General features: G+C 40.2%; 6 protein-coding genes across 6 annotated transcripts in view; 3 read left to right on the top strand and 3 right to left on the bottom strand.

The window, feature by feature from the left end:
* Positions 1-9383, bottom strand: part of exoc3l2a (exocyst complex component 3-like 2a) — a 12821-nt gene extending 3438 nt beyond the window's left edge. The window contains exons 1-9 of the mRNA XM_080859002.1: positions 9298-9383; positions 6926-7383; positions 6095-6315; positions 5210-5981; positions 4096-4210; positions 2973-3083; positions 2746-2846; positions 2478-2588; positions 2138-2273 (exon numbers count right to left, since the gene is read on the bottom strand). Of these exons, the coding sequence (XP_080715128.1) occupies positions 2138-2273; positions 2478-2588; positions 2746-2846; positions 2973-3083; positions 4096-4210; positions 5210-5981; positions 6095-6315; positions 6926-7383; positions 9298-9363 (2091 nt within the window). The 5' untranslated portion in view covers positions 9364-9383. The remainder of the gene's footprint in view (positions 1-2137; positions 2274-2477; positions 2589-2745; positions 2847-2972; positions 3084-4095; positions 4211-5209; positions 5982-6094; positions 6316-6925; positions 7384-9297) is intronic.
* A 6782-nt stretch (positions 9384-16165) lies between these two features.
* rrm1 (ribonucleotide reductase M1 polypeptide) lies at positions 16166-26631 on the top strand. The gene is made up of 19 exons (XM_080858825.1): positions 16166-16260; positions 17768-17856; positions 18012-18189; positions 18278-18378; positions 18511-18570; positions 18707-18746; positions 18958-19120; positions 19227-19368; positions 20105-20188; positions 20430-20591; positions 20720-20799; positions 20902-21103; positions 21225-21374; positions 21580-21801; positions 22560-22636; positions 22805-22940; positions 25381-25476; positions 25698-25886; positions 26208-26631. The coding sequence occupies exons 1-19, from the start codon at positions 16242-16244 to the stop codon at positions 26388-26390; spliced, it is 2373 nt and encodes a 790-aa protein (XP_080714951.1). The 5' UTR covers positions 16166-16241; the 3' UTR covers positions 26391-26631.
* Positions 26632-28084: 1453 nt separating this feature from the next.
* rnf121 (ring finger protein 121) lies at positions 28085-38776 on the top strand. The gene is made up of 9 exons (XM_080858968.1): positions 28085-28421; positions 29401-29441; positions 29553-29694; positions 30705-30859; positions 35590-35697; positions 36242-36362; positions 37767-37900; positions 38009-38110; positions 38462-38776. The coding sequence occupies exons 1-9, from the start codon at positions 28344-28346 to the stop codon at positions 38580-38582; spliced, it is 1002 nt and encodes a 333-aa protein (XP_080715094.1). The 5' UTR covers positions 28085-28343; the 3' UTR covers positions 38583-38776.
* Positions 38777-41837: 3061 nt separating this feature from the next.
* fundc2 (fun14 domain containing 2) lies at positions 41838-45502 on the top strand (the record flags this gene model as incomplete). The annotated part of the gene is made up of 5 exons (XM_080858977.1): positions 41838-41919; positions 43841-43985; positions 44274-44349; positions 44763-44891; positions 45034-45502. 5 exons carry the CDS (start codon positions 41838-41840, stop codon positions 45109-45111), a joined length of 510 nt encoding a protein of 169 aa, XP_080715103.1. The 3' UTR covers positions 45112-45502.
* A 3565-nt stretch (positions 45503-49067) lies between these two features.
* On the bottom strand, positions 49068-52902 carry LOC308381570 (GTPase IMAP family member 9-like; the record flags this gene model as incomplete). The annotated part of the gene is made up of 3 exons (XM_080859165.1): positions 49068-49121; positions 50793-51586; positions 52881-52902. 3 exons carry the CDS (start codon positions 52900-52902, stop codon positions 49068-49070), a joined length of 870 nt encoding a protein of 289 aa, XP_080715291.1.
* Positions 52903-56920: 4018 nt separating this feature from the next.
* Positions 56921-62828, bottom strand: LOC308381569 (GTPase IMAP family member 9-like; the record flags this gene model as incomplete). The annotated part of the gene is made up of 3 exons (XM_080859164.1): positions 56921-56936; positions 57611-58331; positions 62807-62828. The coding sequence occupies 3 exons, from the start codon at positions 62826-62828 to the stop codon at positions 56921-56923; spliced, it is 759 nt and encodes a 252-aa protein (XP_080715290.1).
* Positions 62829-68359: the final 5531 nt, after the last annotated feature.

Raw genomic sequence — 68359 nt, 5'->3', positions numbered from 1 at the left:
AAAAATGTCACCTATAATATTGTTTTATTTTTTTCAGTTACCTTTGCAAATTTGTGCAAGATCTATGCTAGAAACTTAGCATCACATTGCAAAATGAGGATGCCGCCTAAAGGCCACTTGAAATATTTCTATTACATACTTGAAGTACTATTTACTTTACTCTAATTTATTATAATTACACTCTGGTTAAAAACTTGACTTTTTGTCTCTTGTAGTACTTATCTGGTATGGACATTTGTTAAGTTACACCAGTACTGGTATTGACTACTAACATTCTGAGATTGTGGATACTTTGCTGATTATGTGTGAAGTGTGAAGGGCAGAGACATGGCATGCTGTCAGAATATGGCTCAGCAATACCCGAATTATTGGAAGAGGGTGGAAAGTACCCAAGGTGTCCGGCTGATTGTGTGCTAACACGTGTTCATTCAGGAAGCCTGGATACCTCATTAGAGAAAACCAGTACAGACAAGTTATTGTCAAAAAGCTGGCAAGGAGATCTACACTTGCCCTTTCGCTGAGAAAAGGTGAATATCTGCACACTGACAGAGTTAATTATTTCTTAGAAAGCACATCTATGCGATTCACCAGTTGACAAAGCCCGAACAACCGGGAAGTCGTCTGAAGCAGATACATTTATTTCATGATCAAAGATTAAAACAAAGCATGCTCCTACAAAACATTCCAGGCATGGTAAGCAATGACCTGACACGTCAGCTGATTTGAAATGACACGATCTGTTTAAAAAATGCATCAGATCGTACTTTTCAAATTACTCTCTTGTTCCCACTCATTATGGCTCAAAGCCATAGATTAACTACTGTGTAGGAGTTCAAAAACATTCAACACAGGCGCACTTAAAGATATGGAAATGATAAGTCAATCAGTTCCAAATATATAATTCAGATGTGTATGAGACTGATGAGACTCTTTCATTTTGACTTTGCATTCCTTCATCTGTTACATATTATTCTCTGCATGTTATTTTCCTTACAGAAACATTTATTTTCATACAGAGCAACTACTTCGTCAGCCTTCATATAGAGGGGCGAAATCTTGCTAGGACACAAGGTCCTGCTACCATAAGAGCAACTATGGCTAGCCAGCTATATGTTTAAGTATTAACACATGTATGTAAGGAACTTTCCTATACTGCACAACCATGGTCCGTTTGAATTTTTGTCTGGGCAGGACTTGCACTAAGATATTCAACATCTGCACCAGGGAAGCTAAAGGAAATTGCATTCAGGAGTTATGTAATCTGATATACGGCAGTTCCTCCATGTACACACCGGATAAAATCGGCCCAGGGACAAACCCCGGAACAACACCCTGAAGTACTGAAGAATAATACAGCAGTGAATATATGACCAGTAACAAGGACACACTAGTGACCAGAGCTGTTGATGCGTGTGAATATATGACCAGTAACAAGGACACGCTATAGTGACCAGAGCTGTTCATGCGTGTGAATATATGACCAGTAACAAGGACACACTAGTGACCAGAGCTGTTCACGCGTGTGAATATATGACCAGTAACAAGGACACGCTAGTGACCAGAGATGTTCATGCGTGTGAATATATGACCAGTAACAAGGACACACTAGTGACCAGAGATGTTGATGCGTGTGGAAATATGACCAGTAACAAGGACACACTAGTGACCAGAGCTGCTGATGCGTGTGAATATATGACCAGTAACAAGGACACACTAGTGACCAGAGATGTTGATGCGTGTGGAAATATGACCAGTAACAAGGACACACTATAGTGACCAGAGCTGCTGATGCGTGTGAATATATGACCAGTAACAAGGACACACTAGTGACCAGAGATGTTGATGTGTGTGGAAATATGACCAGTAACAAGGACACACTAGTGACCAGAGCTGCTGATGCGTGTGAATATATGACCAGTAACAAGGACACACTAGTGACCAGAGATGTTGATGCGTGTGGAAATATGACCAGTAACAAGGACACGCTATAGTGACCAGAGCTGCTGATGCGTGTGAATATATGACCAGTAAAAAGGACACACTAGTGACCAGAGCTGTTCATGCGTGTGAATATATGACCAGTAACAAGGACACACGAGTGACCAGAGCTATTCATGCGGGTGAATTCATCTCTCACCCTAATGTTGTCAAACAGTCTGTCGGTCAGTACTTTGGTGGACTGGTTGACAATGGTCTCAAGAGAAGAGTGTGCATGATCCAGAGAGTCCGTGCTCCCCAGGGAATCACACTGCCGGCAGCGCTCCACAAAGTTCCTGCGAAACCGACAACACATTTGTCAAGGGCAGCCTTTATGTTTAGCATGTTTTATAGGTCATATAAGTCCATGCTGTATATGAATAAAAAAAAAACTTTCAAGACATTATACAAGATATTTTCTAGCACAGTACTACACCATTCTCCACATCTCACACTTACAAAAAAAAGACTTATTAATTTGTCTCTTTTAATGTCTTTACCTGAAGGGAGGTATACAATTAACCAGAGCGATTGTCTTGGAGATATATCCATCCCCTCTGTCCCCGAAATCAGCCTGAGTCTCATGAAACAGCTCCACCTTTCTTTTGAAACTGCAGTAAAAGCAATGATAGTTACCACCGCCTTCAACACCATTATTTCCAACTCTATCATAAGGTGAAAACTCATTATTTACAACTCTATCATCAGATGAAAACTCTTTTTTTCCAGGTCTATCATCAGAAGAAAACTATTAATTTACCACCTTACCTCTGCAGGAAGTCCGCCAGGCCACTAAGAGTGCAGCGAGCTACTCGAGCTCCTAGCTGTTGGTTGATAGCTGTTGACCTGTCAATGTCTATTTTCAATCGCTAAACACACAAGAATACATATGCATGAATACTCAGAATACATCAATACTCAGAGATACTGCTCAATACAAAGTCTTTCTTGTTATTAAGATGATCCTTTTCATGTTAGGTGTGTGAGTTACTGACCTGAATAACTGAGCGTGCAAGGTTGGATTGATACTCTTCAATGTGCATAGACTGGGCCCATCTTCTCTCCTCATCCTCTAGTACTTGCGAGAGTTCTATGCTTACATTGTCCTACACACACACACACACACACACACACACACACACACACACACACACACACACACACACACACACACACACACACACACACACACACACACACACACACACACAAAACACACACACACACACACACACTCACACACACACACACAGACACACACACACAGACACACACACGCAAACACACACACATTCAAGATTATACAAAATCTACATCAGCATCACAGTATAAGTAAAAGTTCATGCACACTTATAAAGGTATACAGTAAGACACTATACAGGCTCTATTTTGTTGGTTAAAATGATAGGCGAAAACTTTTTTGTGCATTGTTGCACAAAAAGGACACCCTTCAGAATACTGTAAGTGGTCAAAGGCACTAAGTTGGCTGAGGGTAATTAGGGATTGGTTAATTAGTTAATTGGTAAATGCCAACCGATAGCATTGTCGGGCAAACCCTTTCAACTGAAGAAGAAGGCAATGTCGCTATGGGTTATGGTCAGTGTTCACCAGGAGCACTTTTACAATAGAAATAAATAAACCGAACTGCTTCTTCTGTTAAAAACAATTGAATGCGTTGACACATATTTGCCGCTTGTTAGGCCTGTTTTAAAATCCCCCTAGCCACATCTCTTTGGGCTGACTGTTAGTGTTAAATATGTGAATAGAGGTAACAACAAATGTCATTATTGTGTATTTACAGTACATCATGAATGACATTTGCTTGCTGCTGACTGAGCATTTAATGTTTCTTTGCTAAAACCGAAAAAGTAGGTACAATGTGCTACCCTTCCAATAAAGGTTACTTGATTTTTTTTTGGCTGAAAGATTAAGTTAGACTTGGGCAGAGATTGTTGGTGAATGGTGCATTCAAAGGTTCTCTGCCAGAGAAGAATATGTCACCACGCCGTTCCATAACCACCTCAAACGTTTTGTTTATCACCACAGTTTAGATAACCCGCCCAGGCGGAATAGGTCATTTCCTCTAACCGTTTTCGCCGTCAAAAAAGGGATTATTACCTTAACGGTATTGATGCAGTCCTGTTCCAGTCTGTCAACACACTTCGATGCTAACAGTGGCTCTAGCTGGGTACAGTCAAGGGTTGCCATGTTGCCAACTGGTCCTAGAACATCCCTGCATCACAGAAAATATATCAATGTCATGCACTACTAAATCCCATTAACAGAATAATGCATAGCTTGGCTTAGTGATAAAAGGCTGAAAATGATACCAACACATCTGGACCTTAAAGTTAGTTAATATCAATGTCCTTTACAAAGTAAACATATTTATTGTGCAAAACACACAGTGTTAACAGAAACAAATTCCTCCTCAACCACATTAAAAAACATTTAATGTGCAAACCACACAGAGTAATATGAAGAACAACTGCCTAAACCCTTGCAGAAATTGGATGGAATTTGACAGAAATTATATCATCATCATCAGCAGAGTTGTCACTAGACCTTTAGAACCTATGTCTATGGGAGGAGAGTACTGAACCGGGACAATGGCTGCGTCCTGATACTAAGATAGCTGTCTAATCCTTGATGTTTTAAAAGACAGGTGTCTGACGAGACACGTCTCTTCGGTGGAAGAGATCTCAAAAACTGTTGATTCGGGACAGTCTATTAAGAGAGCATTTACGCCAATATGTGGTGGCATCACGCTGTGTGTGCTTATTTTGCTAGCTAGCAGCTACTGTTAGCGACCTGGTTAACGGATACATCCCTAACGCAATCAGACCATTTTTGTTTATCAAATAGGCATAATTACATATTACACTGTTTAATTTTCTGTAACTTTTTAAAAAAAATTACCAAAAAAGCAAAGAACCATACATCGCTGAATACTTTTGTGGAACTTGGACGATTTCATCCGCCATCTTTTTTTTTATTTGTCTCTAGTTAGGGATGGCGCACAGAGTTATGGGTAATATCTGCTGCCATCGAGACAGCAAGGAAACTCAGAAGCTCTTTTGAAAAATGACTGTTATGTGATGTATTTCAAGGTTTCGTATTAAAGCGGAAGAGAAGGTTTAAGACATTTGGGACTGTCGCTGCTCTCTGAATAGGAAGGAAGGAAGGGAGGGAGGGAGGAGGCATTTTAAGCCATTTGGACCACATCCTATACCTGTTGTAGATGTTGTAGATCCAGTCCAGCAGAGAGTATGTGTCTGTGATCTGGAGTGGGCCGCTAGTGATTGTCTTGAGGCGTTGAGCCACAGCCCTGTGGTAGCTCCGCACATACACCTGGAAAGCACTGAAGTCCTCCGGGTATATGCCCACCACGTTTCTGCAAGCTGCGTCCAGATCCTCCAGGACGCGTCCACTCAGACGCTCCAGGAATGAGGCCAGCTGGCCAGCGGAGATGCCGCCTGGCTGGGGCAGCGACCAGTCCGCAGCCTCCCCCACGGCCTCCTCCCAGCGCTTCATGAGGCGGCGGGGCCGACAGCAGGGCTGGAGGAGGCCTTCCCTGGGGGACATGTACAGCCCTTCGTGAATGTCCTCTTCGCCATCGCTGGGCAGAGATTTGTCTTTTTCTCGTTGGGCCCAGACGGAGTCCGCCTGCTCCTCCTGCTGGATCACCAGCACCACCAGGCCCAGCTGGGGCCCGGCGCAGGGCTGGCGGAGCGACTCACGCACCACGTCCCACATCTCCTGCTGCAGCGCCTCGTAAAGAAGCTCCACATCTTTAGCCTTGCGCCGGCCTGCGTCCCAGACGCAAGAGGTGGACACTGGCTCAGGAGGGTGTCCTCCTGCAGACATGGCACTGGACCTACGAGTGGTTGGTATTGCCATGTTGGGATGAGAGTGGTCAAGCTCACACTCACGCTCAAGCTCCTGAATGTGAGTGTCGGCTAACAGTAGACTCCTTTGGTTGACAAGCCGCAGGATTTCCAAGACTGCACAAGACAAATAGAGGATGAGGACCATGTCAACCTATTGTAATACACTAATGTTATACTGCATGGCTAGCACAATTTGTTAAAAACGATATTAACTCTCTTCACTGTACCGGAGAGAGGTTCTCTTGGTTTGACCACTGGTGGCTCCTCCACCTTCTCTTCCTCGGCCTCCTGGGAAATGCGGTCCACCATTGACTCCCTTCGAAGCTTGCCAAGACTAACGATGCGCAGGAAGGATGGGCGTCTGCGGGCATCATCATCTGTCTCGAGATTAGACTCTCCACCATTGAGGCTTTCTCTGCAGGTAGACTCCTTGCGTAGGCTTGCCAAACTGGAGCACGAGGTGCGGATGATCAGGTGGAGGTGGTATAGAAAAAAACATTGGAGTGACAAGTGTTAGCTGAAAACAGAACCAATCCCAATCCAAATAATCATACCTGTTAGACTGCAGCCAAGAAACTAACTGTCATTTCCAACAATGTAACACATGCAAGAGGCATTGCATATTGGCTCAAGTAGAACACAGTTAATGTCAATGTCAATACATTTTGTAAAGATTTTGTACAGCAAAGCTTGTTGAGAACAATTTTGCTTAGCTGTGTATTTTCCAGATGATCAGCCCTAGTGTTACAATTACCGTGAGGCAGTGCCTTTCATGCAGATATCGTATTGCTCTGAATCAAACTAAAAGATAATTCTGATGAATCAATTATTGCCCAAAGCAAAACAGATTCAAATGGAATATCATACAAACTGCAAGTTCACATGGAATAACAGGATCTCGTTTAAAGAGCACTCAATTGCAATTCAGTTTGGGTGGGACCTACAAGTCATCCTGCCTTAACCTAAACAGTGATTTATGGACAGAAAGAGGAAAAACACAAAAAACACACATACACACACACACACACACACACACACACACACACACACACACACACCTATAGCGCAGTAAGGTCATAATCTCCTCTGAACTCCTCCGACTGTGTCTCCTCTTCTCGGACGGTAGAGTGGAGCTGCGTGAGGAGGGTGCATTGTTTCCCCACTTGCTGCGAGCTGTATTACGAAGCTCCTTGCCCAGTTTCCCCAATGTCTTCAGCGGTGAGGAGCTGTATAGTTTCACTAGTGTCCCCCTGAGAGGCTGACTGCCCTTCGAAGCCACTTGTCGCTCTCCGTAATTGGTTCCATTCTCCTCTGCCTCACTTTCGAAGGAACAATGTTGTTGAGACCTCTCTAACGCCAAAGCTTCCTCTGGAAAGTATTGGCACTGTTGGTCAACTTCCTCAAATGGATTTAAATTGCAGCTTGGCATGGTCAGCTCCCCTTTGTTGTGGCAACCCTTTGACCGTCCTGGCAGCTTCTTAAGAAAGGGCATTCTGGTTCGGAGGTCTTCCTTAATCTGAAAAGACAAAAATAGATGCATTATGCGCTTGAACTTCCTTATTTAAACAACGAAGAAGATTTTTGTCCGCTGTTGTAAACAACTTCACCACCTCCAGCGGTGCTCATACTGACTGTAGTACAGTACAGGGAAGACAGGTTAAGTAGGTTTAAAATGCTTCTGAGTTTACTTGTAGAACAGTATTGACAGATGGACAGAATTAGGAGTTAAGAGTTGATAGAAAAAGTAGGAAGTGGCAAAGGAAAGGAGAACGTGAATAAAAAGAAAGTAGTGAATATAAAGGATCTGTTTCATTAATAAAAATATTTATGATTTATTTTGTGTTATTTTATTTTAAAGCATTTTCCAAGACTAGCATAATGCAGCAGAATTCAGGGAAAAAATATTCTAATATTCTAAGATATCATATATTATGAAAAGAGCTATTTGAACCCTGTAACAGTGGTGTGGACCTATGATATTGTACTGGAGGTATGCTACTCATGTCCTTGAAGATATGTCCCTATGGATACATCTGGGCATGGATAACACTAAGGAGTAGGTAGACGCTGCTTCATATTCATCACCACAGTGAGAACAATCTTTCATCGCACACATGTGTCATTAATCCAATGGTAGTTTTGTATGAGTGTTTTACTCAATGATTGCATACATCTTCAGCCTAAATCATGTTTTTGACCGGTGTCATACAGTGGGAATCAGGGCACACTCAGATTGATTTGATGTTGGTTGTTGGAAGTCTTCTTCTTATGCACAGTTTAATGAATCAACCTTTTCTTAACGAACAATGATCAAATGCTGCTTTGAAATGTTTTGTGTTGTCTATTTTCTTCCAATCTTAAGGTGTCACATCATCATGAAAGTCATAATGACATTTAACAATGCTTATATGTGTCATGGTTCATGAAAAGGTAACAACACTGTGTAACATTTAAAATAACATGTATTACAGCAATGCTGCAGTAGTAGAAGTCATGGATTCCTAATTTAAATTTCCTCAACATATTGAACTTAAAAATATATCCTTTCTGATGATTTGTCAATGGCTCTAAAATATTTGAAAATGGCATGATACATACTAAAACATTAAAATACCACTGTCACTAAATTTCAGCCCTTACAGAAAAATATTTCAAGAGACACATTTCAAATAAAGATGGGAGGCACAGAAGAAAAGATGATCTGTTTAGCCACGGGATATCTTCTCAGTTTCTGAACTGTTCTTTCCCCACTTTAAAAGCAAAACTGGCATTGAACACCTCACAAAAAGTATTCAGTAGTTTTTTCGTGATTTCATTATTAACTTTATAATACCAACTAAACTTACCAAGGTAACACTCAGAAATAGCCTGTGAGCTAGATGTTTACTGTTTAGCTATGTCAGTCCTGTAGAGAATTTTACCATTAAAAAAGTTTCAAAATTCAAATGAACATAAATTGATATGTTTATGGGATTTTTTTAATTTGTGTCCCGACTAACTAACTTTGCTTGATAGATTTCTAACCGGATCATAATTTACTTTAAGACATTCGAATACCATAAAAACGTTATAGTAACTATGGGGCACTTCATTCCTAACGTATAAATATCAGGGCAACCGCAACTGTGTCAAATCCTTTTCCCTGTTTCCCATTCCTACTTCACACAAGTTCCTAATTCACACAACAAATCACAAATAGAATATTCAGATACCCATAGATAGATATCCTTTAACCTTCGTGCGGGCAGTCAATGACTGTTTCACACTTCAGAGATTCATTCAACATGTTTGTTCCTTATACTCCAAGCTCCTTGTAACTTATACTCCCGACTTCTAATCCTGTAAAAAATACCTTCTAATGCCTTAAGCACAAAAAGAAATCATGTCTCTGTTGACAGTGAGCAAATCTACAGTGAAGATAAAAGCATACCTCTAATAACTTGATGCGCTTTGCAGTCCAGTTTCTCAGGGCAATGCTAATCTGGTGCCGGCACATAAGCAGGGATAGTACATGGTCCTCCGTGGTCTGACATACCCAGACGCTCTGCAAGGTCCTGTGTATTCTACCAAGGATGATGCTATTTCCTGAGGAAACAGACTCAACCTCCCACCATAAACACATGCGCAGTCATTGTGCGCACAAACACACACACACACAGTTACACACACACATAAAATAGCAAGAACATTTTCTTTAAAAATGTAGACTACCATATAGAGAGCTTTGTTGCAAGAATGTGTGGGGACTTATTTTGTTATTATGAGCGTGACTGGCCTTTTGATTCAAATCAATCAAAACTGTAGCCATGATTTAAAAAAGGGGCTTTCCTCTGGGATATCATTGAGTCATTATATGATTCATGTGTCAAATCTATTTTTAACTTTTACTTACAGTTAATGGATGACATGGTTTGATACAATCACTACTCCACCCAAATTATAAACACTTTTGTTTAGCACAAATATACCATGTTTTCATTATCTTCTTGGTGCAGTTTAGCAAAGATCTTTAGATCTTGAATTCTGAATCAGAGAGCATTTTCACATTAAGTGTTATATTAATATTTAAATATTGGGACATATATTAATCTCCTCACCATGATCCCTTAGAAAGTATTATCATCATTTTTCAATGATCTATGTTCCATCTACAATCTCAAATTTTTTGGTCAAAGGGATGTAACAATGTCTTCTCTACTCACTTATAATCCTTGTGTCATCTTTGCATCTGAGACTTCACAGCTGTTGAAGTTGTAATTTCCTACCCTCTAGAGGGGATACAATGGAACTACAGTTTAAACACCATTTTCAGTTAAATTATTTAAAGGACAGTATGGAGGAATTCTTTACTTGATGATGTTTTTTTCATAAGAAATTCGGGAACCGACTAATGTGTAATGAAATGTAATGATAGAGATGTCTTCAACTAATTTTGAACATGGACTGAGTAATGTTTTATTAAACTGGGTCAATGGGCCATTAGAGAATCACTGCCTTGTGCCTTGTTAGATGATATGTATTGTTTATTCAACAGCTGGTTGGAGAATTAGCCTTTCTTTTGTTGGGCTAAGTATAAGCATGTGTTAATATATGGTATGCGACAGCCAACTGTTGTTGCAGCGCATTCACATGCACATTCTCTTGTGGAAAAGCACCTTAAGCTCATTTTGATATGATATGGTCATGTGCAGTACAGATAAACAGACCTGGTGTTCACACTAGCCAGTAGCCACCCAGGCTATACACTATGTAGTTCTGTGCTCTGTGACCACAGAAAAAAAGCTTTCACAGCACAGCATCGCTAGCCAAGAGACATCAGCTGGCATCCTAGCAAGCTTTTATCACTGTCCCTTGTGCAGTTGTCCTTTTAGGTATAGTGTATCTTGCTAGTTTTAGACCAAAACATCTTGCTCTTATATGTTCGTTTATGCATTGAACTCCTATATCATGTTAATATGGTATTGATGGTACAGTTTGTTGGCATCAAGTAGACCTGCATGAAGTTGTTTTCCTATCTGTCTTCAAACCTCAAGCATACTTTGTTTAACAGAATAAACAGAAATACACCAACAGATTGCTCTCATGCCTACATAGAATGTATTAATTATCAAAAATCAGATGTGTTTTGGAGACACAGAATGCACATTTATGTGATATGTGTGTGTAACCTGCCTCACAACCTTGTTAGTTCAACAAATCAGCAATATCCGGCAAGTCATTCCCACTAATCGTCACCATTTTTGTACAAGACTGCAGCAACCTTGATGTCCTTTTATATATCTTTCATTCTATTTTGTCACTGATTTTAGATACCCTTGGTCTGTAAACTTATTAGTGATGGCTGAATGAAGACTTCGTTTTATTCGTAAGATGCAATTATCAACAGTGTTTCAGGGTGAAATGATTTAATCATGTACAAGTGTACCAAAATGTAAAAGTCCTTCATCAATACTGTAACAAAATGTCAAAGTGCTCTTAACACCTAAAGGAAAAGGAATCAAACGCAGAATGTGTAGCGAATTGTGCTGCCACAAGGCAATTATGCCTAAATTGTGAATATTTTCATTAACGTGTCAGGTCCATAAGTTAGCCTACACTACTGAACCATAACTCTGTGAACCGATGTTACACTTTGAAGTTGGTGTTGGAGGCCAATCACTTTGATATAAAGAAATACAACTTCAGGGCAGTGTTTTAGGACAAAGTAGGCTACATATGGCACCACAAATTTGTTGAGTTAATCATTGTACAATTAACCATATGTAGGCCTACCATTATTCGAAGTGTAATTCAGAAGTTCATAACTAGTTTTAACTAAAGATTTTAAAAAGCAATTTGCCACTGCTTAAATCTTCCATTGTTATTCATTCTCAGGGTGGAGTTATACCAGAAGGGATTATACTACCACCATTCCACTTATTAAAAAACATATTGGTTAAACCTTGCAGACTAAAGACTGTCATTAAATCAAGCTGTTCTACTACCGTTCAAGATAAATCCATTTGCAGGTGGTGAGTCCCTTGTTTCTCTGTCTACTGAAAGTACAGCACCAGCAGATGTTGCTGAAGACCTTCTGAATGCACACACCATTGGCGAGAATGCTTACAGAACCTTCTCTGCTGAGCGTGTTGAGAGTAATCCTGCTACAAAGCAGTTGCATGCACCACTCTCCAAGAAGAAACTGAAAACGTTCTCCTCAATGCACGGAAAGGCAAAGTCATGCAAAACTGGTAATAAAGAAGTTATCCTCAAAGCTGACAATCGAATATTTGCCCATATGGTACTGATTGCACAGAGTAGACAGCTCAACCTGAAGGAGGTGTTATCTCATCCCCTTGGGCCACTTCCGTGGGCTCTTGCTTCACCAGGTGGCAGACCTGTCGTCCACTCAGGAAGAGGCTGACACCCATATGCTACTCCATGCTTAAAGGACTGGTCACATATCTGTCATCCTTGTGTCTGATGACACTGATGTCTCGGTGATAAGCATGGCTACCAGTGACGCACTCACATGTGACCTGTTCCTGAAGACAGGACAAAGAATCGCACCAGTTACATAAACATCTCACAACTCGCTAGTGGTCTGGGTTCACTTCACAGTTGTGTCAGGCTTTGCCTGGTTTACACGCATACACAGGCTGTGACACTGTAAGTGCATTTGCAGGTCGTGGTAAAGTGTCAGCCCTATAACTTCTTTAGAAGAATGAAAACTTCTGTGAGACATTTCAAAAGGTTGGGGCAGACTGGACTATGACACCTGAGTTGTATGCAGCCTTACAGAAGTTCACATGTCAAATGTATACAGCTTCAAGTCCAGAATCACCAACATCAATGAAATGAGGCATAGAATCCTGGCAGTTACCTCCATGCGCAGATTCTCTCAGGAAGCACTGTCTCAGAGCTAACTATCAAGGTGGAGAAGATGCCTCGAGAACAACCCTGAAGTTCCTTCCCCAGTTGAGCATGGGTGGTATACAGTGGACCAAGATGGTGACTTGCAGCTCTCCATAGACTGGTTCAATGTCTCCATTGGTCCACAAGTATAGCCTACTTGAGTTTCTGTCCTGCTCATGCAAGGGTGACTGTGTCACTCCATCATGTCAGTGTGTTGCCAACAACTTGGCCTGCACTGACCTATGCCATGCAAGACAGTGCAAAAACCAGAAGAATGACTTTGCTGATGAGAAACAATTCTATTCCTCTGATGAGGATTCCGACGAGGAGTTTGATAGTGTCGTGGCCTTGAAGGATGCAATCTGTGCGAAAATGTAATAAAATGTTATTGACCATGCATAAAGGTCATGACTTTGACCGTTTACAGTGATGGCAATGTCATAATTGGGTTAACCACACCTTAAAACATAGGAATCCATGTCTCATTTGTTATTTGTTATACTAGGCAGCGGGCCAGAAATCATAGCTCATCTGGAAAGTGAGTTTCGTTGTGACCGTTTGGTGGCAACTTAAAAACATGTTTTCTTGATCAATTTGGGGGTGCTGAATCCAAATCTGGCTGTTGCCACGGCGTCAGCCTGCACGTTTGACCACCACAAGGGGCGCTATATTCATTTTTGCTTATTTATGGTTAGAAACAGAGTTTTAAAGTTTTCTTTCCTGTTCAGTGATAACATTTTACAGATAGCTCTGTAACAACATTTTCCATGAAACTGAAAACTGTGTGTATGTGTGTGTGTGTGTGTGTGGGGGGGGGGGGGGGGGGGGGGGGGGGTGCAGGGGGCTAGTTCAAACTGACTTCAAATGCTGGTTTTGGACCGTTTCTTTACTTCAAGCCATGTTTTTCTCCAAACATGACAGTTGATTGTTATATTGTAGAACAGCATACATATACATTACAATCTAGACTCAAGGATTGAAGAATGGAAGATTAATTAAAAAATTAAAGAAAGATTAAAGAAAATTAAAGTTTTATTAATTTTATTCAATTGGAACACACATGTTCCCATCTTAACTTGTCTCTTGATCAGGGCAAATAATCTCTCATTTGACATTGAGACATCAATACAGAAACAGTCACAACTAAGCAAAACACTCATGTACAGTATGTAAAACCCATAACCGGAGAACAATCAAAAAAAGGCATACACAGTAGTTATTGTGTGGGTAGTCTCAGTCAATAGTAAATTCGATAAAGAGGCTGACTTTCATATTTACACGCATCTACAAATCATCTTCGCTGTCATCTTCACCACTGCTCACAGCATCATCTTCTTCTGCATCATTGTTTTGACAGTCAACACAGCGACAAAGGTCAGTGCAAGGTAGTTCACCAGAAAGACATGAACAAGTACGTGAACTGCACTTCCCCTTCTTACACTTGCAAGAGACACTCTGCAGCACACTCAGAGGAGCCACAGGACCTGATGTCCACTGGAATGAGATGCTCTCTCCTTCCATTTGCCACCCATGGCCTACTGGACTGGGTGCCTGTATCCATGCCTTGAGACAGCGCCTATGTATGGCTGCCTGGTAAGATGCTCGTGCAGTGTGCAGTTGAAGGGCATCTTTGTTTGGTGGTAAACCATCCAAAACACCTCCCCAGACAGGCCTAATAACCCTGCTGTCTATTAAAGGTCCCCAAAGGTCAGCCAGACACACAGAGAGCTCCCAGCACTGCCCAGTGTACTGTTTGAAGTCACAGCAAGCCCCAATGGCTCACACTTGTCCTCCTTTAGGCCCAAAAAAGCCTGCCTGCTATTAAAGCTCTCTGAGGGTCCCACAGACACACACAGTGCTCCCAGCACTGCCCAGTGTACTGTTTGAAGTCACAGCAAGCCCCAATGGCTCACACTTGTCCTCCTTTAGGCCCAAAAAAGCCTGCCTGCTATTAAAGCTCTCTGAGGGTCCCACAGACACACACAGTGCTCCCAGCACTGCCCAGCACTGCCCAGCACTAACCCTAACCCCCAGCACTGCCCTCAGCCCCAGCCCACTGCCCCCAAACACAGTGAGCTTCATGAGGCTGACTTTCACAGGATAATAATGATGACATATTGATAAAATTGACAGTATGTAGGCCTATTGATACCAAAATTGACCTTTGACCCATAGTTGGCAATTACTGGATATTCCACCTTGTCTATCATTCTTGTGTCAAAGGGTCACGTAAAGACAAAATGCAATAGCTGACGTGGTAATGTGCTCATAGTTATGACAAGCCATAATCTGCTAATTATCAGTGATGTCAAGCAATGTATGTTGAGTTCAAATTCACTGTTAACCTGTGGTACTTTTGTTGCCATGCCATTTTGTCATTTTGCAAAGACATCAACAAACATTTCACAAAGTATGTTTAATAAAATATACACATTAACTTCATATTTTTTTCATATATGAAATACACAGTAGCTGCAGTGATTTCAAGCAGTTCATTCACCTACCACATGGTGGCGCTATGCCTAACTGCCATTTCACACACAGAGAAATGTTGGTAGGCATAATACACAGTTACCTGTGAAGTTTCACTTTTGTGAAGCACTCCAAAAGGAGTTGGTGCACATTTCTGGTTGAACTGGCCAATTTTAGTCAAATTCCCACATTAACAAATGTCGCTATTTCAACCTTGTTTTTTAAATCAATGTGCAACTTTCGACGACGGCAACACCTAGAATATTGATTTATGTACTATTATGTACTGATATCAGCAAAAAACAAGTTGCCACCTGATCACTCCGACGAACCTGCAAGATAGGATTTCTGGCCCACCGCCTATACCGTTTTTGTTTGTTTTTTCAGCTACATGTATGTCAGTGTTCTGCTTAATTTATACGCATTATTTTCTCAAACGCCATGTCTGATATAACACTGGAAATTCTATAAATAGGGACCTGATATAAATTATATGTGGTGGATATGTAGGCTATTATATCAGCAGTGTTTCTTTTCTTGATCCCGTCCTGTGAATCTCCACTTAAAGAAATATTAATAATACCTGACACATTTCTATTGGTGTTCTTGTTGTGCTTGTTTTTTTATTAGAATCTGCTATCAGTAATGTAGTAGCCAAAAAGTTTCACTTTATTTTTTTCAATTTGTAATATGTTTTGTGAGTAACTTTCTACGAAAGCATAATCGAAAACATCGCGCCAATTTCATTCGATTGTCTGGGCATGCCTTTTCGCGCGATGTCAATAGGGGATTACGGAAGTGCATTGTTATTGGCCTAGATCGCTTGAACGTTACATTAGTTTTCTCGGATTGGTTGGTTCTCTGATACATTCAGAGTTCGTGGCGCGCTTTTGGTTCACTTGGCGCTTTCTTCTACAGATAACTAACAGGAACCTGAGAGTTGCAGTTGGGTTATCTGTCTATCTTGTCTTTCATCGGGGTTTGCTCTTTGAAATAAAAAAGACAAAGATGCATGTGATCAAGCGAGGTAGGTACAATAATATGCAAAGGCATTGTACTTGTAGCTAAACCAGTAATAGTAACTGATTGAGCTACTGAATCCCGTGAGCATTAGCCAACAAAATGAACAAGCTAAATGTTAGCTAATCGGTTTAGTAATAATTCAGCTGACTGATAATTCCTGTTATTTTTTTCTGAAACCTTATTCAGTGTCTTAACTACGTTGGTTAGCTTTATCTGTTACCGAAAAGCTAACTATCAAGTTGGCAGCAATGTCGCTAACCTAAACCTAGTTAAAGATGGCATTAGCGTTAGCGAGGTATTTTACGAACATGTCTACCAAGTAGCACAGACATAAACATAAATTTGCTGTTTTACGTTGGCTGTGTAACTCTGACGGAAACAGCAAATGCTGTTGGTTCCGTTGGTGGTAAGCCAGCAAAGGTTCCATCGGTAGTCGGCTAACGCTAACTTAAGTTAGCTTAGTTCACGCTTGTTGCCTGTTAGTGAGATGGTACAAAGACGCTTGCTACCAAAGTCCCTCATACTACTGAGAAACGAGGGTTTATGCTCTGTATCCCTTGATAAGTAGGCCTAAGTTAGCCTAATGACTTAACGTTAGAACGCTATTTGCTAGCTAGAAAGTTAGCCATGTTATATTGTGATAAACCTAACTGGCCCATTATCTAGGTGTTTGTGACATTTCAGTTTGCCTCCGGGCTGACCACCTATTCCACCTAACGTTGAGCTATGATAAACCTAGAACTAATTTAAATACTTAGAAAGGAACTTACTTGACATTAACCTCGCCCTCAAACTTGGCGCCAAATGTCAGTGTCAGTGTTCGGTATGCCTGAAATGTTTTGTTCTTGAAGCTGAACCTTTACAAGCTAGTTCGCTAACTCCCCGTATTCATGCTGGTTTGATTGCAGTTCCGAAGTAATGTCCAACTGTAGTTTCCACAATATAGTTGGGCTTTAAAGGATATTCAGTTGATTTGCAGGATATGACATCAGCCGCATCATTATGGATTACCTATTTACAGTGAACATTTAGTTTGGTCAACCATTATTTAGATTCAGATTTAAGGCTTAATGTTTATTTACTCAATGTTTCCTTTGTTCCAGTACAAGTTTGTATATAGTAAACATGTGTGTCTTCTTATTTGGCAGGTTATAGTAGTTATGATAGTTTTGAACTAAAGACTACTGGTCATCTTGGGTTCTGAAAGTGGTTTTGTGGATTAGTCATATATTTATGGCTAATCCACAAATCCACTTTATTAATTTATGACATGCTTTGACATTGTTGTTTGGAGGCAAAACTGAGAGGAACTGATTAGTGGCCACAGATTTTTTTTTTAAATTTTAGTTTTAATTTGAAATCCCTAGTGTGTATGAAGGGCTCCAACAACTTAATAATTGGTACTGTTTTAAAAAGTTTTTTTCTTAACCTGAGGAAATGCAACCCACATGAATGCAACTGGGTTGAATTAAAGACATTTGGTCAGTGTTCATGGAGTGTGTTTGTTTCAGATGGGCGCCAGGAGCGCATCATGTTTGACAAAATCACATCACGTATCCAGAAGCTGTGCTACGGACTCAACTCTGACTTTGTGGATCCGGTAAGTTCAATTACACAAATGTTTCATGTGTTTTAAGACATTAAGAATGGATATAATTTAGAATGGATATCATTTAAATACATAGTCCCAAATTGAAAATGGAGTCTTGCCCACTTTCAACTACTTCTTTTTCTTTTTTTTGCATTTTCCTTTAGACTCAGATTACTATGAAGGTAATCCAGGGCCTGTACAGTGGCGTCACCACTATTGAGTTGGACACACTAGCTGCAGAGATTACTGCTACTCTCACCACAAAGCACCCTGACTATGCTATCTTGGCTGCTCGTATTGCTGTGTCCAATTTGCATAAGGAGACGAAGAAGGTCTTCAGCGGTAAGTTTGAGTTTGTTATTATTATTTTTTTCTACACAAATAAAGATCTTGGATAAAAGAGTAATATCTTATTTAATGTCTTTTGTAGATGTAATGGAAGATTTGTACAATTATGTGAATCCAAAGAACGATCGTCATTCACCAATGATATCTAAGGAGACGCTTGATCTGGTCCTTGCCAATAAAGATGTAAGGCATTCATTTTTTACATAAAGCACCATCGAGAGCAGGGTTTGAAAACTTTGATACAATTGTTATGAACTAAATGAAGGTTCTAATGAGGCTGTTTTATGTTTTTATTCACATTTTAATTTGAAACAGCGTCTCAACTCTGCCATCATTTTTGACCGAGACTTTTCCTACAATTTCTTTGGATTTAAAGTAAGTTCATGTTGACCAATTCCCATTGATTTTACTTTATTGATTTCAAATAAAAGCTATTTGAGTCAGAAATGTATCCCTATAATTTGCAATGCATGAGTGTAATTGTTTTGAATGGTTGTGTTTGTCTGAATAGACACTGGAGCGGTCCTATTTATTGAAGATTAATGGGAAAGGTAAACATTTATGTATTTCTTACAGATCAGCTACATTTGGGATGTGGTGTACATTTTAATTTCCATATAAGCTGATTGGAACAGTTCTGCTGTTCCTTGTTAATTAGGTTTAGCTCGACTGAAGTTCCTTGCATAGTTTGTTTGCTAACAAAAGTAACTTTTAAATTCTCATGTTTGCTAACAAAAGTAACTCTTAAATTCTCATCTCTAGTGGCGGAGCGTCCCCAGCATATGCTGATGCGTGTGTCCGTTGGGATCCACAAGGAAGACATTAGCGCTGCCATAGAGACGTACAACCTTCTGTCAGAGAAGTGGTTCACCCATGCCTCTCCGACCCTCTTCAACGCCGGAACTAACAGACCTCAGCTTTCAAGGTACATGTTTTAAATTGTTCCGTGCCATGTCTTTGTGTATGTATGAATTCATAGCCTGACTACTTGAGAAGTAAGGTGTTCTAACCATCACTCGTGCTGCTTCTAGCTGCTTCCTGCTGGCCATGAAAGATGACAGTATTGAGGGAATCTATGACACACTGAAGCAGTGTGCCCTCATCTCCAAGTCAGCTGGTGGTATCGGTGTTGCAGTGAGCTGCATCAGGGCCACTGGAAGCTACATTGCAGGGGTGAGTTGTCTTAAAAATGTGTCTACACAGATGACTGGAATTATTGCTTGTGTAGTCACTAGGGGTTCTTCTCAAAATCAACCAGTTTGCTCCTTGAAAACAAATATTTTGTATGCACTCTTATTAAATAATTTACTGTTGGCTGCTTTTAGTTAGAATATAAAGCTTTTTAGGTGACAGTCAATCCTTAAACAGCTAGATTACTCTAGCTGTTTTGCTCAGTGTTGGTAGCACATTTGATTTAGTTGTAATACTCTTAAAGGCACCCAGTGCAACTTTCGAGGCTTAAAAATAAACATTCAATTTCTAGTCTTTTTTACACGTAGTAAGTTTCAATAACTCCATACGATTACATTTCGACATTCAAGGAGCAAAGATAAGATCTCGTTGTGTGGTGAGAACTGATAGAAAATCGATAACAACAACAATCGCCGCCATTTTCTTTATTTTTTGTTACCTACAATAAATAAAGCAGGATTCCAGTCAATAGAAAAATGGCCTCTCCCCACCGGCGATTGTTGTTGTTTACGATTTTCTATCAGTTCTCACCACACAACGACGTCTCATCTTTGCTCCTTGAATGTCGATATGTAATGGTATGGAGTTATTGAAACGTACTACGTGTAAAAAAGACTAGAAATTGAATGTTTATTTTTCATTGAATGTTTACATAAAGTTGCACTGGGTGCCTTTTAAGAAGTTGTTCATGTTTTTTGATTTATACACATTATTTCAGACAAATGGCAACTCCAATGGCCTGGTGCCAATGCTCCGTGTGTACAACAACACTGCCCGCTATGTGGACCAGGGAGGAAACAAGGTGAGAGAAAATTACCCTTTATGCACTAATCATTTATGTTACGAATTCATATTTGCAGAGGGAAGAGATGGGTTTATTTACTTGTGTCTGAAATATAACTTTAATGACCTTATCAAGCCCATTTGCAATCAGACATTTTTTATTGTATTGTATACAGAGTTTAATATTTAAATAAGTCACATCCCTAGTCATTTGCTGCCCTTACCATAACAGCTTGTTAATGTGTGTTGCCTCTGTGCAGAGACCTGGTGCATTCGCCATGTACCTTGAGCCATGGCACTTGGACATCTTTGACTTCCTGGAGCTGAAGAAGAACACCGGAAAGGAAGAGCAGAGAGCGAGGGACCTGTTCTATGGCATGTGGATCCCAGACCTCTTCATGGAGAGGGTAGAAAAAGATCAGGTGTGTGTGTATCTAAAATGTGGAGCCCTAGAATGGTCGAGAAACTGGGAGCAAATGTGGCCAACCAATCCATGTTTTATAATCTGTGAAAGAATGCCTTCATTTTACGCTGTTTGTTTCATTTGTAGGACTGGTCCCTCATGTGCCCCAGTGACTGCCCCGGTCTGGATGAGTGTTGGGGTGACGAGTTTGTGAAATTGTATACCAGGTGTGTTGACTTTTTTTTAGGACCGCAATCAAATTCTCAAAGATAATGGCCTGATTTTAGTAATTAACCTGAGTCTGGCTGTCTGTTCCATTCTATCATCAGATATGAAAAGGAAGGCAAGGTCAAGCGTACGGTTAAGGCACAGCAGGTCTGGTACGCCATCATAGAGTCTCAGACAGAGACGGGTACACCCTACATGCTCTATAAAGATGCCTGCAACCGCAAGAGCAATCAGCAGAACCTCGGCACCATCAAGTGCAGCAACCTGTGCACAGAGATCGTTGAATACACCAGCAAAGATGAGGTACAAATTTACAGTTTCTCTACCGACACACTGGCTTCACTTACATACATCTGTCATGTAATTCCACACATGACAGGCACTGCATCAGTAGTCATAAATGTCTGTGAATCCATGTCTGCAGGTGGCTGTGTGTAATCTGGCATCCATTGCCCTGAACATGTACGTCACTTCAGAACGAACCTTTGATTTCCAAAAATTAGCCGCCGTCACCAAGGTCATTGTCAAAAACCTGAACAAGATTATTGAAGTCAACTACTACCCCATTATTGAGGTGAGAATATACTCCTGAAATCTGTTCTGTTTTGTAATTGCTGTAATATTCAGTCATTTCCCCCCCTTCCCTTTGTTGGTATGCCATCTTTACTTTAAGTTTTATCACGGATGTCCTTGAAATAACGTGTATTTAAGTGAGACTACTCTCCACCTGTAATGGAAATGGGATGCTAACTAGGCTTTGTGTTTATTTTGGTCGTCAGGCAGAGAATTCCAACAGGAGACACCGGCCTATTGGCATTGGTGTTCAGGGTCTTGCTGATGCCTTCATCCTGATGCGCTACCCGTTTGAAAGTGCAGATGCTCAACGTCTCAACATCCAGATCTTTGAGACCATCTACTACGCAGCGCTGGAGTCCAGCTGTGAGCTGGCAGAGAAGCTTGGCCCCTATGAGACCTATCCAGGCTCACCTGTCAGCAAAGGGGTGAGTTTCACCTTTTTCCTGCCTCTGGTTTTCTCTAGTAGGAATGATGTGTGGAAGGCTACAACTATGTCTTTAATGACATCTGGCCATGTGTCTTTCTAATCATCGTCTGCGCTTCAAGTGTTAACCTGTTGGAAGTGCATTGAGTGATTTTTATTTATTTATGTTCCAAAAATGAATTAGAGGTTTTTAAAGATTGCACATAGGGCAATTAAGCTCAGTTGAAAAAAAAAATGGATGGTTCAATACCAAAATGACTTTCATTTTGCCTGGAAAATCAGGGTCATTAAATAAAGTTAAATTCCTGGTTAGTCACAAATACCTCTTCATAATATTTCATCAACCATCTAAATCCTTAATATACTTTAAATATAACAAAAATTAGTTGTCTTCTATGGCTTTCCTGGTGGCTCACACACATACGGTTTTATTTATAAAAAAAATAAAGCATAATAAAGAACCCTTCTGGTAAAATGTGGAAGCAAAGCAAAGGGCTGAGACTTGAATCCTTGATGTCCACATGTCAACACCTTGTTGAGTGCTTTAGCCAGTTTGGTGTTTGCATTAACAAATTGGTTAATTATTTTATAATTCTTTCAAATTGTAATGTTGTTTCAGGTAATGGAATGCTGGATTAACCCATGTATCTCCCTTATTAAGCAAGGGTCTATGATTCTAGTGTGAGCCGCAAACAGAACTATGTCTGACCCACTGTAAAGAAGTGCCCTAGATAGATGATCATTGTTCCTCTGATTCAGATTTTGCAGCATGACATGTGGGAGAAAGTTCCTACAGACCTCTGGGATTGGAAGGCTCTGAAAGCGAAGATTGCCAAGTAAGTACAAAACAGTTTTCAATTCAGTCTGCTGAAGGCTTTCAGTCTTAAGTTTGTAGGAGAGTGCATGAAGCCAAACCTCTCATCTCTTGTAGGCATTGCCTACTCCATTACCACATCCAGCTAACTCAAGTTGAATCTCCCATCTTGTCTCCATCTCTCTTGTAGGCATGGTGTGAGGAACAGCTTGCTTCTGGCCCCGATGCCCACCGCCTCGACAGCCCAGATCCTAGGAAACAACGAGTCCATTGAGCCGTACACTAGCAACATCTACACTCGTCGAGTCCTGTCTGGGGAGTTCCAGGTAATGTCTGACGCAGGTATAGGGTGATGAGTTTCAGATGCATGATTGTAAGGGCTTAAAGCCAACAAAACTGGTTTATAGTTGTGAAAGTGTCATATTTTTGTGCCGAATCCCGGATGGAAGCGCCTATGCTATATTTCTTGATTCAACTTTGAGTTAGCTGGATGTGGTGATGGAATAGGCAAGGAGCTCCATGTGAAGAGAATCCATTTATTTTGAATGACAACTTGGGTAGGGTGTCAATACTCCAAAGAACTTGGTGCACAGCACACCATAAACACATAAACAACCCTTTCACAATTAAGAGAGCAAGAAAGAAAAGACAAAGAAGTTGAGATGGACAAGATGATTGGAGATGGAAATAAAATAAATGTAACGATGGATAGATAGTGATGGAGAAGAGATAAAGAAATAAAATAGATATATTTTTCTCCATTCCATTCTCTCTTTCCATTTTTAAACACTTCGCCCTGTCAATAAAAAAGAGCGACAGATGTGAGAAGCAGGGTTCCCACGGTACCTGGAAACCATGGAAAACATGGAATTTATTTTTTCATTTTCCAGGTTTGGAAAAGTCATGGAAACTGGGCAAAAGTGAACATTTACATGGAAATTGAAACAGTTGTCCTGGAAAATGTTATTGGATGATGTGAAAAATAGTAGCCTACTATTGAGCACAGAATTAAGATGTGTTTATAAAAACCTTTACATGTGAACAGCTTTTACTGTTGATAGAAATGGATGATCCCATGTTGTAGATGTAGAGCATGCTCTTGGCATCCTTTCTGGTATATTGGATGTTGGAATTTGATGCAGGCAACCTGGTGAAATGGACTTTAAAAGTATAGTTTCGGATTGGTGGACTTCGGGAATATAGCCAAGAAACGTTACTCGCAATCTCAATAGAAGGGTCAAATACATACATTTCCCAGCCAACATGGGAGCCTTGACATCTACAGTGAAACATCTTACGCAAGTTAGGGTTATTGCTTTAACTGTGCGGTAAACCTGGGTTTATCGATGTTAGGTAGTAAGCAGTGCAATCTTTCTAACTAGCTGGCTGCAACTTGCTGATTTTTACCTTGCTTTTAAAATACTAGAACTATGTTTGATCCCCATATGCAGTTTTACTCATTGACTTTTCCTAAAACCGTGTTATTCACCACATTTAGGGGAGTTTGTTTTGAATGTGGATTCATTAATGATGGTTAGCAAGCACATGCAGGTCTCAGCAGGGACGGGAGGAAGAGAGGGCCGTGGGAGCTGGGTTTGAAACGTGTCCCTAAGGGCCGTACACCAGCACACTGCTTTCTGAGGGCCGTACACCAGCACACTGGGGTGAGAGTAACGGGATCGGTGAAGGGAGAGAGAGACAGGGGATCGGTGGAGGGAGAGAGAGAGAGAGACAGGTGATCGGTGGAGAGAGAGAGAGAGAGAGAGAGGCAGGGGATCGGTGTAGGGAGAGAGAGGCAGGGGATCGGTGTAGGGAGAGAGAGAGACTTCTAGCCAACTTCTAGCATAGGTCAACCTCACAGTTGATTGTTCATCTACAGCTTGTTGCATTATTTCATGCATGAATATTATGAAAAAGACATAATCTCTAAGCATTTACAATGTAGACTTGACTGACACATCTTTTAAATCAAGTAAGTAGTCAGGTGTTCTAGGGGGTTGTGTGTGTGTGAGGGAAGGGGGGCGCTTCAGGGGCCTATAGATCATCACTTTATATGGTACCTGGAAAATCAGGAGGTAGCATGGAATTTTTTTTCAAGGCAAGCGTGGGAACCCTGAGAAGGGAAGGTAGAGGAAACATAACTTTGAGATGGGGGGACAGGGGCGATGAAGACCAAACGGAGTGAGACAAATTAAGAAATGTAGAAAGATGGAGAGTAAGGGAGGGAAAGAGTGAGTGGAAGAGAGGCGTTATGCAGAGTTCAGACACGAGAACTTAAGAAAGTAAAAATATGTGTATCCACTGATATCAGCACGCTGATTGATCAGTCAGCCTCTATTGTAAGCTAAAACTATAAGCTTTGCCTCTGGACCTTTTATCTGGAAGAACAAACGTCCATAACACAAGAATAATAATAGTTGGTCTTGACAAAGCTGGACAAAATTAATCAAATAGGACCTTGTTCTCTTCCAACACCTGGTCAACCGGATGTCTAAGGCGACACACAGACGTTGATGTCCACATGTCAACACCATGTTGAGTGCTTTAGCCAGTTTGGTGTTTGCATTAACAAATTGGTTAATTCTTTTATAATTCTTTCAAATTGTAATGTTGTTTCAGGTAATGGAATGCTGGATTAACCCATGTATCTCCCTTATTAAGCAAGGGTCTATGATTCTAGTGTGAGCCGCAAACAGAACTATGTTTGATCCACTGTAAAGAAGTGCCCTAGATAGATGATCATTGTTCCTCTGATTCATTTTTAAGATTGTGAACCCTCACCTCCTCAAAGACCTGACGGAGCGAGGCCTTTGGAACGAGGACATGAAAAACCAGCTCATCTCCCATAATGGATCCATCCAGGTAGGTCTTATGAACAACCAGTAACCTCTTAAATCATCTACTTAACTTTTGCGTCCTTCTTGTCATAGTCCACTGGTAAAAGCACTCACTAGATGGACATGCGTGTTTGACACTTTCATGGGTGACTGATACTAAATGGTCCTGAATGTATTTTTGTTGAAAAGAAAATGATGTATTGTACATTGAACCTTAAAATTGGTACTGTGTCAACATTTTTGAAGGAAATTGAAGGGATCCCAGCAGACATAAAGGAGCTCTACAAAACTGTGTGGGAGATCTCGCAGAAGACCATCATCAAAATGTCAGCTGATAGAGGAGCCTACATTGACCAGAGCCAATCCCTCAACATCCACGTAGCTGAGCCGAACTACGGAAAACTGACGAGCATGCACTTTTATGGCTGGAAACAGGTTTGTGCTAATTTAATGGACATTTGTGTAGATTCAAATGTTGATGTGCAAACGTTTCCATGTATTTTTGATTCTGAGGGTTTCAATGGGTTACGACACGTTTAACTGCTTTTTAGCAAACATTTTTCTGTGTGTGGTTTAAGACGGTTTCCACAAATGTGGTGTTTAAAATGCAATACCTTACAATGTGGTAAAAAGTGTTGTCTAGTCATTTGTGTTTTTAAATATACACAAAAAAGGTACAGGCCAACATGGTTGGTTTTGAACCGGAGTGTCGTTTTTAAATTAAAACTCTTTAATTCACAATGATTTTTAATACAGGGTCTAAAAACTGGCATGTACTATCTGAGGACCAAGCCTGCAGCCATGCCAATCCAGTTCACTCTGAACAAAGAGAACCTGAAGGCCCCTAACACAACCGAGGTAGACACAACGGAACGGAACAAGGCAGCTATGGTGTGTTCCTTAGAGAACCGTGATGATTGTTTGATGTGTGGTTCTTAAACCTTCCTTGTAATGATGGTGGTGTATCTGTATTTTCTCATATCTAAGCCAGTTTGCCCCTGCCCTGTGACAAGTCACCTTTTATGATGGCTCAGCTATTCAGAGCTTCAGCATACTGTAGACATTTGATTACCACGTCACCAGGTGTATGTGTAAGATACCGGCTGTCTCGCATTGTGTTTTTCATATTTATCATATTGTAAAATCGTTTGCCATAAATTCAACCTTATTCTTGGCATGTGGGTGCATTTCCTGATTCTATACAGGAGCTTTGTCATGTGCTTTTTTTTAACTGTTTTATTAAACTATTTTTCCTAATGAGTAATAAATAAATCTGTTGCATTAACTCTTACCTCTGTATAGATCATTTGCACTGCACTTCAGTGACCTGAAATAAATATTTAGCAACTACCATGGCGTCCTGAAACTTTTATATTGATGATGTTTGGTGTAGGATCATAACTGGGCTACTATACTATCACTCAAACCAAAGATGGGGCTGTGTGCAATTGTGTGGCCGGGCCCGCCTTAAAATTATAATGTTCTTTCTTTGCCATTTCCATGAACTTTGACAAATGGAACAATCCATCTGTGTTCTGAGTTGGTCATAAAACCAGGAGCAGGCCTACCTTTTGGTATTTCAGGTGCCTATCCAAGATGGCACGCTTTAGTATCATGTTATTAATACAAGATTTAGGACATTGACAATTCTGAGCTGCCATGACAATTACAGGTACAGTAATATTGCACATAATTTCTCATTGTGGTTAATTATTGGATATGGGATCTATCTACCATAACCTTACTTGACTATTAATATGTTAAGATGGAGTTTAAGTTAAGAGATAGTAAGGGTTTTTTTGCCGGTGAAGTGATGGGTTTAATAAAGCTCTCGCCTGGGTTCTCTAACTTCCAACATTGATCCTCAACTGAAGGTTGAGATGGCAATATACCCAGTAAGAAAGGGCTTGTAGATCATCACTAACTGGAAGATCATAGGCTGGTGGTAGGGCAAAGAAGAGAGGCTGGACAGGGATGTTCAATATATATATGTGTGGTTTACTAATATGCAAACATAAATCGTAACATAATGATAACAGTTGATTATGCATTAAACATGCATGTGGAGTAAAGAGGGGGTGGCCACAGGATAGGGAAGTAGAGGCTGACAATAAATTACCTAAGCTGTTAAAAGACTGGAAGGAGAGGTAGGGTATTCTCTATAGTGCCACGGCTGGTCTGGAGTATACCTGGCTGTCAGCGAAAGGTGGTGGTACAACAGACAGACTTTAGGTGTAATCACAGTCACTCCTTATGATTAACAGTGGATGTTCTCTCAAGACGAATGAGCTACGTACTACACTTTCGTAAAAAAAAAAAAAAACAGACTGAACAACAGGCATTTTCAAGACCAATTCTTATAACATTTTATTAGAATAATTTTGTCAAAAGTGACATTTCCATGAATTCTGAAGGAAAGTTAGTTTGTGCTTAGAAAGAAAACCCATACTATATTATTTATTTGTAGATTAATGTATAGTATAACTGATATTTAAGCCTCTACTCGATTCCTTGATCTACTCATTTGGGTCCTACTATCATGGCCGACATGGATTACCAGTTGGCTTCGTGTCCGGACGACGCACACTCGCACACTCCGGTCTCTCCTTCACATCCTGGTTGTATTACTCCGGTGTCCGAGGAAACACACGGAGGAGGGTTTTCAGTTGTCACTATTCATTTAGCGCACTGCTTGCAAGGTTCCTTCGATGTAATTGTGACAATGAACCACACAACGTCCACTACAAGACTACTTAACCAGGAAAGAAAAACAACTTGCTGATGAATCATAACGGCGACACAACGAAAAGATCTGTCTGTACATAACGTTACACAGCTAGCTACTAAATAGCTCAAAGGTAGTTAGCTAGCTAGTTGTTAGTTCTTGCGAAGATGGCGGGGGTGTTTGAAGTGGAGGTAGACGGTGTAGAACACAATCATGGTCATGGACATCACGACGAAGAGCCCGTGGTAGGCATATAACATACTATATATGTCCGTGATGAATGCAATTACTTATAGCCACCTGGCTAGGTGCATGTATTCCTTAGCTTGCCATCTAGCTAGCTAATCAGTTGCCATAGCTAGCTAACGTTAGTCTACCTTAGACGAAATGTCAGTCAAATGATGACAGCATCAGCCAATGTTAGGTTTTTAAACTCCTGTTCGGCCTTGTAATTGTGTCGCAGGTTTCATTTTAAGTTATTTTGAATCAGTATAAAGTACGAGTGTTACAGATCTATTTCCTCAACACTACGAGTCAGCCCATGACACGAATCTGCTACTGATAGGATACCGTGGGCTGGTCACGGTCTGCTGGTGACCAAGGTTGCATGCTTTTCGAAATCGGGTTAACACCTGACTTACTGGTCATCAAATCAGATGGGAAAGATAAACAAAAACAAAACTTTTAATTAATGGGTGGACCAGCTAGGGTCCAAACCAATAATACTGGAAGTGCCAATTTGATTTCTTCAGTGGAACTATTTCTCATAAGCGCTGCGTGCTCTCAAATACTCAAAGTTGATGATCTTTCAGAAACCCTTTAACGGTACTTGTATATGAGTATGATGTTGTTAAACCATGCATGAAGGTTCTCCATTTTTGCCAATGGTCCCCAGCACAAGCTGTGTGAAGCATCCCATTTTTTCAGTACAGTTTTCAATATAGGCTAATATATGAAAACGAAGTTGACAATGTTTAGATTTGTTTTGGTCTTGTTAAGTAATTATTGCTATTTGTCAGTCCACATAACTGGGTTACTCTGCAGTACTTGACTAATCTTAAATTTCAGACAAACCCTATCTTTAGACAAATTCAAGAAATATAGTTAAGACCTTTAAGTAAATTACTTAATTGGAGTGATCTAGTGCTGCCTCATTTTATCCCATCTGTTCAAGTGGAAAATATTCTGCAAAACCATTAATATGTATGCTCTCCATCCCCGCAGCCGATCGATATGTCCCAGCTTTCACCAGAGGAGAAGTGGAGGTCTGTATCTGACAAAATATTCACTCTATATGTGCTTTTATTTAATACAAATGAGTTGCTTTGCAGGATGATAATGTTATGTTATACTATGCTATGTGTTGTGTGTCCCAGGTTAGAGCATGCCAGGATGCACGCCAAGCATAAGGGGCACGAGGCCATGCATGCTGAGATGGTACTCATCCTCATCGTCACACTCGTCATCGCTCAACTCGTGCTGGTGCAGTGGAAGCAGAGACATCCCAAATCTTACAACGTAAGTCAATATTTGGAGCTGTTCTTCAACGTGAATGTGATGCAGAATTTCTTCTTCTCTCTGACCCTTTGCACATTCAAATGGGAAATCTGCAGATTATTGGCCATGTATAATTATTTAGCACTTATTTGAAACCCACACACAGCATTCCCTGTCCCCACACACAGCATTCCCTGTCCCCACACACAGCATTTCAGGTCCCCACACACAGCATTCCCTGTCCCCACACACAGCATTCCCTGTCCCAACACACAGCATTCCAGGTCCCCACACACACTATTCCCTGTCCCCACACACAGCATTCCAGGTCCCCACACACAGCATTCCCTGTCCCCACACACAGCATTCCCTGTCCCCACACACACACACCATTCCCTGTCCCCACACACACACACCACACCACACACACCATTCCCTGTCCCCACGCACCATTCCCTGTCATTCCCTGTCCCCACACACCATTTCCAGTCACCACACATCATTCCCTGCCACAGGAAGTCTGACCCTTTTGATCTGAAATGAATGAATGAATGAATGAAATGTGCACACTGGTAAAGACGTATACCATTTGGACTCTTTTCTTCTATCTTGTTTATGACTTCTCATAAACTTGACTGTCTTCGTGTCAGTCTGCTTTATGAACTTATTGGTTCTAGGTCATAAGTTAATGTTTGGTCATTAATGATCATCTGAACACTATCTGCAGATGGCATCAGTAAGTTACGTAGTGTTAAGTGTTAGCTAACATAAAGTTCCTTAAACACTTGTGGGGGCCACGTTGACCTTCTGTGATGCAGGGTTTCTCTTTTTACAAACAAAACTGGATTTGCATGGACCACAGGAGCAAAGGGCATAGAATGCTCTATGTGCACAGATCTATGTTTGCCATCGATACATTTCTCTCCAGGTCTTCAGACTGTGAGTGCTAAGGCCATTTTCATTATGCCAGTAATGCATTAAGGCTTTATTAATATATATATATATATATATATTGTTTTACTCCTTTACAGATGATAACATTATTCCAGATGTGGATAGTACCCCTCTACTTCACCACTAAATTGCACTGGTGGCGGTTTCTCATAACCTGGTTCATCTTCTCCCTGGTGACGGCTTTTGTTACCTTCCGTGCCACACGAAAGCCCCTGGTGGTTACCACCCCAAGGTAATGCCTTCACTTTCAAACCACAATGAGATGAGAATGATGATTGAAATATGACCAAAAATTAGCTTTTGGCAAACCTTGGTTGGTAAAACCATTTTATACCCGTTTTGTCCTTCACTGCTCCCATTATTTGTTCCTCTTAAACAACTGTTCTTTCTTTTTCAAGTCCTTTGTCCTCCTCTGTTATGGTCCGTATTTTTTTATTTTTTTTTGTCTGATTTGTACATATACCAAACAAATGAGTCTCATCTGATACTGGTTTCCCTTCTGAAGATATATCCTGCAAGCAAGCCATGTGAACGCCAGTGTGAGTCTGGATAGCATTCTGGTAACCATGGTACCCAAATTGGACCAAAAACCCTGAAGTGGAGGAAATCTGCCCCTTCAAATTGGATTTCAAAATGGGGCTTTGATGCAGTTGATAAGCCTTCTCCTCCACCATATTTTAAGACTTTATGACCATGATTTTTGTTGTTTATTTGTTTGATCACACACAACAGCAACAATGTCCCAGCCTTCAAATTTCTTCCCTACATTAAATACACTTAAGTATTAAAGCCACAGTAGGGACCCCTTAAAGAAATCACCTTTTGTCATATTTGCTCAAACTGTAAGTACGTCCTGACTGTAGTAGATGAGACGGACAATCTGTGAAAAGGTCACTTCAGGTTACAGTTACAAGCTGCAGCTTAAAAATGAAAACGAATACAACTTCCAGGCCCCTCCCCTCAGAGGGACCTTCCATGCACGCGTAATCTACAGGAATATTTGTTCAGTAAAAGAACTAGCACACACTTCTTTCAGTGATTAGGTGTTCGTTTGATAACAGAAACTCGTGAATAGTGCTAAATAAGTAGTAAACCATTATAGCTGAATGAATACAGGCACACATTATTATCAGGACAAACCCAATGCCTGGGGAAAGATATTTTCAGCAACTTTCGAATAAAACAACACTAACCATTAGCCTTAGCATCAGAAACAAGCTAATGTTAGTCCAACTGCAATGTCACGGTAACAGTAACCATTACCACCTTAGTCTAATGCTTATTTTTTATTTTTACCTGTAAAGCAGAATGTGGCCAACCCGGCATCAGTTTGGAATCCTTTCAGGTCCTGTAGGCATAGTTTTCGCTGCTCACTGAAGCTATTGAGCTTGACCAAGTAAAAGGATGTGTGGGGTAAGAGGGCTGCCCACAGCGTGTTCACGAGTAGTGATTGACACTCTTTCAGACACTCCTTACAGCTCTGATTGGTTGTTTTGATTTGGTCGTGGTGGATTTTTGCTAATGGCTTAAGGAGCACTAACTACATGGAAGCAGAGGAGCCTTATTATTTATTTATCTATTTTACAGATCATCTGTCTCATGCACTTTTGTCAGGACAAAAACTGCTTTAGCCAATATAACAAGGTTATTTTTATAAGGGTTCCCTACTGCAGCTAATGTCTGACAGATTCAGTGCCCTGAGCAGGTAGTGGTTAACCCGTCATCAGAGTTCAGCAATTTATCCTATTATTGTTTGGTATTCATGGGTTCACCTTACTGGTTAGCTCACATTCTAACTCTAATCCATGGTATTGTTGTGTAAGAATTTACAGTCAATATAGCAGCAGTGTTGCCACAAAAGCTCCTAATGAACCTTCAAGTGTTGACACTGAAACTCTAAAGAGAAATGTAGATTTGAAGATTGAAAAGCTTGCGTTAAACACAAACCACAACAAACCACAACCTCAATGATATCGCCAATCCATTTTTCAATTTCATTAATTTTTCATTTGATCCAGATTTCCTTATTTGGAGAGAAAGTACATCAAAATGGCAACACGACCCTTGAGGTCTATGGTGTGATCAACCTTGGTCTGGTAAATGTCACTGCCACAATAGACAGAACCGTAAAAGAGGTTGGTGCTGTCAAACCTTACCCCTCTCGTTATGGCAATATGTGCATGTGTAGTGGCCGGCACAATCCAGAACATTTGGCTTTTATTTCATATTATGCTTCTTTCTTAATGGAGCCAAATATTACAACTTAGGCAAGCATTTCTTGTGGATATCACTGGTGATTTTCATTTTGACATTTCATCTTGGTCATCAATTTTACAGTGAGTTGTATACCAATTCAAGTCTAGATAGGAGCTTAGTTTTGTGTGACTGATAATTCCAAGATGGCAGTCAAGTGGGCAGATGTATCCACCACGCGCCTCACTGGTAACCAAACATGTCCAAGTAACATGTACATGGTCCTGTTACATTTAACCAAACATATTAAAACAGACGAAAAATCTAACTTTACTTCACAAATATCACTCTGACCTCCATGAATGTTAGTAACCTCACAACGATGCATGTTGTCTTGCTAATTAGCTTACACATTATTACAAGGTGAAATGTTTAATTGTTGCAAAATCTTCCATATTCACAAAGAAAGTGGATGTTATGAGTCAAAACTACTGTATGACATTGAGACCTGCTCAAAGTCAAACAAAACCATACTTAATAACCTTGGTGTAGAAAAAGATTTTAAATGTTAAATGTGGAGTTAAGTTTCTCATACAAACTGAGACAAACTTGTAACCTTATGGATACCATTATTGTGCTGTCATTTATGTCTTTAAAAAAGAGTTTGGCCTTCAAAATATCAACCGGGACAAAATCTCTTAATTATTTCAGCGTCTTCAAAAGGCCGTACAAAGGGATGGCAGATTTCTGAAAATTTGCTTGAACGCTTGCCTATAGATATGGCTTCTGAGCCTGATCATGGTACCTCTGCCTACCCCTAAGTGGTGATCCAGAACTGATAGAAAATCGTAAACAACAACAATCGCCGGTGGGGAGAGGCCATTTTTCCATTGACTGGAATCCTGCTTTATTTATTGTAGGTTACAAAAAATAAAGAAAATGGCGGCGATTGTTGTTGTTATCGATTTTCTAGCAGTTCTCACCACACAACGACGTATTATCTTTGCTCCTTGAATGTCGATATGTAATCGTATGGAGTTATTGAAACTTACTATGTGTAAAAAAGACTAGAAATTGAATGTTTATTTTTAAGCCTCGAAAGTTGCACTGGGTGCCTTTAAAAAAGAGTTTGGTCTTCAAAATATCAACCGGGACAAAATCCCTTAATCATTTCAGCATATTTGCTTGAATGCATGCCTATAGATATGCCTTTGGAGCCTGATCATGGTACCTCAGCCTACCCCTGAGTGGGACCACCTCCAGGGCACACACCCCCCTTCTCAGTCAAATCAGACTTAAGCACCCTTAAACCCTTAAGCCCAGTGCCAGCCTTAAGCATAACCTCCAATGCTTCAGGTGGTGACGTGGCGTACGTACCATGCACCGCCCATGGTTAACCAAACGTGCTCCATTTTCCTGTTTGTGTTGACCTTTCAAAGGGTCTGAAATACTCAACTTTCGCTCCTGCAACTTCACCAGTTGCCCTCAGAGCCGCAGAAACTCATTGTTTGAGAGCAGAATGAAATATTGTGTGTTTCAATTTGGAACATTACTGGCTAAGCCACTGTTATGCACTTTTGTGACGAGAGAAACAGGCCATTAAAATGTGGCCCATAGCAGAGCTGCTGCTGGTTGCTTGAAGTGAACCTGATATCTTAGTTATCCACCCTGATTTATCTAAATAGGTCAAGGGGTTTCTTACTTTGACAAGACTTAAAGCAAAGAGCAAGAAAGAGGCAGTGTGTCCTAGAGCCTGTGTCTCCACATAGATAAGTCATTATTTACAAACAGCAGCTTACATTTTAGCCAAAGAGAACGCAGCGAAGGGAGAGTGTAGTCACCCCACCTGGACTTACACCCGGGTCTACATGGTGCCAAACCTGCACTCTGACCGCAATGCCAAAGAGCCAGGCTCAATGGCATGGCAGTCAGAGCACATACTCATCACATAATGACGGCACATCATCACAGAGAGACACTATCTATTAATGTCCGTATGTGTGGCTGAAGGGGTACATACTGGGTGCACACACACAGAACTTTGGAACCCCTTTAAACACCTCTGCACTGCTCATTCAGACTCAGAACCCCTTTAATCACCTCTGCCCTGCTCACACAGACTCAGAACCCCTTTAATCACCTCTGCACTGCTCACACAAACTCAGAACCCCTTTAATCACCTCTGCACTGCTCACACAGACTCAGAACCCCTTTAATCACCTCTGCACTGCTCACACAAACTCAGAACCCCTTTAATCAACTCCGCACAGCTCATTCAGACTCAGAAGCACTATGCTTAAGCAGTTGTGCAGCTGAACTTGCATCTGTTCTTTTTGTATCTACTGAAGTAAGCTTGTGTAGAGTATTGGAGTTCCCCATTACTTCCTGTATTCGTATAGAATTTACTAATTGCTTTGTTACTGCTCAGTTAGTTGTAATGGGATGTTACTTGTCTTACTGTAAACCGCCTTAACCGAGAGTGATCCAAGTTTAAAGCATGGATCCAGTCTTGATCCAGACATGAATTATCCACGTGGATGAGTCCGTTTAGGATAACCTCACTTATCCATATTCTCAACGAGCATTTAATCCATGCAGAATGTCCATTTGGAACACTAACTTAATTATGGAAAAAGCTCTGTTGAGTGGATATCATGTCACTTCTACTTATATTCAGTTAATGTACACAGCGCTGTTTAATTACTTTAGTTCTTCTGTGATCAGTTCTGTAAACTGTGTGATTAATAACGTTATTGTATTCCTGGACAGGCTTGTATATAAATGGTTCCTCTTGCTGTACAAGATCAGCTACACCACAGGGATAATTGGATACACAGTCATCATGTTCACCCTGTTTGGCCTTAACCTTCTTTTTAGGTAAGTGGTGCAGTACAATTGTTTTAATGGCATTCTTAACTATGGGAATTTATGAGGAATTTATGAAGCACAGCCGTGGGGATATCCTATACTTAACCTCACTCTCACTCATGTCATATTGCTTAAATGTGTCTTTGTAGGGGATACTTTATATAAATAAATGTAAATGTCGGTTTGCACTGTTTAACCATGCACACATTTTGTTTGCACTAGTGAATGTTTTGTCGGTTTACCTGTTCAAATTCCCAATTCAATTCAATTCAATTCAATTCAATTCAATTTTATTTGTATAGCGCCATAACAATACAATTGCCTCTAGGCGCTTAACAGAGCCCAGAGCCTAAACCCCCTTAGTGCATGCACAACGGCAACAGGGGCAAGGAAAAACTCTCTGTTAGGCAGGAAGAAACCTTAGGCAGAACCACGGCACATAACGGGGGACCCATCTGCTTGAGGTCGGCCGGGTGGTGACAGGAAGGTGGGACGGGGGGAAAGGGGGAAGGGTTGTGTGTCGATGTCATGAGCTCCTCCATTCTTTCCCCAGGATAAAGCCAGAAGATGCGATGGATTTTGGCGTGTCTCTGCTCTTCTACGGTCTTTACTACGGGGTCCTTGGCCGGGACTTTGCAGAGATGTGTGCAGACTTCATGGCCTCCACCGTTGGGGTGAGTTAAGGGATAGTGATGCCAAACTATATCATAACAGGGTTCCCACGGTACCTGGAAACCATGGAAAACATTTATTTTTACATTTTCCAGGTTTGGAAAAGTCATGGAACCTGAGCAAAAGTGAACACTTACATGGAAAACAGTTGTCCTGGAAATTTTTATTGGATGATGCGTAAAATAGTATTACAATGAAACTATTGAGCACAGAATTAAGATGAGTTAGTTTATAAAAACCCTTTACATGTGAACAGCTTTATGTAGCTAGAAATGGATGATCCCATGTTGTAGAGCATGCTCTTGGCATCCTATCTGGTATATTAGATGTCGGAATTTGATGCAGGCAACCTGGTGATATTGACGTTCAAAGTATAGTTTCGGATTGGTGGACTTCGGGAATAATAACCGAGAAACATTACTCGCGATCTCAATAGAAGGGTCAAATACATGTATGCATTGTAAAAATTCTTATGCAAATGTATTCTCAAATGTAAGTAGCTGTGTTTTAACTGTGTGGGAAACCTGCGTTTATCAACGTCAGTCAGTAAGCAGTCTACTAGAGCTTGTTGCATTATTTCATGCATTGATATTATCAATAAGACAAAATCTCTAAGCATTTACAAGGTAGACTTGACTGGCACATCTTTTAAATCAAGTAAGTAGTCCAGTGTTTCCCCTAGGTTTACAGCTTAGGGGGGGGGGGGGGGACGGCGGCAGGGGCACGGACACAAACACTTAAATTAATTATGATGTTCATGTGTTTCTTTGAATGACAGCAGTCAATAAGTATAATTTAACATGTTTTATGGTAAAGGTAACCTTAAATTACTTATTTTGTGATCTGGCGCTATATTTAAATTTTTTTTTTTTTTTTTTTTTTTTTTTTTACTTGACCTTCCAGGGGGGGCGGGCGGGGCCGTTGGGGGGGCGAGCCGCCACCCTAATATCATTGTAGGGGAAACACTGTAGTCAGGTGTCCTAGGGGGTTGTGAGTGTGTGAGGGGAGGGGGGCGCGGATGGGGGCAGAAAGCTTCAGGGGCCTATAGATCATCACTTAATATGGTACCTGGAAAATCAGGAGGTAGTATGGAATTTTTTTTTAAGGCAAGTGTGGGAACCCTGCATAAGATACTTTTGAAGATTTGGGTGTATTTTAAACCTACGAATTATTGTCCAGTGTTAGATGAGTATTCAGAGGATATTTGTGAAGCTATCCCATTTTTGATACGCGCTATGGGAAGTAGATTGAGATAAAGTATGAGTTACTCACAAAATGGCGCTGATAAGAAGTAGAAATAATGCAAGGTGATACAATTTTGAATTGTTTGAAATGTAAGGGGACGGGGTGCAATCACTTCTGTTGTGTGTACTGTATGTTAAATAACCTTTCTCCATTCTCTTCAGTACTATACAACATCTGGTATGCCTACCAAACACCTGTCAGACAACATTTGTGCCGTTTGCGGACAGCCAATCCTGGTGGATGTCAGCGAGGAGGGCATTATTGAAAACACCTACAGATTGTCCTGCAACCATGTGTATCCTTTTAAAAAGTATTGAGTTTAACTTGGCTGTAGATACGGAGCTTAAGTGAATGAGATGTTCTGCCCCGCACTATAGCTTGGACCCTTAACCCTTGTCACCAGATTCCATGAGTTCTGCATAAGAGGCTGGTGCATTGTGGGGAAGAAACAGACCTGCCCATACTGCAAAGAGAAGGTGGACCTGAAAAGAATGTTCAGCAACCCGTATCCTTTCCCTGTCTTTTCCCTGTTCAGTTATGTGTTTGTTGGCCCACACCAGAGGGTTCCATAATTATGGTGTAAGTATTCATTTTGTGCAATATTTGAATAATTTCAACAAGTGAGCATCTCTTTACAATTGTTGAGGAACGCCTTCAAACCTTTTTTGTCAGGTCAAAGGTCAGGTTAGACTATTAAATCCAACTTTTCAAGAATTTGGCGTACTATCAGGATTGCTTTTCTCTGACTCATGTGACGTCTCATGAAGCACATGGAGCATGTGTGTGTGTGTGTGTGAGAGTGGCCAATATTTGTAATACTATGAAGCATATTTTGTTTCCTTAATATGAGCTTTAGATGGGAAAGACCACATGTTATGTATGGACAGCTCTTGGACTGGCTTCGCTATCTGGTTGCATGGCAACCAGTAATAATTGGACTAGTACAAGCAATTAACTACTTTTTAGGACTGGAATGAAAATGCGGAAAACTGATCTAAAAGAGATGAGTAAGGTGGACAATAACTCCTCATAAACAAATGGACACCTCTTGGACCCATGAAGACACCAGTGGGTTTGGTTTTTTTTTTGTCTATAAATGTATTTTGAGTGTACATGCACATTAAGTGCTTACTGGTTATTAAAAACTAATCTGAATTGTACAAGTGTTTGATACCGTTGTCTGTGTGGTGATGTGTTTAAGTGGTTTCTCTTCTGGGCTCTCTGTTCAGCAAGATATAATCAAGAGATCTGCCATTCTTTTCTCATGCAGAACTACAGCTTGTAAAAATCAAGGAGGAATCCATTGTCAAAAGCTGGCAGAGTAAAGAGTCATTCATTTCTACTTTATCCTTAGTCAAATATGTGTATTTGAATTGAAAGGCATTTTTTGATTGTGAAAATGAATAGGATCTGTGCATAGGAGATGTGTATGCACATACACAACGTGGATAGGTTGTGTGCAGTGGTACCCAAGTTTTCAGTCTGGGTGAAGTACATTTCATCACCTATCAAGTGCCATGACGTATGTGTAAAAGTGCATATTCAACTTCTGTGGTGATTTTTCTGTTCAATGCCAGGTAACACTTTGAATATTCACTACTGAATACACTGAAGGTCTAAAATATCAAGTCACAGAGTAGTATACATACATGTTTATCTACAATGCTAATTTATGTTTACAGAGGAATAATTCAAGTCTGACTAGAGAAGTGAAGAAAGTAGCTTGTGGAGTTCATTAGACATAACAAATGACCCAAGATGGGTAGGTGAGAATGTAGATAAATGGCCTACAATGCTTTTGGACCTCAAATTATCAACCTCATTTCAAGAAATACAATAAAAAACAAAGAACTATCTAGAAGTATATTAGAAAAAATATAAAAATAAATATGAAGGTGCATGTGCCCTTTGAGTGTTGCTGACCATTACATCACTGATTTAGTTTTCCAGTGAGGAATACATTTGGCCTCTATGGCTTTACCACATTCCGTAGTCAAAGGGCTTCGCCGCGTTCAGTAGTCAAATGGCTTTACCACGTTCAGTAGAATCAAAGGGATTTGGTACCACTGAGCACCCTTAATGGGCTTGTATTTGATTGGCCACTGAATGAGATCTTAATGATCTTTTTCAGCAGATTATTCTGGTATATTGTCTATATTATATGCAACACTTGGTCCATAGTTTTTTGGGAACACTTAAAGGATAGAGTATATAAATATAAACTAATATATATGGTAGTTCACGGTTGTGTGTCCGAATACCACAGAAGCGTATCGTTATATCTTATAGTGTTTCTGACATTGCACAATAGTGAGTAGTTGATTTATTTAAAAAATTATCAAATGAAATGAATGAATCAATGCAAAACATTTAATGTATAATGTGGTGGTGAAGGTGTGTTTTCAGGGTCTTTATTTTCCGAGAGATATTAGAAGTTTTGCATTTTGTGTGTGAAGTTTTGTCATTTTTTGGTAGAGTTCAATTCACATGCAGGTTGCTAAGCAGGAAACCACACCACCTCATAACCTTATTGTTTCACCAGCTAGTTGATATGTGCCGTTTTCCTAATTCTACTCTGAACATCCTCACCAATTCTACACTTGTGGCTAAAACAGGGACATAGCCTACTGGTAGTGGAGGAATTTATATTTGTATTGTATTGTATGATTGTTATATTAACATACAATTATTTCTATCTCTGAGGGATAGAAGGGAAGAGACTCCGGTCAGGTAGAATTGGGGCACTCATGAGTACTACCTTGAATGTCATGAGTAAATATAGAAATGGCTAATGTGATGTCTGCTTGACTCTTCAAACTGTAGTTAAGTACTTTTGGTTTTGTGTTTATTGGGTTAAAGCAAGTAGGCTAAGTAGGTATTTAAGAGTAGTCTATATGACGGTGAAACATCTTTCTGCAGAATTAAGGGGATTGTGGAATCGTAGTGTTTTTTAATAATTTCATAATACCGAACCTTACCGAATCCCTTCATGATACCATGGAGGGTAGCAGGTTATCATAGGTGGCTGAAGGGAGCGAAAGCCTAGTCTTTCTAGCAGGTGGCAGTAGTGTTCGTCTGAATGAACGTCATTCAAAAAACGAGTATGAGGCAGCTAGAAGACAGTTTCCGTGGAGCTAGCGACAATAGCGGGCAAAACGCGTCAAAATAAAAGCCCACTTCAAAGTTCAGTTTAAAAATTTGGTTTGTCAAATGTTTCAACTTATTGCCTTATACTATACTGTCTGCTGTGCTGCTGCTACCTACCTTAGGTGCAGGCTATGTTGCAGTGCAGGCTATGTTGCATCTACACATTTTGTATGTAGTATGAAATGATTAAGCGAGCTAGTAACCAGAGGACAGTCATATTCTTAAATGATCAGCTAGTGTCTAATGCAGTGGCTCTTAACTTGGGTTCGATCGAACCCCAGGGGTTCGTTGAGCCACTCTCAGGGGTTCGGCAGGGGTCAAGACACGCAGTATAGCCCGGTTCACACTAGCAATGTCGGCCCGTTTTTATACATACTTACGTTTTGAAGAAATTATATTTTATTTTTCAAATTACGAAGGGTTCGGCGAATGCACTGATGAAGATTGCAGGGTTCAGTACCTCCAAAAAGGTTGAGAACCACTGGTCTAATGTAATGCGATGATACTCAAACAATGTTTGATGGTTCCACTCTTCAAACTGTTCAAACATGTTCATTCCAAATTTCAGCTTGTCTCTTTATCTGTCAAAGGTTATAGGGGAAGATCTGTAACTTTTAAGTTTTTAACTGCTCAATTGATGTGTGTTGAATTGGTGAGGTAAATACAGAGGCGAGGGGTAAGTTGCATCTTATACCAAGGGCTTTATTGCTGAAGAAAATTCTGCTCATAAATCATAACACACTCTCTATAATTTTTACTCTTTACTTGTTCCACTATGGAACTGCATGATAATTACACTTGGACAGTAACCTTTGATTCCTGATTAGTTAAGGCGACATAGGGATGGTAGCTCTAGGCGATGACTACTGGCCTATAAGTCTGCTGATGATGCCCTGATACCTCCAAAGAAGAATCAGGCCTAAAAAACTATACATTTAGTATAATAACATGTTTATTTCATAATGTCAATGGAGCACAATTTAATGTTTTCCCAGCAAAACACGAAACATGCATTCCCCTAGCTTAGTTTGTATTTTCCAACCTCCAACTGTCTCCATATCCCTTTCGACTTTTATTTTGATAAAATGATGAATGGTGGCCATATTGAAACTTTAGTTATTGTCGCTGGTTACACGCAGCTGAAAACAACTATGGCTGATAAGAAAGGTTAGTCAACACGCCTATATTTCCTCATTGTCTTTACTTCGATTTGGAAAGTATAACTTTTGCAAGTACTAGAACTGGCGCTGCCTCTGGCCATTGCTGTTTATCTTTTGACCATAGCTAACACTAAGAAATAACTTTGCTAGGTCATGGCCTGCAGGGTCAAAATCATAGCTAGCTCTGACAGTTTTTGAAAGAACGTTTTTAATCCATAGATGAGTACCAAATGTAACTGTTCTATATAATTTCCACGTCAGTAATATTTTAAGTCGCTTGCTGTTTCTGGATACACTTGCTAGCACACAGGCTATTTGCTCCGTTGGCGAATAGTCGTGTCTTTTCATAGGCTTTTTGGCAGGAGCAAATGGGGATATTGTGTTCCAATGAGTCACCAGTTATTCCTTGACAACAAGTAGACACTTACGTAAACATCATTTCCCATTCCAAATCTGTCCCCTATTGCTGTCACGCTGCATACGGGGTGACATTTGGAGCTGAGGAAAGGCTGTCTTAATGTAATTAGTATTTCCTGGCTACTGTCTGCCAAACTTTCTATTTCATCATGTTTTGTGTGTAGACATGAGGCACATGACAGCAGAAATTGACATCTTTGGAAGAGACACACCAAACCTTTGTTTGCTATGTAACAATGTAGCAATTATTTGTGTTTGAAGGCAGGACACTATAAGGATAAGCATGTGACCATTCATAATGGAACGCACGCACACACACACACAAACCTTTCGATTTTTAGAGATGAGTTAGCATCAGATGTTTGTATATCCGTTTCCACAAACCACTGAAATTTGATGAATATACATTGTAAACATACATATATATATACATTGTCACATTGTAAAAGTGGCAAGGCAGCCCTGTAAGTATTGTAAGTATCCAACTCACAATCCCCAGTAACTGGATTGGCCCTTAGGGGGAGGTAGAGGTGTCCATGACATGAGAGTTGGCACTCGGTCCATAATCTTGTGATAACTGTGTGCAAATAATATGGCTTTTGTTACGCAAATTAGGTAAATATCAGATAACTTGTTGTCTTCTGCAAACAGACCAAATTAAACTACTCCTCTGTCCTGTCAAGGCTTGGGAATTTAAGCTTTATTGGTCTAGTGTACAGTATTACTGGTCTTAGTCAGGCAGTCCCTACGGTTGGGACCTGAATAAGAAAGCTCACCTGAGACTAAATTGTCCTAAGCAAGGTTTCAGTGTTGTTAGTGTCGTTGCATCATGAAGATCTCGACACCCTTTTAGTTATTCATTAATGACTTGTTTTGTCTTGCCACATCAATGCCTTATGGCACTACATATACTGTGCTTACAAGCGGTCTACTACAGTCGTCTGCTCATTCACTTTCTTCTTAAAGAGGTGAATGTCCTGCAGCTGTTCCCGTGGGGGTTCTGTCTTCTGTGTCCAATGATCCTCCACTCACCTGGGTGTCTGGGCACTCTACATTCTTACCTCTCCCTTAGTAAAACTGGATACATTTCTTAGGAAAATGTATTAAAGCCATCTTCAGTCTAAATGCTTAGCGTTCATGGGCCTTTTTTATATTCTTCTACAATCAGAAATGACATTGTATTGAATCAAATTGATATTATAATGAAATTATGATTAATCTGCTTCAAACCTGGAATCTTTCCAACGAATGGTGTTGCCAGATTTCAAACCATTGCAGACCTGGGTCTGCCTGCTGAAGAATGACTTTGCACTTTTTTGTCACTTTCTTGTAAGAACTTGAATACTGATGCTGATCATGCTGATTTCTGTAGAAAATTGCTGAGCACAATTTAACACCCTTTATCCATCCAGGCCCTCAACACATAAACAGGTACTATGCTCATCGCAACACCTTTCAGAAAGGTTTTGAACATACCATTTTAGCCTTTACAATGTTGATCTTTCTTGCAGAAGTTGAAGAAACCCTTGAGGAGCTGGCAGACTATGTCAAAAAGCAGCGATGGTGGAATCGGGTGTTTGGCAAAAATAATTCAAGGCCCTTGGCTGAGAAGTATTCAGTTGGTGGACAAATTGCAATTGGAGGACTGACTGGCTGGTGAGTTGTACCGATTAACTTTAACTTTATCACTTTGGTGGGTCTTGATTCAGTTTCTTTTAAACATTCATATTTGCATGTGTAAGAACGCCAAATCCTGAACTTAAAGGACCCATTGCCAATGTGGAGTCAGGGTCTTGAGGCTGTAAGCTCGAAAGAACAGTTGTTTTCCTCATGTCTTTTTAGTCCTGACCATCATTTTGATGTTGCAGTGTTAAACTGGCAGAAGAAAAAAATATATTAGTGTTCACCGTGGAAAACAGGACTTATTTTCCTTTTCCCATTTAGGTGTGCTGGTTATCTGTTCCAGAAAGTTGGAAAACTAGCAGCCTCAGCTGTTGGTGGAGGATTCCTCTTGCTTCAGGTAAGACCATTTCAAATAAACATGTGGGTTCCTTCATGCCAGGGGTTTTCCGCTGCCCCTCGGTGGTCTGTGACGGTATTGCATTCAATATTGTAGTTCACTGTGGGAATCACTATTTTTATTTAATTTTATACAACAGTGGTTGACTTCTTAGTCAGAATGATGGTCCTTTATTTTTCTCATGGTTGTTAACTGTCTATGTGAAGCTATTTACCATCATCCACAGGTGGTTGTAATTGCTCTGAACCCAGGAGTGGCCCAATCCAAGTAGTAACTGAAGGGTTATGTCGCGGTTAATAGTATCCAAGTAGTAACCGCAGGGTTATACTGCGGTTAATAGTCAGGAAATTAAGGCACTCCGTTATTTGTGTACAGGGTAGGGTTTTTCATTTTGCTGTGCTTTCCTGTTTTAGATTGCCAATCACACGGGCTACATCAGAGTGGACTGGAAGAGAGTGGAACGGGATGTCAACAAGGCCAAGAAGCAGCTTAAGCTCAATGTAGACAAGCCCCCTAGAGAGGTCACCACCAAGGTGGAAGAGGTGTGGATAAACTTATCTTCTTTTTATTTACAATTTGATTTTCTCCTATATGTATTTTATGTCAAAAATGTTCATGGTTGTATTTTACATGTGTAACTTTTTTATAAACTTATCTTCTTCTTCTTCTTCTTTTTCTCAATAGGTTCAAATTTTTGTGAAGAACAATATTGTCGTGATGGGGGGATTTGCTGGAGGATTTCTGATTGGATTGGCATCATAGTTTTTTAATCATATTTGGACCTGCTTTTATATTTTTTGTTGTTTATTATCCTTTAGAACCCCTACCCTATTTTTGTGTGTTTTGAGTCTTTCATTATGACTTCTAAAGTAATTGCAAGAGCAAATCACACATGTCATATTATTTAAGGACAGACCAGAGAACAATTATTTATCACTTCACAAAATTATGCTCACAATGTTGTTATCAACGGTTTTGTGAATACAAATATCACTCCATAAATGGGAGCATTTCCGCATGAATATCGTAAAGGTGTGACCTTGTTATATCTGTCTATAGAAATGGCTATAGAAGGGTATGCTGTCTGTGTAAAACTATGATGGTGGGACAATCTGTTGTTTAACACTATGCAACAATACAGGATTATATTTCCCCTTGGTTTCCTGCTCTTTATTTTATAGACAACATGGAATAGCATGGCTTTATTGTTTCGTTCATTAAGAAGGGGTTCTGACGCAAATTCACTTTACATTAGGTGCATGGAGGAACAGTTGTTTGCCAAAGGATGTTTAGACTCAATACTAAGTATATTAACAGTTATCTGCCAGGTTGATTCAATTATGCTCTAAGTTGAAACAAAGATTCTAAAAAGTAAAGCACAGAATAAGTCCAAAAGGATGTATTTAAGTATATCCAAATGTATATTAATGGTGTCTCAAAACAGTACAATGAAGTACACTTAGTTGTATTTAAGTACAGTGCCTTGCATAAGTATTCACCCCCTTGGATGTTTTACCCTTTTATAAATCAGTCATGGTCAATATAAGTTGGCTTTTTGGACAAAAAAAAATCACAAAATAGCCCTCTTTAATGTCAACGTGAAAACAGTTATGTAAATTAAATTAAAATATGTAATGAAAATAAGTGATTGCGTAAGTATTAACCCACTTTAAATAGACTGACCTAATTAAACAGAGGTCCAGCCAATTGGTGCTAGAAGTCTCAAAATTAGTGAAATGGGGATCAGCAGTGAATGTCTCTCAAATGATTGTAGTATAACGACACCTGTGTCTGGAAGGTCCATTCACTGGTCAGTGTTCAGTAATCAGTATTCCTGGCTATTGTTACACCATGAAGACCCAAGATCACTCTAAGCAACTCAGAGAAAAGGTTTAAATCTGCCTAGATCAGGCGCCGTCCTCACAAACTGAGTGACCGTGCAAGAAGGAAACTAATAAGAGAGGCCACCAGTAGACCTATGACTACTCTGAAGGAGTTTCAAGCTTCAGCAGTTGAGATTGGAGAAACTCTGCATACAACAACTGTTGCCTGGGTTCTTCACCAATCAAAGCTTTATGGAAGAGAGCCACTGTTCCTAGAAGCAGGGCCATGTTTTTAGTTTAATCATTTAAAATGCTTTGTTATGTAATTCCTTATGTGGTAGTGCCAGTCCACAACTAAAACCTAAATGTTTTTCAAACCAAGGCACTGAAACCTTGAGCTTAATAAAAGAATACCACCTTCCTCATAGTATCCACCCCTCTGGAATAACTAGGAGCCACCTCTCCGCACATCGACTCCCACCCACCCCTCCATCCACCTCTTACAAGAAATGGGTGCAGTTCTTTCAAACGGTAGTATGTTCTGCACACACGTGCACTTGTGGAATAAAGCTGGAACAACATTCCTTTGAGATGTCGATGTACTCTGAACTGATGAATCATGTTGACATACCATGGAAAGAGAAATTGAAATGTATTTTTCATAAATACTGAAATGTGTACTTAATTGCATGAGTTCGGCTGTCCTGTTGTGTACTCACTTCAAAACTCTCTAGGTCACACTTATGATTAGAAGGACGTTTTTGGATGTCTATCAATTTAACCCTGTCACAATTTCTCTATCCTTCCTAATGTACAGTGGGGAAAATAAGTATTTGAACCCCTTGCGATTTCACAAGTTTGGCCACTTGCAAAGAAATGTGTGATCTATAATTGTAATGGTAGGTGTATATTAACAGTGAGAAACAGAATATCAACAAAAAAATCCAGAAAAATGCATTTTATAACATTTATGACTTTATTTGCATTTGATGCAAAAAATAAGTATTTGAACCCCCAAAACTGACTGACAAAAATGACTTAGTACTTGGTGGAATAACCCTTATTGGCAAGCACAGACTTCAGACGTTTCTTGTAGTTGGTCACCAGGTTTACAAACATCTCATGAGGGATTTTGGTCCACTCCTCTTTCCAGATTCTCTCCAAATCTTTAAGGTTGTGTTTTCAATGGGAGGGAATGAGGGAATGAGGTTCAAGCCCAATATTCCACGTTACATGGCCCCATCCATAGTCCCCTTGATGCGGTGGAGTCGTCCTGTACCCTTGGCAGAGAAACAGCCCCAAAGCATAATGTTTCCACCGCCATGCTTGATGGTGGGTATGATGTACTCTTGGGGTCATATTCAGCATTCCCCCCCCTGTCAAACACGGCAAGTCGAGTTGATGCCAAAGAGCTTGATTTTGGTATCATCTGACCACATTCTGTCTCCCAATCCTCCCTAGAATCATTCAAGTGTGCAATGGTAAACTTCAGATGGCCCTGTACATGCGCTTCCTTGAGCAGGGGGACCTTGCGAGTGCTGCAGTACTTCAAAAAATGACGGCGTGGTGTGTTGCCAATGGCTTTCTTGGTGACTCTGGTCCCAGCTGCATTGAGATCATTCACAAGCTCCCCCTGTGTAGTTCTGGGGTTATTCTGCACCTTCCGAATGATCACTGATTCCGCACGAGGGGATATCTTGCATGGAGCCCCAGACCTAGAGCGGGTGACAGTTGTTTGGTGTTGCTTCCATTTATGAATAATCGCACCAATAGTTATCTGCTTCTCACCAAGCTGCTTGCCGGTGGTTTTTTAGCCCATTCCAGCCTTGTGCAGGTCTACAATCTTATCTCTGACGTCCTTGGACAGCTCTTTGGTCTTGCCCATGGTGGTGAGGTTGAAGGTGTGAAGTATGATTCTTTGGACAGGTTTCTTTTATACAGGTCATCAGTTGAGATCAGGTATACCTTGTTAGACCTAATGAGGACTAATCTATGTGCTTTTTGGGCACATAACTGGCCATTGGGAGCCAGGATTATTGCTGTTTGCTTGGGGGTTCAAATACTTATTTTTTGCATCAAATGCAAATAAAGTCATAAATCTTATAAAATGCAGTTTTCTGGATTTTTTTGTTGATATTCTGTTTCTCACTGTTAAAATACACCTACCATTACAATTCTAGATCACACATTTCTTTGCAAGTGGCCAAACTTGCGAAGTCGGCAGGGGTTCAAATACTTATTTTCCCCACTGTATATAGGCCTTTATAGAAAACAATTCATGTATTATTTATTTAAAAATTACAACCCAAATTTAAACAATTTTCAATTCAATTTAATATGACCTATATGTTTACCCACCCAGGGTTAGAATCATAATTTGATCAATGTCTAGCTAGTTTAAGCATTTCAAATACTATGTTCTGTAATTCCGTAAGTGGGAGATCTGTGGAGGCAAAGATTCTGGGATTTTTTTCCATTCCATATAAGGTCATTGATCAGAGGGTTGTATTGTTTAATAATTGGCATCATCATTGTGATGTAATTAAATTGGGGAGCAACCACTGTCTTATAGTACTGATATAGCACTGATTTCATCTATAATTTGAGATTCATCAATTTTCATTTGTCCATTTGTTTTTATCTTTCTGTTCACAGACATTTCTGGCAACCTTATCTTTGTCTCTTGTTCCTTTATTCCTTTGAATAACCTCTGATTTATGAAGTTAGTTATAAACATTAATAAATACTCTGTTAATGTCCATTATGTTTTTTCACCATTTCCTGTCAGCTGAAAATTCACACTTAAGTTTACCTCAGACTCCAGAGTTGTATATAAGTATTTTTTCATTCAATATGCATATTGGGCTCACTTATGTCTTTGCAGAGAAGGGAGAATCACAGGCTGACTCTCATCTTGGAGGATGCGAAAGGCCCGGGCTCGCTCCCAGACTACAACCGATGAGAGAGAAGCAAAGTTACAAAGGTTTCAATAGGTTGTTTCAAGGAATTTTTTGGAAAGTCTATCAATTTAACACTGTCATAATTTCTATATATTTCGTATACAGTCCTTTCTTGAAAACAAATAAAAAGTTATTTGTTTTAAATTAACAACCCAAATAAAAAACTATTATTAAATGACCTCAAACATCTTAGAGTGTAGTCAGGTTTGATCCTCCCTGCACCTACACCTTTGACCTCTCAATTGGACAACAATTATTACTTTGACAAAGGTTGAGTCTTAACACATTTATTTCTAGTTCAGCTCAGCACATATTTGTTCTTGAGTGGCATAAATCAACATAACCCATGAAATGAATATGTCGATGACAAACTGTGACCAAAAGAAAATAAAAATCGAATAATTGAATGACAACTAAAAACTGAAGGAAATCTGACCAACTGTTAAGTCACTAGGTGGCACCACCTCTTAGGTAAAATAGCAGTCAGGTGAAAATCAACAATGGTAATTTAATATAAAACAAACTCAAAAATCTCAAACAATGTTGGTCTCACAAATTTTAACAATATGCCTTTTTTTTAACCTACTCAAAAATGTTTTAATCGTGGATACCATTATTTTGCGGAAAACAGAGAATCAAGTGCAGTGGTTAAAAGAAAATGTTATAAGTGAAAATCAACAATGGTAATTTAATATATAACAAACTCAAAAATCTCAAACAATGTTGGTCTCACAAATTTTAACAATATGCCTTTTTTTTTTTTTAAACCTACTCAAAAATGTTTTAATCGTGGATACCATTATTCTACGGAAAACAAAGAATCAAGTGCAGTGATTAAAAGAACATTTTATAAGTGAAAATCAACAATGGTAATTTAATATAAACAAACTCAAAAATCTCAAACAATGTTGGTCTCACAAATTTAACAATATGCCTTTTTTTAAACCTACAGTCCGGCCCATAGCCCATTCTACGGGAAAAAAAAGAATCAAGTGCAGTGGTTAAAAGAACATTTTCAAAGTGACAATCAACAATGGTAATTTACTACAAAAAAAACTCAAGAATCTCAAACAATATTGGTCTCACAAATCTTACCATATGCCTTTTTTTTAACCTACACACTACACATCTCCTAAGACTTTAGAGATGTTTCAACACTAGGTGGGAATGTGATACTACACTATCATGAGTGACTTAGCCTTTCTGACCCAGTTGAACAACTTCAGCTAAAATCATTAACTACGATAATGAAAACAAAGAATTTTTATTGTTTTTCTGTAGATGAAACTCATCTTTTATATTTGATATGATCCTGCTCCTATTTCATCAAGCTGCTGATCTTCTCTACCAAGTCTGTAAAACCTTCAACTATTGCTTTACCAGCTTTTACCAGAAAATAAAAAGGATTTGACTCCTCAGCTTGAGCTCTGGCCGCATTTTCAAACTTGCTCTGTAGCTTCGAACTTTCATCTTCCAGTTCTTTGGCATGCTGTTCCTTTAATTTAGCCATCATGTTCATCATCTCCTCTTTCTCCTTCTTTTTCTCAGACTCTCTCTCCAACCTTTCCCTTTCTCTGTCCTCTTGCTCTTGCTTTTTCTCAGACTCTGCCTTCATCCTTTCCTTTTCTCTCTCTTCTTTATCTCTCTTTTTTTCCCTCGCCATCTTCTCCTCTGCCTTTTTCACCTCCTTCTCTTTCTCTTCTTGGAATAGTTTTTGGATTTTCTGACACTCTTTCTCAAATTTTTCCTGTAGTTTCCTCTCCAGTTGCTCTTTTTCTTTTTGCATTTGCTCTGCTTTCTCTTTCAGGATACGTTGTTTCTCTTCTTCGACTGCCCTCTCAGCCTCTTGGAACATCTTGTTGGTGTAGTAGCTTCCTGCATTCTTCTCGACTAACTTATTGATCTTCTGGATCAGCACAGTGACCTGAGAGGGATCCTTCAGCTTATTATTGAAGACATGGTACTCGCCGTTACACCTGGCCACAAGTGTCTGCAGGTCTTCACTTGCAGACAAGAAGTTCTCAATAGTGATGTTTTCCTCTTTAAGGACATCACCGTCAGTAAAGAGAACCATGCTGTATCTGTCTGCAGCCTGGCCAAAGATTTCTTGAATTCTTTGCACCGTCTGCATTTCCTCTGCAGTGTATCTCCCCATTCTGATGACCACCAGGAAAACATGGGGACCAGGAGCAGCGTAAGAGATACACTGGCAAATATCTTTAGCTGTTTTAGCCTGGCCAAACCTGGTGTCAAACAGACCTGGGGTGTCAATGACAGCAACCTGTTGCCCATCCACCACAGCTTTGCCTTTAGAACAGTGTACCGTCATAGACTTGGCACCGAACTTGGATTCGAAGGAGTGTTTTCCCAGAATGGTGTTTCCAGAGGCACTCTTTCCAATTCCAGTCTTCCCCACCATCACAATCTTCAGCTCATTATCTGTCCTGCAAGATCCTGTGTAGAAGACGGAGCAAAGACTGATGAGGAATTGACAACAGGTTTTTCGTACATTGTACTAAATTCAGGTTCTACAGAGATGGGAGATAAGTAACTATTCAGCTGCTTTGACAGAGCTGAAAAGGGAGGTGGCGATCGGGGAGTGAATACATTATTGTCTACTATGTGATTCCAATTACAATCTTCCTGTAATGTTTTTCTGCAGATTCTGTATTTCAGACCAATTCATGCACTTAAATAGTTCTCTGACTCCCCTTCCATGATTTAATATGTCTTCAGTTTACAGTAAATACTGCTTGGGCCAATAGCTAGGGAGGCTGTTCTTCTCCGGCCTGACCTTTAGTCCTTACGGCGCTGGAGCAGCTAAAACTTGGCCCCTAAGATAACCATTAGCTTATTGCTAGTATATATTGCTTAACCTTAGGTGCTGGTGTATCATCACTCGGTTACTCAGTGCCTGTGTCTCTCCTCCCCTTTGCCAGACAGGAGCAGTGTGGCCCACGTGAGCGGAGGACTGGTTTCGTGGTGGAGGCCTTCACTTCCCCTTGCTGTGTGCACATTTGTTGCCTTTTCTTTGGACTGCAGTGTTTCTCACGTGTGGTGTGTACTTTCTGGACCCCCTCCCCCTCTGTCTGGCAGTAGTCCAGCTCACGGTGGTAAGCATCTGCCCTGCTCTGGCTCCCTTCCCCTTGAGGCCAGGTAACTTACCCAATAGCCGGGTGCTCATTTCCCACCGTTGCTACCGTGCCCCCATAGTAGTCCCCTGCTCAATGTGTGTCGGTGTAAGTCTAACCTGATTGTCAACCGTGTCCGATTTATCGTGTCAATTGTGATTTGCTGTGGTATTGATGTGTTTTGTTGAATAAATATTATTGTTGTAACGCATGTCTCTGGCTCCTTGAGTGTAACGAACCTGTGTGCTCCTATTACCCTCAGGGGGTTAATTTAGTCTAGTTCTTGTCCTAAGGGCAGGCTTCCCTTCCCCTAGGTGGTGTAGTCGGTATTACAAATTCACACAATTACCTTTCCTCTTGCCACACTTGGACAGACTGACACATTTATATGAAGGTTTTGTCAATAAAAACAACATGTTTTCCTCAAAACAAGGTTAATATTAATATATATATATATATATTTTTACATCACAATTGTCATAACATTTACAAGCACACTTTGCCCATTCCCTGAATCTGTTTTGCTGCTTACATGAAAGGAGATCTACATTTTAGAATTTGGTGGTGCTGTTGCTGTGTTTCCATAACAACATGAGTGCAGTAGGATCAGTACTTACCATTGTAGTGTTTGCTTTCCATGTTTGTGTTGCAGTCGGCAGGTGCTGGTGGTAGAGATGTAGAGTTCAGAATCTCAATGCTGCTTCTCCTCTTTCAACTTCCAGCCACCCCTCCATCCACCTCTTACAAGAAATGGGTTCAGTTCTTTCAAACGTTATATAATCTGGACACATGATTGTCTGCACCCACCGGACCCCTCCATCCACCTCTTACAAGAAATGGGTTGCAGTTCTTTTAAACAATCATATATTCTGGACACACGCTGCACCTGGGGAATGAAACCTTTGAGATGTCATGATGTACTATGAACTGTTTCATCATGATGAGATACCATGGATGGAGAAAGTGAAATTAATTATTCATACATACTAAAATGTGTCCTTACTTGCATGTGTTCTGCTATCCTGTTGTGTACTCACTTCAAACTCTCTATGTATGCACTTTTTGGCTAATAAGAAGGAATTTTTTGGAAGACTATCAATTTAACACTCTTTTAAATATAAATCTTTGCTATCATCTCAAAACTCAAGAGGATTCATGACATCATTCAACCTTCCCACTTGAATGGTGAAAATACATAATAGCAAGATTCATCTTTTTGTCAAATGATTGATGATACAGTGCTACTCTTGTTGTCTTTCCAGTGCCTTTAAAATGTCTGTCATAGACTGTAACACTTTTATTTAAGTTTCATAAGTGAAAATGAATTGTAAAGTTGTCAGTTGTCCATTAGGTGTGCATTTTCGGCATTAGATCACACTGGTAAATCTCAATTCCAATCTGACCCATGCTTAGTCATTTCAAATGCTATATTATCAAGGCCAAAGCACTGCAATCTGAGCCTAAAGAAAAGAATAGCACCTCTCTCATAGTATCCACTCCTCTGGAGTAACTAGGAGTCAAGTCAACTTGCACCCACCCCTCCGTCCACCTCTTACAAGAAATGGGTTGCAGTTCTTTCAAACAGTCATATATTTCTGGACACACGCTGCACCTGTGGAATAAGACCTTTGAGATGTCATGATGTACTATTGACTGTTATATTAACTGTTATATCAAGGCCTTTTGAACTGTTTGCCTGCTTCAGGGTGTCCAAAACTAGTTCAATGTAAGACTGCAGGCTCCTAAAAAAACATTGACCTGTTACCTTTGAAGGAATTTCAAGGATTTCAAGTCTATCAATTTAACACCATAATTCCTCCATACTCTGCTAATGTGTATGGTCCTTTCTAAAAAAAAAACGAATAATTCGTTATTTATTTTCAATTAACAACCCAATTAAATAGAAAAACTATTACAAAAATGACCTCAAATATCTAAGAGTTTAGTCAGGTTTGATCCTTCCTACACCATTTTCAAATGCTATGTTCTGTAATTCCGAATGTTGGAGAGCTCCTGCACTAGGACTGCATCTCTGGAGGCAAAGATTTTTTCAAAACAACTTTTCAACAGCTTTTTTCCATTCCATTACATACTCCTTAATCAAAGGATTATATTGTTTAATGATTGACATCATCATAAAGATGTAATTAAATTGGGGAGCAACCACTGTCTTAATAATATTCATTTCCCCCATAATTTAAGATCAATTTCCATTTTTCCAGTTTTGCTTTGACATTAGAGGGTTAATCTTTCTGGAAAAAAGACATTTCTGGCAACTCGATCTTTGTCTCATAATTGTCTTCCTCTATTCCTCTGTTTACCTCTGAATTCTGAAATTAGTTAATGACATTCATGAATACTCTCTTCATGTCTCTTGTGTTTATTACCAGTTCCTGTTTATTACCAGTTCCACTCATGTCTTGGCAGAGAAGAGAGAAACACGGGCACACTCTCATCTTGGAAGACGAGAGGCCAGGGCTCACTCCTAGACTGCAGCAGATGAGAGTGAAGCAAAGTTAAACACACCACACAAGATTTATATAGGTTGAAGTTAACGTTTCTCTGACGCCAAAGCATTATGTCAGCAGGGATAACACCATGGTGGGTGTCCCACGTCCAAGGTCATTTTGCTATGATTTTTGCAACGTAATGCATCAACAAGGCAAAAAAGAAGGACTTCTAGTTCTATCAGCCCTTGCTTACGCTCATAATTCACACATCTGTTTCAGTCGTAGGTCAATGTGTTTCTCAAATATTTTTTCTCTAATTGCTTTAACTGAGATTCAAGATTCTGTTATCTTTGTATTTGTTCCCTTTTTTCAGCTGTCACTGATAATATCCATCAATCCAAGATCCCTAATCGATTGTTCAATAACCATTCTAACTTTTGGTAAACTATTAGAAAAAGTTGTTTCATCAAGAACCTATCTAAAATTTGACTCAAATCTTCAGAGATCTTGACAATTTTTTACCACCATTTTGTCAATTTCAACAGTTTATCAAATTTGGTGTAACTGCCTGCTGTAACCTGTAAATTGTGTTGCATATTGGCTGTTCATACTAAAACCGGTTGTGGTTGTATGGTTCCCTCCAGGTTCTAGCAAATAACACCTCCACTAGAACCCCTTTAGCTCAGCATCACTTGTGATCTGTTTACTTCCCGAATCCTGTACTTTCAGAAAAACTCATGAGAGTAGTAAGCAATCTGATGAAAACTGGGACAACCATCCAGCAGCCTATATAAGATGAAAACGCCTTTTGAACCGTTTGACTGTTTCAGAGTGTCAACAACTAGTTCAATGTAAGACTGCAGGCTCCTGAGAAAGCATTGACCTCTGTTCTTTGAACTCTCAATTGGTCAACAATTATTACTTTAACAAAGGTTTAGTCTTAATATCTTTATTTCTATTTCAGCTCAGCACATCGATACATATTTATTCTTGAGTGGCATAAATCAACATAGCCCATGAAATTAACATTCATGACAAACTCTGACCAAAATGAAAACAAAATCAAAATATAGCTGCAAGCAGCGATGGCGGTTTCCTCCTCCAAACATTGCGAACCAGGGAAAAATGTATTTTTTGTGACAATTTGTCACTGTATAGAAAAATTCATGCTGCAGACTTACCTATGGGATATTAAAGTGACACTATGCAACAATTGGACACTTTTTAAGGTATGGTTTTATAGGCAACTGGTTTTGCTACCATCATCAAATTCACTTTGATAGCATTTGGTTTTGTGAAGGACAGATAAACACCTCTGTCTTCCCCACTAGACACCCAAGATATGCCTTTGGTTCTGTGTAACGGGCTGGAACCCCCTGCAAAAATGGAAGAAAAGCTTCCACACACATGAAATTCCCAGCTATACAGCCAAAAGACGCCAGTGTCAACTGGGCTGTTGCTGGTGTTTGCAAGGTTTTTGCATGCCTTTTAGGTAATTTAGGAACAGAACTCCGTATTGCTGCTTTACATTTCAAATGCAATACTGTGCTAGAAAGCTGTGAAATTTGGCGTCAATTTCACTCAAATATTTGCTGACATATGACTTCACTTCCTGTTTGGCTGCTTTTCTGCTGAATTTGAGTGGCTGTACCGGTCAAACGATTGTGAGGATCAAAATTCTAAATCGTAACTTTTGTGAGGCTAGGTTTAAAGATCATCTCTGGTGATTTTGATGAAGATTTGCCAAAAATTGTAGGAGGAGTAGGCTTTCAAAGGTTTTTGATAAAACCGGAAATAGCGGAAAATCTATATAACCGGAAATTGACGCCATGGTGTGGGTTTAATTCGTCTTGATCCAGGGAATCCAATGGTGCCTGATTTTTGAAAATCGGTCATACGGTTCAAAAGTTGTGTGTGTTACAAAACTCCAACTTTGACCTGTTGGTGGCGCTAGAGTGGTGCAATGAGAGCCATAAAACTTGGTGAGAATGAAGAAGGGACTGTCCTTAATGAGTGTGCCAAATTTCACAAAATGTTACCATATGGTTCTAGGGGCTGCCGTTGACTCCCATGGTACAAGAATAATAATACCTACGATAACAATAGGCTACCTCCTACCGGAGGAAACCTAATAATTGAATTACTACAAAAAGTTTAAGGAAACCTCACCAACAGTTCAATGAAAAAGTATATACATTGTCAAGTCACTAGGTGGCACCACCTCTTAGGTAAAACAGAAGAATCAAGTGCAGTGGTTAAAAGAGAATTTAAAAAGTGAACATTAACAAAAGTCATTTAATATAACACAAACTTAAAAATCTCAAACAATTAAGTCTGAAAAATCTTAACAACATGCAACTCTTTTTAACCTACATGTTATACATCTTGTGAGACTTCATTTTAAAATCATGTTACAACATGAGGTGGAAATGTGATAGTATATCATGAGTGCTTAGCTTCTCAGACCCACAGTATATCTACTTCAGCTACTAAAAACAATAACTACTATAATGGGGGAAAAAAACTTTGAAGGTTGTTCTGTTCTCATATTTTATATAAACATTTTCCACATTGCAATTACCATGTGGATACTTCCATAAACTATTGCTTTACTAGCTTGAACCAGATGATAAACTGGATTTGAATTCTCAGCTTCATTTCTGGCCTCATTTTCATACCTGCTCACTAGCTTCAATTCTTCATCTGCCAGGTTTCCTTCAAGCTGTACCTCTAATTTCGCAATCCTGATCATCATCTTTTCCCTCTCCACCATTTCCCTTTCTCTTTCCCTTTCTCTGTCCTCTTTCTCTCTCTTTGTCTCCGTCTCTCTCTCCCACCTCTCCCTCTCTCTTTCTTTCCTCTCCCACTCTTCTTGGAATTGTTTTTGGATTTCCTGCCTGTCTTTCTCAAATTCTTCACGTAGTTTCCTCTCCAGTTGCTCTTTTTGTCTTTGCATTTGCTCTTCTTTATCTTTCAGGATACGTTCTTTCTCTTTTTCGACTGCCCTCTCAGCCTCTTGGAACATCTCGTTGGTGTAGTGGCTTCCTCCATTCTTCTGGACTAACTTTCTGATCTTCTGGAGCAGTTCAGTGACCTGAGAGGAATCCTTCAGCTTATTATCGAAGACATGGTACTCGCCGTTACATCTGGCCACGAGTTCCTGCAGGTTTTGGCTTTCATCCAAGAACTTTTCAATAGAGGTTCCTTCAAGTTGGTCACCACCAGTAAATAGAACCATGCTGTATCTGTCTGCAGCCTGGCCAAAGATTTCCTGAATCTTTTGCACCGTGTACATTTCCTCTTCAGTGTATCTCCCCAGCCTGATGACCACCAGGAAAGCATGGGGACCAGGAGTAGCGTAAGTGACAGACTGGCAAATATCTTTAGTTGTTTTATCCTCGCTAAACCTGGTGTCAAACAGGCCTGGGGTATCAATGACAGCAACCTGTTGCCCATCCACCATAGCCTTGCCTCTTGAACATTCTTCCGTCATAGACTCGGCACTTAACTTGGATTCAAAGCAGGAGCGTCCCAGAATGGTGTTCCCAGAGGCACTCTTTCCAGTTCCAGTCTTCCCCACCAGCACAATCCTCAGCTCATTATTTGTCCTGCTAGATCCTGTGTAGAAGAAGGATCAAGACTGATTAAGAATCAACATTCGGTTGTTTGTACATTGTACTCAATTCAGCTTCTACAGAGATGAGAGATAAGTAACAATTCAGCTGCTATGACAGAGCTGAAAAGGGAAGTGGCGGTGAGTGAGTGAATGAATTTACAACCCCAACTATTTACAACCCCAAATCAGAAGAGCTTGGACGGTATTGAAAATGCAAATAGAAAATTATTTTAAATTGACCTTGACTTGTATTTCATTGCAGACAGTATGAACACAAGATATTTCATGTTTTGTCTGGTCAACTTAATTTGATTTGTAAATATACATCCATTCTTGCCCTTCAGGCATGCAACACATTCAAAAAAGAGTTGGGACGGGGGCAATTAAGGGTAACAATGAGGTAGAAAAATTAAATAATGATGTGATTTGAAACAAGTGATGTCAACAGGTCATTGTAATTACGCCAGTTTGCCAACAAATTCGTGAGCAAATAATTAAAACGTTTAAAAGCCATATTTCTCTAAGAGAGATAGGAAGGGATTTGGATATTTTACCCTCCACGGTGCATAACATAATTTCAAGATTCAAGGAATCTGAAAGAATTTCAGTGCATAAAGGGCAAGGGCGCAAGCCTTAGCTGAATAACTGTGATCTCGGATCCCTCAGACGGCACTGCAACAAGAACCGCTATTCATCTATAACCACATGGGCTCAGGATTACTTTGGCAAACCTTTGTCAGGCACTACAATACATTATTACATCCACAAATGTCAATAAAAACTATACTGTGCCGGAAGGAAGCCTTATGCCATTGACTTCTCTGGGCCCGGAGGCCTCTGGGATGGATCATCACACAGTGGAAATGTGTATTGTGGTCAGAAGAATCAGTATTTCAGGTCTTTTTGGAAGAAATGGACGCCGTGTGCTCCTGACCAAAGAAGACAAGCACTATTCAGACTGAGTTTTTGGAGCAACATATGCTGCCTTCAAGACGTCATCCTTTCCAGGGAAGCCCATGCATATTTCAACGAGGCAATGCAAAACCACATTCTGCACACATTTCAAAGGCATGGCTGAGGAAGAAGGGTGTGCAGGTGCTGGACTGGCCTGCCTGCAATCCTGACTTGTCCTCAATAGAGAATGTGTGACGCATTTCGAAAAGCAAAATGTGACAACGATGACCCTGTACAGTTGCACACCTTAAGACTTGTTTGCACGAAGAATGGGACAAAGTTACACCTGAAATGCTTCCTCACTTGGTGTCTTCAGTCCCTAAAGTGTTGTGAAAAGGAATGGCAACTTACTAAGTGATTAATGCTGTACTGTCCCAACTGTTTTTGAAATACGTTGCAAGAATCAATGGGCCTCATTCTCGACAGCAGTTGGGAAGACTTTCCGAAGGATTTCAGAAGGAACTCCACTTCGGAAACATTTATGAAAACATTTGCATTCTCGTTATTTTTTTCTTCTGTGCTTTCTTCTGAACTTCAGACAACTTTCAGAACTCGAAATAGCAGTCGTAACTCTACCGGAATCTTCTCAAATGGGATTCCACGGGCCATCTTGTGGTTATTTGAGGAATCGCGTTGAGGAATGACATTTGAAAAAACTCTGTATTACAGTAAAAGGGTTAACGGGCGAATTTGTGAGAACCCGTTGGTGATTGCGTTCACGTCAACTCTACAGACATCCTCGGATTAAAATAATTATGATAATAATAAATACGAGAATATTTGTATCATGAACAATTACGTTTCACATTTATAGTCATAATTATACGAGGTAGTGTTTATTGTTACACTAGGTCTATATGGCTCGTAGCTTGACTGTTCTCTCCCTTGTACGTCACTTTGGCCAAAGGCCACGTCTGCTAAGCAGTGGCGGCGCCAGGGGGGGGCTAGGGGGTGCTAGAGCACCCCCTAGATTGGCCATAGCACCCCCATAGCACCCCCAAGAAAATAATGGTTTATTTAGGCCTATTATTGTTATTTAATTTCATTCTGAGTTCTTAATCAAATGTATTGTGTGATAATAATATTTTAATCACAAAAGAAAATAACAGATTGAAATAAACAGATTGTTCACGTAGCACGACACAGACACGTTGCGCGTGAACCGTGATTGTTCAATGAGTAGTAGAAGTAACAGTAATCCTCGCGATCGGACAATTCTAAGTCAAACGTTCACAAAATCACGAAAATGGATCGGTATTTGATCCGCAAATTTCCTCGAGTTGAATAAGATGTTCAAGAGGAAGAAAAAATGCAAGAGGTATTGGATTTTGATTCTGATGTAGAAGAAGAGGAACGTCCTGGTCCAAGTTAACCCTTCACCTCTACTGAGGGCGCTGCTAGCCATGCTGCTAGCACCCTGGGTGACTTAAGCATGAACGCCCAGGATGGTCTGAAAAGACCAATATTACAAAAATGTTGTGGAAAGCTTGCGCTACACTGCTTGTCAGGGGATCTCACAGCGAGGCCACATTGAAGATGAGGATTCAGCAAACAGGGGTAATGTCCGCAAGTTGCTATTTGTAATGGGAAAATTTGATAAAACCGTTCAGAAAAAGTTAGATAACAACCCGTCAAATGCAAAGTATGTGCACCATGACGTGCAGAATGAGATCATCAATGTAATGGCAGAAATTATTAGGAAACAATTAAGGGAGGTTTTAAGCATAGTTTTGTGTGCACTTTTTGATCTCTTATTATTGTGGTTTTGAGTGCCTACTGTTTGGTCTCATTCATGTTTTTATTGATTGTGACTTAAAATAATATACACTTTTTGAAAGCATTTCTGACTCTTTGCCTGTTTAAGTTAATTCTATCTGATATTCTAATCTGCCGTCTTTAGTTAGAAGTGTATTGAACTTGGTATGTTTAGTTTAATTTGTCGCACATGGTAGTGGTGACCTGTTAGTCATCTGGCGCAAACTTTAATCCACACACTGAAGTAAGTGAAGTATTTGGGATTACGTTATCTATAACATGCTGCATCCATTTTGACCGTCGGAGATGAACGCGGCTTTGTGCGCGTCCGTCAGATGTAGCCTAATGATAATAATAATACGATCGATTTGAATGAGGCTTTTTATGTACCCCAAAGACGCGTTAGAGATCAAACGTGTAAACATATGTGACGATATGGTGGGGAGGTGTTGTAGTAGAGAAAAATGAGACTCATATGCTATCACCCTAATTTCATAGCACCCTCAGTAAAACGCCGAGCACCCCCATAGCACCACCAGAAAAAAATCTCTGGCGCCGCCACTGCTGCTAAGAGACTGATTGTGAATGACATGAACACTGCAAATGTAAGTGAATAAATAAATAAACACTAAGCTCAATCTCCAAGAACTAAGGAATAAATGTATTGCAATTTATACTACTACTGGTGGCCAGTCTTCACCCCTATGGTGGCCATTTTGAATAACTGGACGGACTACAATTTATACTCCTACTTGGGACCGGTCTTCACACCTATGGTGCCTATTTTTCGATTAAAAAAGTGACTACTTAAATGTGTTTTACGGACTTCGGACGTTCAACGTTGTACAATATCTCCACCTTATTAATGAACACCTGTTACGAGGTGGATTCGGGAGATTGCGACAGCACACGTTTCTAAAATTGCGTCTCCTAATAAGGAGCTGAAAGGGCGTGTATGTATGCAAATCCACTTTCACGAGAACGCGCATCAATCTAAGAAGCTAATCGGAAGGAACCCAGCTGAGAAGACTTCGGCTGCTTATGAACACATTTTCAAGCGTGCGGGAATGCAGCGGAAGCGTTTCTCTTACGTTGTTTTTGCGAAGTCGTGTAAGAAACATTTCTGAAGAATTACAGAAAAAGGTCGAGAATGAGGCCCAATGTGTTTATGTAAAATGTAATTAAATGTTTATTTAGAAAAAACATCAAATAATGTGCTGTTGTATTACTTTCAATGGAATACAGATCAGAGAGAATTTACAAATGACTGTTTTCAGTTTTAATTTCAATATAACCTACCAACTTTTTCTAATTTTCAAGGTTCTTCTGCAGATTTTGTATTTCGCCCCAATTCATGCACTCAAGTAGTTTTCTGACCCTTCTGTGATTTAATATGTCTTCAGTATGCAGTACATACAGCTGAGTTCAGCATATATAGGACAAGGTGACATTTCTCTTAAATTTCTCCCTCTGACAGCTGAAATGGAAAATTGTCCACTTGGACAGACTGAACATTTTTTTGAAGGTTTTGACAATGATTTTTTTAAACTTTTTTACCCAAAGTTAATAATTGTCACAAGATGACTTTTACAAGCACATCTTGCCAATTCCCTATTATGCTATGTCTGTTTTACTACTGACATGAAAAGAGATGTTTTGATAGTCGAGTTTCAAAGTATTAATACCGAGCTGAGGGCCGATTTTAAGATTTAGTCGTGCTGTTGCGGTGTATCCATAACAACATGAGAGCAGTAGGATCATGACTTACCATTGTAGTATTTGCTGGCCATGTTTGGGTTGCTGACAGCAGGTGCTTGTGGTAGATGTAGATGTAGAGTTCTAGATGTAGAGTTAAGAGTTTCCCTATTTCTACTGTCTGCAGTCCCCCCGTATGCGGCAGTACCAGTCAACCGCTTTATCTAGGGGCAAAGATTTATTTTCAAACCAAGGCACTGAAACCTTGAGCCAAAAAAAAAAGAATTCCAACTCTCTATCAACCCCTCTGGAATAACCAGGCGGCACCTCCCCGCACATCAACTTCCACCCACCCCTCCATCCACCTTTTACAAGAAATGGGTGTAGTTCTTTCAAACGGTCATATATTCTGGACACACACGCTGCACCTGTGGAATGAAGCTGGAACAACATTCCTTTGAGATGTTTTGATGTACTCTGAACTGAAACATCATGTTGAATTCCAGGGAAAGAGAAATTGAAATGTATTATTCATAAAAACTCAAATGTGTACTGGCTTGCACGTCTTCTGCTGTTCTGTTGTGTACTCACTTCAGAACTTTAGAGGTCTCACTAATCGTTAAGTAGAAGGAACTATTTGGCCCTTCTATATAACTATTATGCCCTTAAGTGGTTGTCTGACTCACCTTCCGTGATCTGTACTATCATGAGTGACTTAGCCTCTATGACCCACAGTATAACTACTTCATCAAAAATCTTATTATGGTTCTGTAGATGAAACTCATATCATCCTGCTTCTGATTGAACAAGCTCCAAAGTTTTTTAACCACTCCAACCAAAGTATTAACTGCTACTTCACCAGCAATGGACAGTCCCCATCCACAACACATAGTGTATAGTTTTCACTATAACATGATGATGATGTTGATGAGGCCAACCGCAGACGGGAAGAAGCTGCTCTGGTGGGGTGAGGTTTTAGTCCTGACGAACCGCAGCCTCCTGCCGGAGGGGAGTGTCACAAGGAGTTTGTGTCCAGGGTGGGTGGGGTCAGCCATAATATTCCCTGCACGCCTCAGGGTCCTGGATGCATGCAGGTCCTGAAGAGATGGCAAATTGCAGCCAATCACCTTCTCAGCAGAACGAATGACATTCTGCAGTCTGCTTATGTCCTTGGCAGTGGCAGCAGCGTACCAGATGGTGATGGGCGAGGTGAGGGTGGACTCAATGAAGGAGGTGTTAAAGTTCACCAACATTGCCTTTGGCAGGTTTAACTTCTTCAGGTGCCGCAGGATATTCTCTGATGTGCTTTTTTGGTGAGGAAGATGATGTTCAGCTCCCACTTGAGGTCCTGGGAGATGATGGTGCCCAGGAAGCGAATGGACTCCACACTGTCGACTGGGGAGTCACTCAAGTTGATGGGGGTGGGTGGGGCTTGGTTCTTTCTGAAATCTACAACCATCTCCACTGTTTTCAGCGCGTATGGTCTTTTTACTGGTCTGCTTGTCTCTGTCCATGATGGCCAGGTCAACAGGTTGAGCTCAGAATATGTGGAGAAACTGCATCATTCACCTGGCCGGTATCTGACTCGAGGTTATTCTTGCCTTACTTCACTCATCTCTTTAATGACACCATATAGAGAGCCTGATCAGAAGGTTGTGCAGGCCAGGACCAGATATCGGCAAAGGTGAGGTGTGTGTAAGGGAAGTGGGCCTTAGGGATGACAATCAGTTGAGATCAATCTTCTTGAAGACCCTTGATTAAAATCAAATAAAAAAAACAAGGCTGACTTCAGTTTGTTAATTGTGGCACAACGACTGACAGCAACAGACACGTGCACAGTGGTTAAATTGGGCCGGGGCTGTCCGGGGCGGAGCCCCGGCACATAAGCTGCCGGGTCTGGAGTTCTGCAAAGCAGATCTGCTGCGCAGCAGCTCCAGCCGATTTTGGCAATCTGCCTAGTCCATTCACAAGCAATGTTGTCCTACTCATTTACAACTTTTCCATTGCAAATCTATGTTGTTTTAAAACACAAATCTAAATAATGGTAGGGAAAGGCTGGCCTAGACATCTGGAGCAAGTTTGAGAAGTAGGCATTTCGCGCACGAAACTTGCGCAGCAGCTCCTCCTCCGCGATCAGACAACACAACGTCAATCGGTCATCATCAGACATATTGTAGTAGACAGGTGAATGGCGAGGTAAGAGAAACAAAATTAAAGGTGCACGGTATTTTGAAAGAGGTCGATCATCACCAATAGGCTAATATCATTAGATATGGGCTTGCATTTTCATTAAGCAGGAAAAATTAACCTTAGACATGCAGGGATAGCCTGCTACTGGTGTGTCAACTGAAAAATTAACCTTAGACATGCAGGGATAGCCTGCTACTGGTGTGTCAACTCGCAAGCGCTAGTTAAAAAGAACAATGCTGCTAATTCTAAATGATTTAGCAAGTAGTCTATGCGATCTCCGAATCACATTTCTCATTCCTAGCTGGATGAATTTCAAACTTATTTGTATCAATGAATCAGCTCTTAATGTGTCCTCATCAAACACACTCAAAATCTACAGAGTACATATTAAGCAACATATAAAAAATGCTGGAGTTGTTGGCTGCTTGCTTCACTCCTTGTGGATGGTTGCTCATCATCTGAATCTTCCTCCTGGCTATGCATTGGTCCTTGAACATACACTACACTCAAAAAGTTAGTGATATCTGGCTTTTGGGTGAGTAGTGTATTTTAGCATTGACCCTGTGAATACTTTTTTAGAAAAGTAACCTACTAACAAATACTAATAATTGTATTAATATTGATTGATTCACATCCATATGAATGGATGACATGACAAACAAGTGGTGGAAAATGGAAAGTATTTGTTAGTAGGTTACTTTTCACAAAGTTAACTTTAACGGTGATGTGTTTTTTGTTTAATTTGGCAACTTATTTACTGCATAATCCTCGAAAGATTTGTGAAATTTGCCCCTCCGGATCAGAGCCCCCCTACATAGAAAATCCCAATTTAACCCCTGCACGTGCATATTAGGTGGCGACACAAGACACACGCACACGCAGGCGACTGGGGACCAAGTCAAGTGAACCGACCGAGGAAACCCTTTGTGAACACGGGGAGAACATGCAAACTCCACACAGAAAGGCCTGGGGAACAGCCCATCTGAGCACTGAATGCCTGGGGAGAACTTGCCCCTCAGTACAAACAGCGCCCCATGCAGGAATCAAACCTAAGACCTTCTTGCTGTGAGGCGGCAGTGCAAGCACCTGAGCCACAGTGCAAATGAAACATGCAATGACAAGATGTAGGCCCTACCGCTCATGAGATCTTTGGTCCTTCCTTAATAGGTATGGTGAAGGATGAGTGTGTCTGTACACGGGTAAACAGAGAAAATAAACATTTGCACCAGTACTTTTTGTCCTGCTGTGCCTTCCCTGCACAACCTGTGCTTTTTGAAAAGTAATGAGGAGCCATCAGACCCAACAAACAAGTTATTTAAATGTATTCCTATAATAATAAAATCCTTGCAATTGTTCTGATGACATTGAAACCTTAATGTATTGAACAGTTAAGGTTTCCATGAACGATTGCAAGGATTTTTAATGGCTTCCGTTCAGCACTACATATCAGAAAGCTTGATGGTTGACAGCTAGGCTGAATAAAACAAGACTGCCATCTAGCGGTCCCTACATTGTATTTGATTGGAGGGGAGGTGGCATGTTTTGTGGATCAAGACCTTTTTGTGTGAGGATTTTGAAAAGGGTAAAGAATGTCTCAAAATCAGTGGAAGCTGGAATGACTGTGTGTGTTGGATGATCCACAAATGAAGATTCAACACTTCAGAAAAATAACATTTCACGACAAATACACATGCAAAGTATGATGTATTTTTACAAATAACAAATATAAACCAATAGACATTATTTTGTACGAATCATAATTTGTTTAATCAAATGAGAACTTATAAGTCACAAGAAAAGAAGGTACAGTATGTATCTGTGGATATATGGTCCGTCCATTTACAAATCATTTTCAGACATTTGTATCTCCCTTATCCATAGTCGGCAGTATATACTCATACAACTAACATTTGAAAGACTACGTGACACAGTGGAGTGGACCACAACATTTGTGTTCCAACAGGCACACAAATAAAGAATCTGACAGGAAAACGAAATCAGAGAATTGTGCAGTCTTGTACTCTCTGCTGTCTTATGGGTGTCAACTTTTGCAAGTCCCATTTTCTTATATGCTCTTCCTCTAAAAAGTCTCTCATATTCGCCATATCCCTCTATCTTTCCGCTTCTTCTCTAATCCTTGTTGCTTCCCATTCTTCCCTCTCCCTCTCCATCATCTTCCTCTCCCTCTCCATAATCTTCCTCTCCCTCATCTTCCTCTCCCACTTATTCCTCTCCCTCTCTCTCTCTGTTCTTGGAGTTGTTTTTGGATTTTCTGCCTCGCTTTGTCATATTTTTCCTGCAGTTTCCTCTCCAGTTGCTCTTTTCCTCTGCGTTTTTGCTCTTCTATCTCTTTCAGACATTTTTTTCTCTCTGCTTTGACTGCCCTCTCAGCCTTTTGGAAGACTGCCCTTCCGTGATCTAATATGTCTTCAGTATACAGCACATACTGCTCAGTTCTGCATTCATAGGACAAGGAAACATTTCTCTTAAATGACTCCCTCTGACAGCTGAAAGGGAAAAGGTCCACTTGGACAGACTGACACATTTATATGAAGATTTTGCCAATATAAAAACAAAATGTTTCCTCCTCATCATCATTCTTTTCATGTCCCATTTTAATACAGTAAAGATTGTCTTCATGGTTTGACCATTGTTCCGGTCAAAAATGTCTGTTTCTATCCGTTCAGCCATGAAAATAAACCCTTACTAAAATTCACCCTAGTTACCTCAGGACTCCGGAGCTGCAAGTATATTTATTAGACAAACACCAACAACAATTGCAGCCGGCTCCCCTCCCAGCACAAGGCTGAAAGTGAAGCAATGATAAACACATTGCACAAGGTTTATAAAGACAGAAGTTAAGTGTTCAGCAGGGATAACCACGTGGTGGATTTCTGATGTCCGAGGCATGGAAGTTTTGTACAAGATTGGAAGAAACACAGTTTGTCCCTTCTTATCACTTCTGGTCTAAACGTGCTCTTGTACATATGCAGGCTAAGTGGCACCTAATAATATAAGTTACACACACACACACACACACACACAAAAGCACATGATACATAAAAGGAATATATTAATTACAAGGCACTTCATATATTTTATATATTCTTAAGTCATTAACAGTGCTTGGAAATGATCTCCATCACTTTCATCTTAAAACTCAGGAGGATTTATAACATCATTCGACCTTCCCACTTGAATAGTTGAAATAAATAAAAGTGAGATTAATTATTCTATTCGTTTTACATCAAATTAAATTGTTTCCAATAATTTATCCACAGCAGTTGTACCACAGCAGTTGAATAAAGGGTGTTGCAAACAAAACATGAGGGTTAATATTGCAATTTGGAAACAGCACCCCCCACCATGAGAGTTTCAAGAGCTTGTTGAGTGAGAGAAAGGAATACACTCATTATTGAAACCAAACTTAATTGTG

Source organism: Sprattus sprattus, assembly GCF_963457725.1.
Source record: "Sprattus sprattus genome assembly, chromosome: 20".
Classification (NCBI taxonomy): Eukaryota; Metazoa; Chordata; class Actinopteri; order Clupeiformes; family Clupeidae; genus Sprattus; species Sprattus sprattus.
Note: the sequence above shows the minus strand (reverse complement) of the source record. Positions and strands in the feature narration are given on the sequence as shown.

Coding starts and splice junctions, on each gene's coding strand:
- rnf121 (XM_080858968.1), top strand. CDS start 28,344: ATGGCGGGGGTGTTTGAAGTGGAGGTAGACGGTGTAGAACACAATCAT. Junction 29,442..29,552: donor TCACCAGAGGAGAAGTGGAG/GTCTGTATCTGA, acceptor TGTGTGTCCCAG/GTTAGAGCATGCCAGGATGC. Junction 29,695..30,704: donor GACATCCCAAATCTTACAAC/GTAAGTCAATAT, acceptor ACTCCTTTACAG/ATGATAACATTATTCCAGAT.
- rrm1 (XM_080858825.1), top strand. Junction 18,379..18,510: donor TGGTCCTTGCCAATAAAGAT/GTAAGGCATTCA, acceptor AATTTGAAACAG/CGTCTCAACTCTGCCATCAT. Junction 20,189..20,429: donor TGGACCAGGGAGGAAACAAG/GTGAGAGAAAAT, acceptor GCCTCTGTGCAG/AGACCTGGTGCATTCGCCAT.